The sequence below is a fragment of the Rhinatrema bivittatum genome, chromosome 2 (genome assembly GCF_901001135.1).
Source record: "Rhinatrema bivittatum chromosome 2, aRhiBiv1.1, whole genome shotgun sequence".
Classification (NCBI taxonomy): Eukaryota; Metazoa; Chordata; class Amphibia; order Gymnophiona; family Rhinatrematidae; genus Rhinatrema; species Rhinatrema bivittatum.
In genome coordinates, this window is record NC_042616.1 from 542,329,901 (window position 1) to 542,401,989 (window position 72,089).

General features: G+C 42.6%; 1 long non-coding RNA gene across 1 annotated transcript; it reads right to left on the reverse strand.

Annotated features, from left to right (window-relative positions):
- Positions 1-4,622: 4,622 nt before the first annotated feature.
- LOC115086209 lies at positions 4,623-60,002 on the reverse strand. Its single transcript, XR_003855155.1, has 4 exons — positions 59,967-60,002; positions 56,576-56,752; positions 4,886-4,940; positions 4,623-4,800 (listed from the first exon to the last, which is right to left on the reverse strand). It is a non-coding gene; the product is annotated as an uncharacterized LOC115086209 (long non-coding RNA).
- Positions 60,003-72,089: the final 12,087 nt, after the last annotated feature.

Here is a 72,089-nt window from a genome sequence, read left to right on the forward strand (position 1 = left end):
GTGTTGTTTTATAAATGATGCTACATGCCACTGTTTGAAAGATGGCTCAAAACGTTCCTTCTACTGATGGCCTTTCAAAAGTGAATGCATTTTGCAAAGCACTGATCCTCGAGAACTGTAAAGTAGCTCCACACCTCTGTTGTCTTGTGGAATCCTCTCTCTTTTTCTCTCTGGATCCTTAGATGCTGCTGCTGGGATTGGGGTTGAAGGTGAATCAGGAAGGAAAAGGCCAGAGGCATCTCTCATGCTCTCCACTACCTGGTCTTTTGGTGAGTGCTCTGGGTCCCAGCAGTATCTCTTGCTGCCTCCTGCAGCTGCTCACTGGATAGCACATTAGTAACTAGACCCATTCAAACCCTCCCGATCTACTAGAAATTAAGTATCCTGAGTCTGAATATCCCGCGTATGATTCCGCTGAATTAGCAGTTTAAATATCTGCTGCAGACACTGCTCAGGAAGAAACAAGCGGAAGTGCTGTGCTGGTTTTGGATGCTTCAATCCCCATACTGCTGAATTGATACTACCCTCCATCAACTCTGTCTTCTTGTGCCCCTGCACCATGGTGATAGTGGAGATGGTAGCAGGCAACTGTTGTTACAGCTTCTTTCCCAACCCTACTTCTATTGCTGATTTTCTCTTCCTTAAAAAAAGTAAAAGTCTCCTCCTCTCAGGTAGAGAACTCCTCAACCTATTGCTCCTGGTCCTGTCATCAGTATTACTGCTTGTGCTGACCCTACTAAATCACTGTGGAGGAAAAGATTTTCTCTTCCTCTTCCATTATTGCTGCCTCATCTCCCCTTTGATAACAATGGTATAGAATTTGAAACACCTAGTAGTTGCTAAGGGTTTTTAGTGCTACTGTGCACCCATTTCTAGTGTAGCTAGATACTGACAGAGCAGCAGACCAGGCATGGTCATTTTTGTTAGAAACTAAACATGACACACATTACTGTCTGCTTGTTGACTATGGCCCTGATTTTTAAAAGGATTTTATGTATATAAAACCCGGTTTTAAGCATGTAAATGGACTTTCAGGTTACAAAATAAGAAAACTGTGCAGTTATTGGCTAGTTGAAAAAGTGGTTCAATTTGGTTGGTTCTCCTCTTCCGTTCTTGTCCCTTCCCACTCCAGTTCCACTCTGGCTTGAAGAAATACGAAAGTACAGTTTTCCTTGGCACATAGACTATAATGTGTCTGACAATGAATGAAACAGAAATTTTCAAGCACGTTCACAGGCATTGTGCATTTGTTTTGGAAACAACAAACCAAAACAAAAATGTACTCATTTACCACATTTTACCATTCATTTCAAATGAATGCGCATATCTAGATGATTGTCACTTCTGATTATGCAACAGAGATGTTTTTGGTGTGCTGCCCAATTTGGGATAAAAGAATAATTACAAAAGGCCAAGGATACTTTCACCAATGACTTCTCTTTATGAAGAAACTATAAACCAAATTTCAGAGAACCCAGACAAAAGAGCAGTGAGAGTATTGAAATAATTATTTCATCAGCTTATATAACTCCCTGCTTCTTGAAAATTTATAGAAATCAAAAAGAAAATCCACATAAATGTGATTCAAGGATGTGCATGATGGAACTCTAAAGGACCCAACTATAAGTCCTATTAGACTTCTTGACACTGCTCACATAAGAGAAGCTTCTGAGTTCCAAGTTTAGAAAACAGAAGACTTGTATTACAGCACCGCACATTAATGTTTATCCATGTCTAAACACATCTCTACAACTGTTAAAAACTCTTTTTATAAACTGCATAGGCTCGGCGCATGCAGGAAGGGTTTTAAAGGGTTATACGCGTAACCCTTTTAAGATCCGCCCCAATGATTCTTCTACCTGGTTATGCATACTACTTCACATTTATCAATCTGGCAGGCATTTCTGCTCCTTACATAAAAACTTCCTAGAAGTACCTACTGTTCCTCTTGCTAGGCTCGACATCACCAGAAGACGCGCTACTTCAGTCGCCAGCACTTCACTCTGGATCTCCATTCCAAATTATTTAAGGCAGATAACATCCCACAAGGAATTAAAAAAAGAACTAAAGATATATTTATTTTCATTAGCCTTTAGATCACTCTCCATCTCCCATTAGGTCCCCTTGCCTAATTTCAGTGTTCAATAGCATAGATTTACATGTACATCTCTACCACCAGATTCTTAAGGCACCAGACCACATTTGTAGCCCTTTGTTTTTTTAGTCTTTATTTTATAGTGTGTCAATGTTATATTAATTTAATTATGTATATTAACAGTTGTAAACCGTTTTGACTGACACATTTTGTAAAGGTGGTATATAAACACTTTTATATAAATAAATAAATAATGATAGTATCTCTGCGCTGATAGCAGATACAAAAGTTTCACAAAGAATTCCCAACAGACACAATTCACAGCGCTTACTAGAACCCCTTACCAAATGAAGGCTAAAAATACAAGAGAAACAAGTAATTTACTGAGATCTAAAATTTTGTCTCTAAGACTAATAGATAAGGTTCAAATTTGTCCACAAAGAAATCATGTTAATATTTTTCTGCTATATTAATTCTCTGAACAGTCAACATAGAGATGGCATGATTACTGAATTTGAAATTAATTGTTCAAAGTCAGAAAGTCAGAGATACTGCCAGTGACCATGATTGATGAAATAAAAGGATCGCTGTCAGACAAATTTACATCTATATAGAGAATCTCTCATATTTCATATTCAATGAAACATCTGACAAAATAAATAGAAGGACTGAATTGCTGGAGGCTTTGAATTTTTCTTTGATGGGTAAACTTCTATAAAAATTTGGTTTTCTGCCTAAAACAATGAACAATCCCTCCTTTCTTATTCTTTTTTTTTTTAGAATTGATGAAAGTAGTAACTGAGTAGATGGCCCATCCAGTTGGCTCATTAATAATAGCTCTACATTGTTAAGAATATATCTTGGTTACCAACCATATAGGGTCATTTATCAAAATGCTATAAGGCGTTTTTGCATGCGTTAAGCACCTTTAACGCATATGAAAACACCTTAACACATGCGATAGCACCATAATGTATGGTGTGATGCAAATCTGAAAATGTGGAGGAGTTAGGGGTGGGCTTACTGTTTTGTGAAGTCCTATTGCATGGCTTTAATGCTGATTTTAGCTACACCTTTTTCAGTAGCATTAAGCTGTGTGATATGTTGTGGTAAGGCTTTATTGCATTTTGTGATGTGTTCTCAAATACCTGGTTTATTAGTTTTGAAGCTCCTGGAGCACCAGCCTAGGAGAGAGAGAGAGAGAAAGAGAAAGAGAGACTAGCCATAATGCCCTAACACTAGATAGGTATTTATATCTCTATGGGAGGCCCCCCTAGCAACTCGAAGTGAGGTTTAGGTATTAGTGTAGGGATTAAAGGCCACTTTGACATTCAAAGTGAGACATACGAACAGAACAGTGCTCTCTTGTGAAGATCTGATGACCCTCGGAGTGAGGAAACTCACTCAAAGATGAAATTTGTGCAATGTTCTCTCAACCTAGCTTGATGGACTCTATACCTGGGTAACATCTAGTGTTAGGGTATTATGGCTAGGTGCTCTCTCTCTCAACAAGGTCCCCCCAGTGTTTCATGTGCAATATTTAGTGCATTTTGATAAATCCAGGCCATAGAAAATTAACCACTTCTAGGATACTGCTATTTATCCATGACAATTTTTATTGTCCTTTTTCTTGTGGTTTTACCATCTTCAGTAGATGAACATACACATTTCCATGCTTTTTCCAATATTCAGCCTTCCTCACCACTATTTCTTACCACCAAATGTTGTAATAATATAAACAGCTACCAAAATTAGAGAGGTTGTTACCCAAACATCTGGCTGCCTAGATCCTGTGGTTTTTCAGGATGATACCTATCACCTCCAACCAACTGACATTGACCTGGTTGGTTTCTGGATTGACCTGGTTGGTTTCCTGGGATTTGTATTGATTCCGACTTGCCTATACCTGTGGCTTTCAGTGTTGCTAGGTAGTACTTGTGCTTCTTTTATCTTCCCCTTGTTTTCTCTTTATGTTTCTTCCCTTGCCTTTGTTCTCATGAGGGGCACAAACAGAGTATTGGCAATCAGAAATATCCCAACCTTGTTCTTATCTCTTTTCTCCAGTTCTGTCCTAAGTATGTTTCAGTCCTAAGCATGGTTTCTACTACAAAGATAAAATAGGCCAAAAAAACACAACTAATCTAAACATACTCAGTATTAAGAAAATTCAAAGGCAGTCCAAAAAGTATCTTAACCAAAATTAAAAACAAAATGTTTATTAAAGAATTATGCCACAATCTTGAAATTACTTCTATCCTTTAATTAAATTTGAAAAAAATTAGTATTGTAATTATAAAATATTTTTTAACAAAATGACAAAAATGCTTTTAGAATATTGTACAAAGATACGAATCTGCAGTTATTATTGTGACTATGAATTTTTTTAAATCAAAATGGCAACATATTTTTAGATTATTATATACAAATATCAGTCTTCACAGATTACTCATATAACTTACAAAAATTACAAAAACATTATATATATTACTATTTAAAAAAACAAGCTTTTAATAATTAAAATGCAATATTTTATGCAGCATCCTTAAATGTACTTGGAACAAAATATAATGTCCAAAAGGTGTACTTTCCAACATGCTGTGATCTTCTTGAGGTCCCAATATAAGTTTGACATTGACAACATTTCACTGTCAATATGGCTGCATCAGGGATTTCAAAGCACTTCAAAGTAGTTCCAGCATTCACATCTGCAACAGCCATAAACATGGTCTCATTTCAAAAGTCTAACTATCGCATAATTCAGGGAAATTCAAAAATTCTTACAATACTCACATATAGTCATTCACACAATAAACTTTCATTATGGCTTATTTTCTACTGCTCTTCCCTGAAAATTAAAAAAACAGCAGCCATTATTAAACTTCATAGCCTTACAGACTTAAATAAAACTTTAATTAGAACTCTCTATGGTTCATAGCCACTAAGTCATAATATACATCCAGTGTAAAAAGATTCTTCAAAATCTTAAAATACTTACTCAAATCTGCTCATTGGTAACTCAATGATTTCTCACGGTAGCATGCTGCCTACATCTCTCTCTGCTGGAGATTGTAAAACTGTTGTCAGCATTTTTAACTTATATACCACCTCTCAGAGCCTTCCACCAATAAAACAATTAGAAAGGAATCGCATGACCCGCATCTCCAAATGAAAACAAGGATACATAATTCAAAAATCCTTGACCTCCTTCACAGCCCAGATTCACTATCCTAATAAAATTTAAAGTTTATTAATCCCCCCCACCCCCTCCCATAGATGTTGCATCACATGATCAATTACAAAGAATCTGAGAGAACCAAAAATATGTTCACTTTCTATACAGTGTTTAATAAATGGATCTTCAAGCCATTTATTATTAAAACAGGTCAGATGTTCAGAAGTGCAAACATTAAGCATTCTTTTAGTTTTCCCTTCATAGAGCTTCTGACAAGAACAAACCATAACATATACTACAAACGTGGAAGCGCACGTTGTCAGATATCTTCAACAATATTTTTTTGAGAGACTGGATGAGGGGGAGAGGGAAGAAAAGGATAGGAGTGGGGGAAAGCGACAGAAAAGGAGATTCCCTCAGTGGAAGTGTCAACTCAAGCTGAAGGCAGCACTGTAGAGAGCAGGCAGAAAATCCGGTCCCACAAATTCTCCAAAAGAGACTAGACAGCATGCAAAGAGCAGCTTTCAGAGGAGGTCCAGGGAGAGGGGAGAAAGGAGTGGAGAGTGGGAGAGAGTGACAGGCAAGGAGGGACTCTCATAAAACCTTAGTGGATGTATCAGCTTGAGATGGAGGCAGCACTGTAGAGGGCAGGCAGCATATCTGGGCCTACAAATTCTATAAGAGAGAATAGACTGCGGGGGAAACAGCAGCTGTCCAACTCACATCCTGCTCTATTGGGTAGGACATTTCTGAAAAAACTAAACTTACATCTACCTCATGTACTCTCTCCCCTCATCCACTCATTTGTGGTCTTGAAAGTTTCTGCTGCATTCAATGGAACAGGAAGCTTGTAATTACACAGAAGCAGCACGAAGCATAGCAGAGAAAAATAAATCAAATTGGTTTAAACTGACTTTCCTATTACCTGACCTTATCTTGAAATCCTATGTAAAAATCTATTCTATTTCTATATAAAATAACTAAAAGTGACCACTACGGATCATTACATTTCCCTTACTTGATATAAGGTTGTCACTTACTTGAAGTGACATATAGATATCACATCCTACCGAATCAGGAACACAGAGAGGAACAAAATTATGCTGATACATTATAAAAAGTGGTTTTTTGTCATAACCATGTGAAAATCAAAATAGCTTTTAACATCAACAAAACAAAATTAGGTATTTTAGGGATGCAAGAAATTACTAGGATACTGTATATCAGGATAACAAAACAACAGTATCTCCAAAATGTTTAGCAGTTCCACAAAACTTGTAATCATTCAATTGTATTTTACCATAATCTAGTTGTATGGGAAGCATATTCGTTATGGATGATGGGACAGTGGCATCTCTTATGCCTTATATAGAAACATAGAAATGACAGCAGAAAAGGACCTAATGGTCCATGCAGTCTGCCCAGCAAGCTTATGGTAGTGTCTGCCACACCTTGCAGGTTACCCCCATGCTTATCAGTTTCCCAAACCATACAAGTCTGGGCCCTCATTGGTTAACTGTCTGAATCCAATTCCCTGTTACCCATTGCCTTTGAAGCCTTAGCACAGGGATGGCGAACTCTAGTCCTCAAGAGCCACAAACAGGCCTGATTTTCAAGATATCCACACTGAATATGCATGAGGGAGAATTGCATATACTGTCTCCATTGTTTGCAAATCTCTTTCATGCATATTCATTATGGATATCCTGAAAACAAGGCCTGTTTGTGGCTCTTAATGACTGGAGATGGCCACCCCTTTCCTAGTACAAGGTACCATTATATTCTGAGAAAACACTGAAATAATTGCAGTATTCCCAGGCCCGGGAGCTGTTTTGGAGGCCTTGGACATGCCCCCGGGCCAGAACCACGCCCATGGCCCCGCACCTAAATGACGTATCTTACGTGCGTACCCCTTTGAAAATCTGGCCCTTACTGTTCATAATTGGCGTATCCCATCTAGAGTGTAAAACAAAAATTGTTAAGTTCATAGCCCCACCCTTTCCAGAAACTGGCTAGCTCCTGGCTACTACCTGTAGTAAGAAATGCCATCAGTGTGCCTATCATTATCCAGCTCTTATGCCAAAACAAAGGCACACACTAAATAGTGAAATCAGATAAGGAGGCACTTAATTTCCAGTATGAGAGGGCTCCTAGTGTGAAGCACTCCCACACATTGTCCCTTAAAGCAATATCAGTGATCCCAATTATTCCAGGACACAATTCCCAGTTTAGACTCAGATTCCTGTATTATAAACCTATTGTTAGCCATTCAAATTATGTTCAGAGTTCCTATTATGAAGGAAAATACCACCAAAGATATTACAAATACCCCTAGAGATTATTACCTTAAGAGAAGTAGATATAATCTGTTAGGCGATAAATAAACAATTTTAAATAAATAAGTATACTCTAGGGATATGCATTTGTTTTGATCAAATAGGTAAAAAAAACAAATGAGGCCATTTTCAGTTCATTCAAATGATATGAACCAAAAATTAACCTTGGATGAAAATACTCAAAAAAGTTGCATGTTATAAACTCCAGGGCGGTGCACACAAGGGGGGGGTAGAATTTTGCAAATTTCACGTGGCGACATATTGCAGCCTTCCTAGGTTCCCTCCCAGTCTGCTCCAATTAAGGAGTGGCTGGGCCCCTTCTAAAATGTTATTTATAATTTATATGGTTTTTAGAGTTTAAAGTTGATTTTATATTTCTGTTTTTCCATTGTTGGACTGCATACAGAGTTTGGCTTGTAGCAGTTTCCAGTCTGTATTTAGTGAGGGTTTGACTGCTTTCTGAATTCATAACAAAGGTGAGGTATTCTGCTAACTTGTAGTTTCTGTGTAGGGTGTCTATTTTCCTAATAGGGGGTATATTGATGTTTAGGGTCTGATTTAATATTTGCAGTGTTGCCTTTTCATAGCTTGGGCTGTTGCTCTTTGAGTGCTGACAGTTAGTGCTGTTTTGGCATGGGGGTTTATTATATTGTATTTGTAATTCTGTTTACTCATGGCTTTCTGAAGACCAAACCCACATCCAACATGCATTATAATAGGACTAATACCATATGGGCTCCAAGTGTCTTTTTTGTTTGGATTTTCTGGTTGGCACTACAGCAGTACATGTGAATATAATACACATGTTGTAAGTAATATTTTTACCTCAGAAGACTGAAGATTGACTAACTTTTCATGTTAAGTCTATTATAAATGAATTATTTTTATGTGTGGGGAGGGTGCAATCGAGGTAGAGGGTGCATTGCTGTAAGGTTTGCCTAGGACACCAAATACCCTTGCACTGGCCCTGAGGATGAAGTGACTTGCCAAGATCATAAGGAGTGTCAGCGTCTTTTGATTTCTGGTTTCTTTAGTTTGCACTCTGCTGCTATAACCATTAGTCTACTCCTCCACTGCCAATGCTGTATACAAATAGCACAGAGGTATCAAAACTCCCAAAAGGTAGATTATATGTAGGGCAAAAAACACGAAGGCATCAGAACTCCCAAAGCAAAGAGTGCAGGTTATCTCAAACAGCCAGTGGCATCAAAACCTCCAAGAGGTAGAGAATGTTGTATGGAAAACAGCAAGGAAGCATCAAGGCAGATGTAAAAACATTAACATTTTAAATCAAATTCAAGATTCAATAGGGAGCCAATGTAGCTCTTTCAGCACCGGAGTTATGTGGGCAGACAAAGGAAATCCCACAATCATCTGAGTCCAGCATTCATCAATATCTGCAATGCTCTCAAATAACACTTAAGGAACCCTACATAGACAGCATTGCAGTAATCCACACAAAGGCCTGCATCACTGTTCTAAAATCATTATCAACAAGTACATTTTTCAATCAACAAAGTTTCCTTATGTAAAAAAAAACATTCCTCACCATTAACTGCAGTTGCAAACCCATAGTAAATTCTGAGTCTAAAAGTATTCCTAAACCATGGACAGATTCTACAGCTTTAATGGTGGCTCCTCCAACCTGAATTGTTGGGTATATAACTTTAGTAGCAAGTGCAAATGTAATCAGTTCAGTTTTATTTTTCTTTTTTTAACATTCACCAGTGATATTTTGAACATCATCATCTAAATCACCTGACATTAGGAATAGCAACTTTAAGTCGTCAGCATACAAGTGAAAAACAACATTCATATTCTGAAGCAGGATGCAGAGGGAGAAGGTAGATGTTAATCAATATCACTGATAGGCATGATCCTTGTGGAGCACCCCATTGTAATGGTAACAAGTTAGATGAATCCTTGTCAACACTCACTTGTTATGAATGGCCCCTCAAAAAAAAAGATGCAAGCCATTCACCCACTTTCTCTCTGATCCCGATGTCAGCAAGTCTCGACAAAAATATAGAATGTGAGATAAGAGTTAAATGCCGCTGACATATCCAAAAAAGCTGCAATTGCCTGATGGTTTTTATTCAGCTCATGAAGAACAAAATTAGAGACATAAATTAAAACTGTCTCTGTACTGTATCTATGATGAAAACCTCTCTGACGTGGGAATAAAACATTATCATCATTCAAAAAAAGTGGAATGCATGCGTAGCATTCACACTAGTCCAGATGTCACTGGTGACATTCATTCTATTCCTCTGTGTGACTGCATGTGATTATAACACTGATTGTACAGGGTGAGGTTAATCTGCCTACTGAATGTAGTTCTAGAGGGCACTTTGTAACTGGGGACTAAGAGCAGCAGTGATTCTTAAAATTCAGTTTTTCCACTATATGCAGGGGCTAATCATCCAGGGCAATCATTTCCACAATGTATTTATTTATTTATTTATTTATTTATTTAACATTTTTCTATACCGAACTTCATGACAAGCTTCATATCAGGCCGGTTTACATCGAACTTAGGGGTTGACTGAACAAAACCATATAACAGGAAGGCCGAAGCGCAGATACAAATAACAGGGAGAAAGAACTTGGGGGCTAGAGTAGCCAGGAAATAAAGGACAGAAACAAAACTGGAGAATGAGAACTTATGAATATACAGTGGCTGGGTTGGTCATTTAGTCTATTGGGCTAAAAGAAAAAGCTGTAGTAATGTTAGGCTTATGGGAAGGCTTGGATGAAAAGCCAAGTCTTGAGTTTTTTCCGGAAGGTAATCAGGCAGGGTTCCAGTCTTAGATCAGTCGGCAGGTTGTTCCAGATGATGTATCTCGTCACTACTGTTGATGCTGCCTGCATCTTGCTTCAGGACAGTGCTACAGAACACCACTCTATCTGCTCAATGGTGGCTTGCCACTACTAATCTGCTTGGGAAAAAGTTTCCTCTTTTCTACCATTTTGCTTCTGCTGCTGTTTTTGCTTTGAATTGCAGAGGTGATTCCCTGGCTAGTTTTGCCACTCTCCTTGATGCCAATGCTAGCGAGTGGTATTTCTTAAGATGATAGTGCATACCAGCATTTGTAAGATGCCCCAGTACCGTCTCTCAACTGGTAGCCTTACTACAGGGAATACACTGAGCAAAACACAGTTTAAATTGATTTCACACCAAGGATGTCTTTATGGATCTATTCTCCCTCTCTGGATCCTTGAAAGATACTGCTGCTAGCACTGGGGTTGAGGAATCTTCCTGGTGTGGTGCTCTCAGTCCCATCAGTATCATCTACTTTCTTCACCTCCTTACTGAAGGTTAAGATCCTACTGACAAGAAGTTTCAAATTCTCTTCAGCTACTAACTCTTTAATATCCTGTGATTCAGGGAATTCAAGACATGATTCTACCTCTGAATCAGATACCACCTAAATTATCTAAGAAGCAATAATCAGGAAGAAGCATGTTGCTGGTTAGGAGTATAGCATTTCTGCTGCCCCTGCCTACAGATCCCAGCCTCCAATGGCACTGCTGCCTTTTTCCTTTGCTCCAAATCAAGAGAGAGAGAGAGAGAAGCAGCCTTTCACTCCTGGATATCTGCAGCTAAAAAACAAAAATCTTTATTTTAGCTTAGGGGCAGGACTTTCTTTTTTCTTATTGCTACTGCAACTTCTGTTATAGCTGCACCTCTGCCTCTAACATTTTTCTACCTGCTACCATTCCCTCCTCTCCCCTTTTCTTGCAGTGGCATGATGGGATTGGAAATACTGGCTCCTAGAGTTTTTTATATCACAATATAATTTATTAATGTACTTTAGTGTATTCACCAATATCACTCTAATATTAACTATCATGCACAAATCAGCCAACAGACTGCGTGCACTGTAGTGCTTAGCAAGTATTGCCAAGAAGAGTTACCAGCTTGACAGTGGTACAAAATGTTTTCTGGCTGGCTATGCCTATGAGAACTATTACAGTACAATATATGATACTCAGTAATCCTCACAGTGGGGCCGATGCAATATAGAGAGCTCAGCCGAATGCACTGTATAACCCGCAGTTGGACACAGGTTGTAGATGCGCTAACTAATCCCCTTATGCAATAAGGGGATTAGTTAGCGCTCATCATATGCAAATGCATGTGAATGAGCTTATTAGCTATTCACTCCCGATGCAAGAAAAATACGTGCGTCCAGGACGCACATTTTTGCGATCAGAAATTAACGCCTGCCTGGAGCAGGCATTAATTGCTGAGCACTCCTTAAAATAGTACAGAAAAGCAGAAAAAATGCTTTTCTGTACTGCCTCCTACTTAATACCTGACTATCTTAAAGTTAGCCGGATAAGTTTATCTGGCTAGCTTTAAGACAGCCCTGTGGCTCCAGAGTTAGGCAGATAAGTTATTTGGCAAATATTGAATATCAGACTTACCTGGATAACTTATCTAGCTAACTCAACTTCTCCCTGATTTGCCCATTCCCCACCCCTGAATTATCTGGCTAAAAACTTAACTAGCTCCAGGCTTGTCAACGAAATTTTCCAAATGATAAGTACATAGGCTAATCAATGGCATTTTGGAAAATAGCATTGATTGGCTCAAAGCTAGGGGGCACTCCGGGGTGCCACTAGATTACCTTAGAGTTTTCTTTTTGGTAAGGTGACCTGGAGGATGGGAGAGGGCCACTAGACTACCAGAGAATGCTTTGCATGGCTGGCTCCAGGGAGCGGGATGGAGGGCTGATACAGGGATTATGAGGGAGGGTTTGATTTGAGGGGGGGGCGCCATCAGGTGGGGAATGTCATCAGGTGAGAGGACAATTTTCACCCAGGGTGCCATTTGCCCTAGATCTGGCCCTGTCTATTATTTTACTCAAACATGAAATATTTGACACTGGTCAATATGACTCTACCTTTCATGTATTCAAATATCCTATCATTAATTTAGGTCTCTCTATAGCTTGCTTCAATTGAAATGACAGCTCACCTTGTCTAAAAAAATAGATTTACCAAATCTGCCAGATTAGCAGAAACTACGCTTTCTATATACCTCAAAATTTGTTATCTTTAAATCAAAGTCACAGGTAAATATGTGCATGTTAATGCTGAAGATTATTTTTCTACCTGATTAGCATCTGCTGTCAAAACTTATTATTTGAAAGTCCTTTCTTGGCTTATAGTTGGATGCTGCTTATGCTCTCCCAATACTTTTTTGTTTTGCATTACTTAACATCTCTTTATAATTTTTCTGTTATAATTTACGCAATCTAAGATTTTCCCCAGCTTTATTCTGTTGTCATATCATTCCTAATCCTAACTATTGAACTTGCTGTTTAGCTAGTCTAAGACCACTACAGAACCAATCTTGCTTTTTTTCCATGTAATAATAGTACATTTTTGTTCCAGTGCTTTTTCATCTATCATTTTAGACAGAGTAGTATTCCATTCATCTCCTGACTGTTTTACACAAGTACTTAAATTAAAACCTAGTACTTCATAAGTGCCACCTACCCTTCAGAAGGCACTTTTTCTGTTTATGAATAGATAGTTCTTTTTTCTCTAGTGGTACCCTCAAACCTCGATGCAAATAGCTGAGTCTTCACTCCATAAAATGGGACAGAGGGTTGTCTGCACAATCTCTTTTTTTCAATTTTTATGGGACAAAAAGTATGAGCCTGTTCATGAGTAGGACCATTTACTTTCTGAATTAACCAAAGATCTTACATACATTTTATAAAATATCTATCGTATTATACTCAAGAGTTTCATAAAGAACATTTAAATTCTCCAATAAATCCTAGAGGGTAGATGACAGAGTGAGATCAGCTATTACATTCATTAAACTTTCCATAAGAGAAATATTCATATTTGGAGGTTAACATACTAATATAAATTGAAACACTTCAAACTGCAACAACTTAATTACCAAATGAAATGGAAAAAAAAAACCATACCTGTGCACACCCCACGGGAAATAATGAGAGGGGGAGATTGAGTAGAAAGTAGGAAGAGAAGGATGAGCATGTTGGGTAAGGTGTGGGAGAGAGAATGGGATGCTTCTATGATATACACTGCCACTGACAGAGGGAATTGCTGTACAGCTGCTGCCACTGAAGAGAATAAGCGTGCCAATTTCAGTTTTCACACCATTTACTGATTGGTCTGTAGCAGGCTGTGGTCAGAAAGAGAAACTAGAAACCTATAAGGCCAACTGCAAATTGTATAGGGAAATTATCCTCTGAAGGGCTTTCAGCATAAGGAAGAGAAAAGGCTGTATTCGTTTTTGTACATGTAGGGCCCAACTAGGATCCCTATGAAGGTATGGCCTTGTAGAAGGACTACGCAGTTAGATAAGAAGAAAGGAACGTACCATATGCTCCAGCACCCCATTGTAAGGCTGGTTGTTCCCTTGTCTATATTAGAAAGATGCCCATAGAGGAGATGCAGATTTTTGATGTTGGAAGTCTAAGGGAGAGGAATGTTTTTTTTTTCTCTTTCTTTTTGGAAAAACCTTAGGTCTAATTCAGTGGAATAAGGATTTCTAGAGATTTTAATTGATAAGGGAAAGCGACTTCATTTTTGAAGTTCATTTGAAAGGAAGTTTTTTTTTTCCGCCCTTCCTTTCCTCTATTGTTAAGGGAACAGAAGTAATTCCAAATGTCTCCTTTGTAGAGACAGAAACAGCACTTTTCCGACTGAACTGTTTCTTGAGGAGAAGATGCCCATCCAGTGCCCAATGATGAGAAGAAGAGGAAGAAAAGAGGAGGAGTGGCACCAAGGAGTTTTTCCACATGTAAATACTTATCCAGTTCAAAGTGGAGTGTAAGAAAAGGTAACCCATTCAATACTAGGGATGTGAATCGTTTTTGAACTATTAAAATTATCGTCAGATAATTTTAAAATCGTTCTAAATCGTTAGAGTGCATGATACAATACAAATGCCCCCGATTTATTGTCAGGGGCATTTGTATTGTATCGTTAAATAGGGCACGGGAATTATTTGGGGGAGGGCGGGAAAACCGGTACACCAAAACAACCCCTAAACCCACCCCGACCCTTTAAAACCAATTCCTTACCCTCCCCCACCCTCCCGAACCCCCCCAAAATGTTAAGTTACCTGGTGGTCCAGTGGGGAGGGTCCCGGCACAATCTCCCGCTCTCGGGCCATCGGCGCCATTTTGGCTACTACTAATTAAAATGGTGCCGACGGCCCGATAAAAAAAAAACCCACCCAACCCTTTAAATCGACCCCACTTAGCCTCCCCCACCCTCCTGACCCTTTTTTTTAAAGGAGGCCTGCGCCGCTAAAAAAAAACAACCCACCCGACCCTTTAAATCGACCCCCCCCCTATTAATAGGGGCTGATGAGTAAAGGTGGCCGGCGCCATCTTTAAAGATGGCGCCGGCCATCCAGTGCTCCTACCATGTGACAGGGGCCGGCCAATGGCACGGATACCCTGTCACATGGTAAGGGCAAAGGGGCATCGGCGCCATTTTTTTTTTAGAACAGCTGATGCCTGGGAATGGGAAATCTCTTCCCGAGGCCCCCCTGGATCTCTCCTCTCCCCGAGGCCCCCCTGGACCACCAGGTAATTTTAAAAGGTTTTGGGGGGTCGATTTAAAGGGTCGGGTGGTTTGTTTTTTTTAGCGGCGCGGGCCTCCCTAAAAAAAAAAATTAGCGATGTGAATTGGAATCGGAAACGATTCCAATTCACATATCTTAACAATCAGATTCCCCCCCCCCCCAGCCGAATCTGATCGTTAAGACGATCTGGCACACGATTCACATCTCTATTCAATATAAGGGAAAGTAAAGGAGAGGACTGGAAGAAGCAGAGAAGAACAACTCAAAGCCTCATTAAGATTCAGATACCATATATAGGAACCCTAAATTGGATGGAGTCTCTGACCACAGGTTTCAGGGATTCCCTATTTTCAAAAGCAAAATATTTGGGACTCAATAACAGAGAAGAGGCACTACACAATTGATGGTTAAATGATTTCTGTCTGAATTATCGATTTATTATGGAGAAAGTGAGGTGTGAGATTGATATTCAAAACCAACTGGCTATGGAAGTTAGCCAGATAAACGTATCCGGCTAATTTAGCTGGAATATTTAGTGGCGAGGCCATGCTGTTGAATATACCCAGATAACTTTTCAGTTAGCTACATAAGTTTATCCAGTTAACATTGGACCTGCTCACTAGCAGGTCTAACCTATCAGGCTAAATTAGCCAGCTAAGGGGGTCATTTATCAAAGTGCAATATGGCGTTTTCGCATGCAAAAACACCTTTAGCACATGCGAAAATGCCTTAATGCATGCGAAAACGCCATTAACGCGTGCAAAAGCACCATAACGCTTGGTGCGATGCAAATGAGAAAAAGGGGAGGATATTGGGGTGGGAATTTTGGCCAAGTGGGCTGGGCTCACAGTTTTGCAAAGCCGTATCACACAGCTTTAACGCAAATTTTAACTACACCTTTTTCATTTGCATAAAGCTGTGCGATAGGGCTTTATCGTGTGGTGCGATGTTTTCACAAATGCTGTTTATAGTGGTTTTAAGCTCCTGGAGAGCCAGCCTAGCTATCGGGGCCCTCCTACACTGGGGGGGGGGGGGGGTGAGAGAGAGACAGAGAGAGAGAGTGCCTAGCTTTATGTTACCCAGGTAGAGAGTCCATCAAACTAGGTTGAGAGAACATTGCACAAATCTCATCTTTGGGAGAGTTTTCTCACTCCAAAGGTCATCAAACCTTTACAAGAGAGCACTGTTCTGTTCGTACATCTCACTTTGAATGTCAAAGTGGTCCCTAACCCCTACACTAATACCTAGACCTCAACTCAAGTTACTAGATGGGCCTCCCATAGAGATATAAATACCTATCTAGTGTGAGGCTATTATGGCTAGGTTTTCTCTCTATCTCTCTCTCTCTCTCCCCCCTAACACACACCCACCTCTCCTGGGCACATGATCAAATATTTAAATGAGGGATCATGCTAAAAAGGAGGCACTAAGGACAATTGTGCATCCCTAGCTCCTCTGAGGCACACAGGAGAGGTGGCTTTCAAACAGTTTGGGAAAACAGTCTATGAGCATTTGTTTTCACCTGCTACCGGCATATACACACACAAGATACATGGCCTGGACTATGTGTATTGGGCGTCCAGAATTTTTTTTCAAAGACTTTAAAAAAAAAAACAAATCACTGCTTTATTTGGTTCTTCCTACTTAGTATTGCTACAATAGTATTAGGAGGAATCAAAGAAAGCAGGATTTTGTTTTTCATTGCGCCCTTGATCGTGACATACCTTAACCCTAGCCCTGGACTGGCGTTAAATTTGCCGCATTGTAAAGGAGCATTGGCCGTGGGAAAACGTTTTTTGATTGTGGGTATTAGATAATAGCCTCATCTACATGAATTTCCATGTGATGAGCGCTATTAGCTATGCGGTGATTTGGACCCGTATTTTGGACACTCTAATCCCCAAATTAGATAGGGGGTTATGGATGCGCATCTAAAATGCGTGTCCAATCACCACATAATTAACTTGTTGCCACCTGTTTTACAATCTGCCATAGAATCAACATCCCTAAAAACTTTAACACCTCTTAATTCAATCCTTTGATCAAAGCTGCAGGGTGATGCCTGCCTTCCTTCTACTCCAGCCCCCTCCCCGAAGCTTCTTCTGTCCTTCACCTCCCCTGCCCTTCCCATCTTGAAGTGAAAGGGGGTAAATTAAGTTGGAGTAAACAGCCAAAACAGACTGTTTGATCCCTCACAGATTATTTAAATCCTCAAGCCAAAGATGATTTTGATTTAATATCCAGGATGGAGCAGATGTCCCTATAGAAGAATTTCAACTTTATATAAAGGCTCCTAAACTTGCAAATGCAGATAATCAGACCTGGAGGTGTTTTGGAAGTCTGCAACTGCTGGTGTCTGAGTCACAACTGGCCGAGAGGGCATTCATTTCAATTCATTGAAGCCTTGATGACTGACACTTCTACTGGCAAGTTTCAACTTCTGCTAATTGAACCCCTTTTTTTTTTTTAACCCATTTCCATGTGTCCGGTATACGTGCACTGCATATATCTGTCTGTGTAATTAACAGCATAACAAACTGCTGCTATCGAATGAGTATATTTTCAGCATACAGAAGCTCATATACTCGAAAAGATGACAAGGACCTTCTCAAGCAAATATAAAAAAAATGATTGCACTATTTCAATTCAAAAGTGACATTTCACAGTTTGTGACTTATATGTCTTAACTTGATAAATTGTTGATTTTTGTACTTGCTACATTTTTTATTTGTATACAGTTTAAATATTGTTTAAAAAGAAACAATGGGGCAGATTTTAAAACCTGTGCGCACAGCCTGCATTTATGTGCGCTACCCAGCGCGCACAAATATACACCTGATTTTATAACATGCACGCGCAGCTGCGCACATGTTATATAATCCAGGCTCGGCGAGCGCAAGGGGGTGCACACTAGTGCACCTTGCACGCGCCGAGCCCTAGAGGAGCCCCGATGGCTTTCCCCGTTCCCTTGGAGGGAACTTTCCTTTGGCCAGCCCCACCTTCCCCACCCTTTCCCTATGATGCGACTCCCATCGCGAATGCCGGTATATAAGAAATGCAAATAAATAAAAAATAAATCTAACCCGCCCCCAGCCCTACCTAAATCCCCTCCTATCTTTATTTTGTAAGTTACGCCTCCCTCTGGCAGGCGTAACTTGCGTGCGCCGGCACATAATCCCCAGGCACAGCAACAAATGGCCGCTGTGCCGGAGGCCTCGGGTCCTGCCCCCGCCCCAGCCCCACCCCTTTTTTCAAGCCCTGGGACATACGTGCGTCCCGGGGCTTTACACGCGCCGCCGGCCTTTTGAAAATAGGCCCGCCGCGCGTAGGACTTTGAAAATCTGCCCCAATATGAATAGTTTTCAAATTAAAAATTAAACTTTTCTTTTGCGCAGTCGGAGATATGAAACTTTATGCAAAATTATTCAAATTTGCCACATATTATCCACAGGATTTGCTAACTCTTGCCACAGAATCTTGAAAAATCTGCCACAGGAAACCTGGGGCTCTGAGTATTCTGAATGCCGAAGGCCTTGGAAGTTTATCTCCCCCCCTCCCAACTTCGGAAGACCTTCCAGCTGGGGAAGACAGAGAAAGTCAGAGGGTTATCATCAGACATTTCAGCCCCGCTACTGAATGTGCTCCACAAAGCATTTAGGATCACCCAAGTCTGGAAAATATATATATATATATATATAACCAAATGATTTTACTTTGTTTGTTATCCATGTGTAACGTATAAATAATGTGCATTAATATATTGTTTTCCTGTTAGGAAAGACTGTTTTAGATTCAGTGTTGCCGGCAAGTCACAGAACTAGCCCTATAAGTTAACTAACAAACGAGATAGAATCTGATTTTATCATTGCTTAAATAGATAGAAAAATATAATACTGGCTGTACTATCTGATTGAAAATCAGCGGAAACAGAACATTTCCTTTCACTGACGGAGCAGACACAGCAACTGCAATCCAGGCCTTCCTGCACTTGTCTGATGAAAACTTTGAATGCTTTTCTTTTTTTTTTTATGATGACCATGCAGCAGTCTTCCTTTCAGATATGGTTACGACTTCCTGACGCTGCTGCACCTCTAGGGATGACAGAATAGTTCAGTTTCAACAGTCCATTTAATCCCTGGTCTTTCTGGGGAAGCACTGTTACAATGTTAGTGCCACCGAGGGAGGGGGGGATTTACACAGCGCTCTGGAGAATTGACACCGCATTTAACAGTTCACATTTGCTTGTAAATACCTATCAGATGGTAATGACCTTTGCTCACTACAGACCTGGGCTGGATCCAGGCCAGTGATTCAGAAGTTAAAGGCTCTGCATTCCAACCGAAATCATCAGATCCTTCCCTTGCCCCGCACCACAGCTAGCCTGCAGTAATAATGATGACACGGAGCTGAACGGTGTCTTTAACTAGCATGCACATTTCAAATGGGTAGTTTCCAAACACAAGAGGACTAAAGAAGTAATTATATCCTTCCTGCAAACCTGCCAATTAACTCCAAGCTATCCAAGACACTTTGAGATAATCAAGCTTTTTTTTTTTTTTTTTTAAGCCTTAATCTAAAGCACACAATAATTTTGTAGCCTTATCTCATGTGCTATGAAAAGTGGGACTATGAGGCCTAGTATCACCAAGACTAACCCAGATGACTTGGAACTAATTATCAGATTTGTCCATATGGATCCTATGAAATAACAGTATTGCAAATATTACATCCAACCCTAGAACACCAATATACTTTCTAGTGGAAAAACAGAACAAGCTGAACTGCTTCAGATCACTACACTGAAACCACATACTAGCAGAATACCTCACCTTCATCACACAGAGAGAACATGGATAGACCCTCACCAAATATAGAATAAGTGATCATAAATACTAAAAAGAAATATGCAGACAGAACCAAAACCCCCAAAAAGTAAGATTCTGCATGCCGAGCTACACTAGAGAAAAGGAAACAATGCATTTCCTCCTGTACTGTGCAAAATGTAAAAATAGCAGGCATGCTGCACATTCACCTTCTCAAAGCTGACGTATTCAAATCACTAAACCAAAAGGAAAAAGCTTTATTTCTACGTTTGTTGTCTGGACATTTTTTACCCCAACATAACACCCTCCTCTCACAACAATGGCATGGGCTCAGCAACTCCAACATAAGTCACCCCTCCCACACACATTCACTCACCAACACACACACAATGATGAGGGCTTGAGGTCTCAACCTAAGAACTCCCTTCACACTCACACACACCCCACACACACATAAACTATCATGGGGACAGGTGGACCCTAACATAACACACACCATCCCCCTCACACAACTTTGCCCTCTCCCTGTCCCCCAGGGTCAGTTCACCTCCCTCCTCCCTGCAGGCAGGCTGATGCCCTCTTTCCTCAGTGACCAAGCATCAATATCTTCTCTCCCTACTTCCCTGCCCAGGCAATAATCTCTTTTCTCCAAATCCTTTCTCTGCACAGAAGAAAGGACAAAGGGCAGAGGAGTGGAGAGGGCACAGGATGCATGATTTTTTGGGGTGGATTACAGGGCAATTCAAGCAGGTGGAGAAAAAGGTGCTGGTAATCACACACACCCCTAGAAAAAAGCCCTCAAACTTATTAAAATGGTAGGTAACATGGTCACTGAAATGTGCATCTTTACCCTGATCTCAGTTCCTCATAATTCTCCCTTCCTATTTTAGGTTCAGAAGGATAGATCTCTTAATCAGATATTCTAAAACTTTCAAAGAGTCAAGTCAATCTATAAGACTCAAAACATTAAATAGACTGAAATGCTATTATCTATGGCCTCGATATTCAAAGAAATTCATGTAAGTAAGTTAACTGGAGAAGTAACTCCTCTCTGAAGCTCCCATTTCTGTCAGGCCCGACGGCCCCTTGCAACACATACACACAGGATGAAGGTAGCAAGGGGGTTTATTAGATATGTAAACACAAATGATTCCTTGTCATTCTAGTTCCCTAAATCTCTGTACCAATACTTCTTGGCAATCTACAGCACTATTATCCTGTGTAGCAGGTGTTAGTTCCCTTGTAGGAGCTGCAATCGAAGCTGGTCTAATACTTGGCTCTGGAAATAGGGCTCTAGCAGGCTGCCAAAAATAAGATTCAAAAGTAGGCATGGTAATCTCCTTTGTAAAAAAAAAAAAAAAAGATGGGGCATCCATTTTTATTGGAGTGGTTTACAGGCCTCCAAACCAAAAGGAAGAGCTGGACAGAGATCTGGTTGAAGACATCCACAGGATAGGAAAGAAAGGAGAAGTGGTGATCGTTGGAGACTTTAATATGCCAGATGTAGACTGGAGAATCCCATCTGCAGAATCTAATAATAGTAGAGAAATAGTAGATGCCCTGCAAGTAGCTTTGTTCAAACAAATGGTAATGGAACCCATGAGAGAAGGAGCTATACTCGACTTAGTGCTCACTAATGGAGATAATGTCTCAGACGTCCAGGTGGGTGCCCACCTCAGCACCAGTGGTCATCAAACGGTATGGTTTAATATCACAAAAAGGACACGGAAAAGAAGCACAAAAACCCAAGTTTTGCTGTTCAAAAACACAGACTTTGATGAAATGGGGAAGTACCTGGAGGAAGAACTAAAAGGCTGGGAGAAAGAGAGAGATGTGGATCAACAGTGGACCAATCTAAAAGGAGCAATTACCAAGGCAACTAATCTATATGTTAGAAAAGTAAAGAAAAGCAAAAGAAAAATGAAACCTATCTGGTTCTCAAAGGAGGTGGCTGACAAAATAAAGGCTAAAAGGACAGCGTTCAAGAAATATAAAAGATCCCAAAAGGAGTAGCACAAAGAAGAATATCTGGTAGAACTGAGGGAGACAAAGAAATTAATCAAGATGGCAAAAAGTCAAGCGGAAGAGAGGATTGCCAAGGAGGTAAAGAGTGGTAACAAAACATTTTTCAGATACATCAGTGAAAAGAGAAAAGTTCAAAGTGGTATATAGAAATTGAAAGGTGGAAAGGATCAATGTGTGGAGAGAGACAAAGAAATGGCAGAAATATTAAATGAATACTTCAGTTCTGTGTTCACTAAAGAGGACCCTGGAGAAGGACCGTCACTAGTTAACAAGAAACTGGAGGGGAATGGAGTAGATGTAACTCCATTTACAGTAGAAAATGTATGGGAAGAGCTGGTGAAACTGAAAGTGGACAAAGCCATGGGGCCTGATGAAGTTCATCCCAGAATACTGAGGGAGCTCAGAGATGTGCTGGCGGGTCCACTGTGTGACCTGTTCAATAGATCCCTAGAAACGGGAGTGGTGCCGAGTGATTGGAGGAGAGCGGTGGTGGTCCCGCTTCACAAGAGTGGGAACAGAGAAGAGGCTGGTAACTACAGAACGGTTAGCCTCACTTCGGTGGTGGGAAAAGTAATGGAGTCACTGTTGAAAGAGAGAACAGTGAACTATCTACAGTCGGGAGAATTGCTGGACCAGAGGCAGCATGGATTCACCATTGGAAGATCCTGTCAGACAAATCTGATTGACTTTTTTGACTGGGTAACCAAGGAATTGGATCAAGGAAGAGCACTCGATGTCATCTACTTGGATTTCAGCAAAGCTTTTGACACTGTCCCGCACAGGAGACTGGTGAATAAAATGAGAAGCTTAGGAGTGAGTGCCGAGGTGGTGGCCTGGATTGCAAACTGGTTGACGGACAGAAGACAATGTGTGATGGTAAATGTAACTCTCTCTGAAGAGAGAGCGGTTTTAAGCGGTGTAACGTAGGGATCGGTGTTGGGACCAGTCCTTTTCAATATCTTTGTGACCGACATTGCGGAAGGGATAGAAGGTAAGGTATGTCTTTTTGCGGATGACATTAAGATCTGCAACAGAGTGGACATGCCGGAAGGAGTGGAGAGAATGAGACGGGATTTAAAGAAGCTGGAAGAGTGGTCGAAGATATGGCAGCTGAGATTCAATGCCAAGAAGTGCAGAGTCATGCATATGGGGAGTGGAAATCCGAATGAACTGTATTCGATGGGGGGAGAAAGGCTGATGTGCACAGAGCAGGAGAGAGACCTTGGGGTGATGGTGTCTAATGATCTGAAGTCGGCGAAACAATGTGACAAGGCGATAGCTAAAGCCAGAAGAATGCTGGGCTGCATAGAGAGAGGAATATCGAGTAAGAAAAGGGAAGTGATTATCCCCTTGTATAGGTCCTTGGTGAGACCTCACCTGGAGTATTGTGTTCAGTTCTGGAGACCGTATCTCCAAAGAGACAGAGACAAGATGGAGGCGGTCCAGAGAAGGGCGACCAAAAAGGTGAAAGGTCTTCATCGGATGACTTATGAGGAGAGATTGAAGAATCTAAATATGTACACCCTGGAGGAAAGGAGGAGCAGAGGTGATATGATACAGACTTTCAGATACTTGAAAGGTTTTAATGATCCAAAGACAACGACAAACCTTTTCCATAGGAAAAAAATCAGCAGAACCAGGGGTCATGATTTGAAGTTCCAGGGAGGAAGATTCAGAACCAATGTCAGGAAGTATTTCTTTACGGAGAGGGTGGTAGATGCCTGGAATGCCCTTCCGGAGGAAGTAGTGAAGACCAGAACTGTGAAGGACTTCAAAGGGGCGTGGGATAAACACTGTGGATCCATAAAGTCAAGAGGCCGTCAATGAAGAGTGGGTGGCTCACCAGAATGACGGCTACTGCCTGGAGATAATACCCTTATTCAATAAACATACACATGGTTACTGTGACTCCAACATCGCTCTAAGCTTCAACAGCAAGAGTAAATGTGGAAAAAAGGATTTGCACTCACAAAGCGGGGAGTAGCTGGCTTGTTACGGCGGTTACTACCCCAAACCAAATAAGCCTGATACTTCACTTTCAATGCATATCCAGCATAGCTCTCTGCTTCAATGGCAGGGGAGAAGAAAAACTGATACTTCACTCATATCCAGCATAGCTCTCTGCTTCAATGGCAGAGGAGAAGAAAAACTAATACTTCACGCATAACCAGCATAGCTCTCTGCTTCAACGGCAGGAGAGAAGAAAAACTGATACTTCACACATATCCAGCATAGCTCTCTGCTTCAACAGCAAGAGAGAAGAAAAACTGATACTTCACGCATATCCAGCATAGCTCTCTGCTTCAACGGCAGGGGAGAAGAAAAACTGATACTTCACGCATAACCAGCATAGCTCCCTGCTTCAACGGCAGGGGAGAAGAAAAACTGATACTTCACGCATATCCAGCATAGCTCTCTGCTTCAACAGCAAGAGAGAAGAAAAACTGATACTTCACACATATCCAGCATAGCTCTCTGCTTCAACGGCAGGGGAGAAGAAAAACAACCAATAAGGGCTGAATAACATAGTCTGGGTAAAACAAATAAGCATGGGTGTAGCTTGCTTATTGCGGCGGTTACTACCCCTACTACCCCTAACTAATCAAGCTTGATATTTCACTTGGATGCAGCTCCATCACTGCTCTCTACATTAATGATGGGGGTGGAAGGGAAATAGAACCAAAGAGCTAAGAGAAACAGATAAGTATGAGAAAAAAAATGTATGAAGCTTGCTGGGCAGACTGGATGGGCCGTTTGGTCTTCTTCTGCTGTCATTTCTATGTTTCTATGTAGGCAGTCTTTTAATGGCCACCACCATTGTAAAGCTTCCCCTCTGAGCATAAACTCATGGACTTCACTTTGGTAATTTCATAAAAGGGAAGATAAAAAAGAAGTGGAACTGTGGAACATGGAGGGAAGTGGGGGATGGGGAAGGGGATCAGGGAGGGGTGTGACATATGCAAAGGGACAGGGCCAGGACCGGTTTTGAGCTTTCTCTCTCCCTAGAACACACACACACACTATTCTTACTTGGAGCACTCTTCCTCCTTACCCCAGTGATCCTCTATCCTCTGCCCACAGCACTGCTCATCAACCCCTGGCTGTTCTTCACCCACCGGAACTGATTTAAACCATCAGCTCTGCTCCACTTCCTCAGGTCCTGGAGAAAAGGTAGCAGAACAACATTTCAGATTTTTTTCAGAAATTAAGTCCTGGGGTAATGGACACAAAAAGGCATTGAATTAGCACAAGTTTGAAACTTGTGAGTGGTAGCATAGTAGCCAGGGTTGAAGCCATATTGATTGGATTACTGCTCACAAGTTTCAGACTTGTGCTAATTTAACCCCTTTTTCAGGCCGATGCAATGTGGATGCATTAAAAACGGGTGTCCCAACTAAGCGCCCATGTTCCCAACGCTAGCCCATCCACATCTCCTGGGTGCGCGATACGATATGCAAATAAACAGACTCGTTAAAAAGGATGTGCTGGGGAAATTGTCCGTCCCTAGCATGTCCTTGGCATCGGGTGCCCAGGAGGCACAGCCACAGGTTAGGAAAACTGATACTCAGTTATGAGCGCCCGTTTCCTGAACCTGCAGACAGCCATGGGTTAGGGAAACGGACGCTGGTATATTGAGCGCCCATTTTCCTAACCTGACCACCGTCAAGACTTTTTTTTATCATGTTTCTGTTTTCTATGGTTCCTCCTATTGAGTATCACGACGATATTAAGTCAGAGGAACCATGGAAAAGCAGTAGTTTCTTCTTTTCTATTGATGGCTTGGGGTGCCTCAAGGTTTATTGCCAGCTCTGAAGCTGACGTTAGTATCTGAGGGTTAAAACGTGCGCATCCGGCGTACAGTGATTTTTTACATCAGGGGTATGAGCTAATAGCCTCAACAACATGGCATTTACACGGGGTGAGCACTATTAGCTACACATGTTTTGGACACGCTAATCCCATTATTGCATCGGGAAGTATTCTAGCGGGTCCAAAACGTGCGTCTACCCACGCGTCAAGCTGTGCGCTAGGCTGAGCATTGGCACCTTTGGGCCTGTGCTTTAGGCTGCAGTGTCACACCCTCCCCTCCTTTCCCTGCAAAACAGGAGGGCAGGGGGCAGAGCAACAGGAGGGGAAGGGCTGAATTAGGGAGCAGAGTGGCCGCTCTTTGCTCCGTCTGCTCCAGGCTCACCTCCCGCTTCCCTGCAGCCTGAGTGGAAGGGAGGGGCTGGAACCTCTGCCCTTCTGTTTTTTTAGATCTGAAAAGAAGTGGTAGAACTCAGTCCCCAGGCGCTTCCCCCACAAATTAAACCCTGCTCGTGCCTGGCATAAGGTGGGGGTTTGTTGTATCCTCGTGTGACACTGATTTAGATACAGCTGCATTTGCTCACTGGTGCCATCAGAAGGCTTAGGTTATGTGGGTACAGCCTGGGTAAGGGCAGCAATCTGGATATCCCTTGGAATGGGTATCTCTAGTTCTTTCATAGGAGTTGCAGCAGGAGTTGGTTTGGGTGAGGTCTCTGATTCCCAAAATCTTTCTTGCAGTCCTTCCAGGGAAGCCCTGCGATCCCCTTCTGGGTTTGTCCAGAACCAGTCCTGGGCAAACTTCTCTGCTTCTCCCTGGAGTCTCTGGCCAATACTGGCCCTTTTAGTTTCTTCAGTAAAAATCAGCACAGCAATGGGGCTTTTGCAACACCAGTAGCAGCATCCCCAATAAAGGTCTGTAATTCCCTGGGGTTGCCCCCAAACTTTGTTGGGGTTGCAGGAAGATCACCATGCTCAGATCCCATGATCTCACTGGAGGCAGTAATGACATAATATAAGAAGTCTTAATCACAACTTGTGATGAAAGTCACAGTTTTCTGTATTCACAGCACAAAACTAGGGCTGGAATGTAATCGGAATTTGCAAGCAGCACAGCTTTGCCTCACCTCAACATACAGAATGTGGCCGATTGCTTTAGGCAGCATTCGTGAGCACCCTACCTGCAGCCTAATTAACTTCCACCTGTACAGTATCTCCCTTGCACTCATAAAATAAAACCCTAAGAACATGCTATACTGGGTAAGACCAAGGGTCCATCAAGCCCAGCATCCTGTTTCCAACAGTGGCCAATCCAGGCCATAAGAACCTGGCAAGTACCCAAAAACTAAGTCTATTCCATGTTACTGTTGCTAGTAATAGCAGTGGCTATTTTCTAAGTCACCTTAATTAATAGCAGGTAATGGACTTCTCCTCCAAGAACTTATCCAATCCTTTTTTAAACCCAGCTACACTAACTGCACTAACCACATCCTCTGGCAACAAATTCAAGAGTTTAATTGTGCGTTGAGTGAAAAAGAACTTTCTTCGATTAGTTTTAAATGTGCCACACGCTAACTTCATGGAGTGCCTCCTAGTCTTTCTACTATCCGAAAGAGTAAATAACTGATTCACATCTACCCATTCTAGACCTCTCATGATTTTAAACTCCTCTATCATATCCCCCCTCAGCCGTCTCTACTCCAAGCTGAAAAGTCCTAACCTCTTTAGTCTTTCCTCATAGGGGAGCTGTTCCATTCCCCTTATCATTTTGGTCGCCCTTCTCTGTACCTTCTCCATCGCAACTATATCTTTTCTGAGAGCAGCGACCAGAATTGTACACAGTATTCAAGGTGCGGTCTCACCATGGAGCAATACAGAGGCATTATGATATTTTCCGTTTTATTCACCATTCCCTTTCTAATAATTCCCAACATTCTGTTTGCTTTTTTGACTGCCGCAGCACACTGAACCGATGATTTCAATGTGTTATCCACTATGCCGCCTAGATCTCTTTCTTGGGTGGTAGCTCCTAATATGGAACCTAACATTGTGTAATTATAGCATGGGTTATTTTTCCCTATATGCATCACCTTACACTTATCCACATTAAATTTCATCTGCCATTTCGATGCCCAATTTTCCAGTCTCACAAGGTCTTCCTGCAATTTATCGCAATCTGCTTGTGATTTAACTACTCTAAACAATTTTGTATCATCTGCAAATCTGATTATCTCACTCGTCGTATTTCTTTCTAGATCATTTATAAATATATTGAAAAGTACGGGTCCCAATACAGATCCCTGAGGCACTCCACTGCCCACTCCCTTCCACTGAGAAAATTGTCCATTTAATCCTACTCTCTGTTTCCTGTCTTTTAGCCAGTTTGTAATCCACGAAAGGACATCGCCACCTATCCCATGACTTTTTATTTTTCCTAGAAGCCTCTCACCCTAGTTGACCTCTGTCAGAGCATTCACTAAACTTAACTGAATTTTTTCTAACTAACCCAGATCAGGGCTAGCGCCCTTTAATTCTGAAAACAAAAGCACAAACAGACCGACACAATTCAGCATGCTCAGCTGAGTACACTGTTTAACCTGAAGTTGGACGCGCGTTTTGGATGCACATCCATGACCCCTTATAACATAAGGGGTTTAGAGCATACAAAACGCGTGTCCAACCCTCCCCCGAAACTAATAGCGCTCATCACATGCATGTTGATGAGGCTATTAGCTATCCCCCCAGATACAAAAAAAATGTGCACCTGATCTGCACATTGTAATGCTCAGAAATTAACCCCATCCCAGAGCAAGCGTTAATTTCTGAGTAGCCCAAACAAGTGAACAAAAAAGCAGAAAATACTGCTTTTCTGAACATCCTCTGACTTAATTTCGTTGGAGCAACCTAAAAGAAAAAAAAAAGTGTGCTTGCGATCAGGTTAGGAAAAGGGATGCTCAGTTAACAAGCGTCCGTTTGCCTAACCCATGGCTGTGTACAGGTTAGAAAAACAGACCCTCGAAAAACTGAGCTTGTGTTTTCCTAAACCGCTGACAGCCACTTCTCCTGGCCGTCCACTGCCAAGGAGGTGCTAGGGGCGCACAATTGTCCCTAGCGTTTCCTTCTTAGTGCGTCCCTCATTTAAAAACTGTATCGTGCACCCAAGAGAAAAGACTGGGTGCACGTTAGGAAAGCAGGAGCTCCACACTGGGCGGCCGTTTTCCACGCATCTTTATTTGAAGATTGCAGCTTTACAGTTCAAAAGGCAGAAAAGAAAAAAGTAGTCAGGGTTTACCCGCTTTTGTGTCCTCTGACCAGTTGGCTGCAAAAACTGAAGCAGGGTAGTTATTCCCAGCATGTTCCCAGCACATGGACACAAGATGAAGGTAGCAGGGGGTAAACACAAACAGTTCCTAATTTACAGCACTGCAGTTAACATAAAGAGGTCTTCACAATTTTATTTATATTCCACTTTTTCAGCACTTCAAAGTGGAGTACATTCAGGTACTGTAGGTATTTCCCTATCCCTGAAGGGCATACAATCTAAGTTTGTAGCTGAGGCAATGGAGGGTAAAGTGACTTGCCCAAGGTCACAAGGAGCAACAGTGGGACTTGAACCCTGGTCGCCTGGTTCGTAGCCCACTGCTCTAACCACTAGGCTACTCCTCTACACAGACAATAAAGGATAAGGCTTGCATCTAATCCAGTGAAACAGTCCAGGTCATTACACAGTGATTCCTTCCAATACAGACACAGTTTGAGTCAAGACTTCACAATACAGTTTCATATTTAACACTTCACGTAAGCAAGAACTTACAGGTCTCCTCTGGGATCCCACCCGCACTCTGTTTGGCCACTGGGCTGTCTAAATGCTGGGAATACCTGCACATTTTCCCGGCATTCCTTTTGACTCTCATGAGGACCAATCCAGGTCCTCGGGGTCGGTGCCATATAGGAGGCTATGTCGTGTGACTCAGCTTTGCCAGTCACTAACATTTTTCCCCAGTTTTCCATTGTGGGCAGGGGGGGGGGGCTTTTCATGGTTTTTTTTAGAAAGCTCCCCTGGCTGTAAATGTGAAGGTGAGAGATAGCAGATCAAAAAACAAAAAAAACCTCACCTGTATATATGTACTTAGTTTCATTAAATAATTTATAAAGATGTTATGACAAGGAGGAAAAAGACCTCAGAACCTCTATGCCTGTTCTAGTTAGAACAAAACGGCATTTTTAAGGTTATCTCATTCATAGGTCTTAAAAACCCCAATCACCTAATTCTTCAATTTTATTATTCAAAAAAAGTTTTTTCTTTTTCTATTTAAAAAAATGTGTGTATGCTTGTCAATTCATCACTTAACACTGGATCAAAAGAGCAAATTATTATATCATGGGTGTTTGAAAATGCTGGATGTACCAGCCAAAAGAGTCTAAAATGTATTCCTCCATGATACGGTTCTTTGAAAATATTTAACTTATCTGAATCATGAGGTCATACACGACCGTCTCCTTCACATATACAACCGTTTACTTCACATATTGCTTCTTACTAAAGATCCTTGGTAAGGTTACTCGAAATGGACTGGTAACCTGAAGAGCAACTTGTTCATAAACCAAGCTGACATCAGCTAATGTTTCGCCATTTGGCTGTATCAAGGCACAAACTATGGGGCAGATTTTCAAAGGGTTACGTGCGTAACCCCCGAAAAGCTGCCCCGCGCGCGCCGAGCTTATCTTACATAGGCTTGGCAGCACGCGCAAGCCCCGGGATGCGCGTATGTCCCAGGGCTTTCCAAAATGGGTGGCCTGGGGGCTGGTCCGGGGGCGTGACGGTGGTCCGGGGGTGGGGCGGGGCGGGGTGGTGGTCCGGGGCCGGGGCCGTTCCTGATTCCTCTGGTACAGCGGCCATGCCGGAGGTTCGCGGGCAGGCCTAACTCGCCGAAACAAGGTAGGGGGGGATTTAGGTAGGGCTGGGGGGTGGGCTAGATAGGGGAAGGGAGGGGAAGGTGGGGGGATCGCAAAAAAAGTTCCCTCCAAGGCCGCTCCGATTTCGGAGCGGCCTTGGAGGGAATGGGGAAAGCCATCGGGGCTCCCCTTGGGCTTGGCGCGTGCAAGGTGCACGCGTGTGAACCCCCATGTGTGCTCCGACTCCGAATTTTATAACATGCGCGCGTATTTTTTAAGATCTGGCCCTATGTGAATAAAGAACAACTAATTAACCATTTTATATTTAGAAAACTTAGCACAAAAAACATAATATCCTCCTTGTTACCTCAGTGAAGGTTTTCAACATCCGTATCTTTCTCTACTGCGGAGCACCGCTATTGATGGTTTCAAAGCAAAGAACGCTGGCACACACGCTCTCTATTTATATGTCCGTTCCACCAATAGGAACTAACTAGAGAAATTCAAATAGTCTGAACAACAATGCTGTATATATACATAGTCAATCACAACTACTACAATTGCTGTAGTAATGAAATTGAAATGATTTTTTTATTCAAAAAACATTGTGTTCTCCTTCTTACCTATGTATAGATTTTCAGGTATCAGATAATTACTGTACTGTAATGCACCAGAGTGGTGATTTCAAGAATAAACAGACTGGCGCATGCACTCTGTACCTGGAATACACACATTGGGTCTGATTTTAAAAAGCATTTACATGCGTAAATCTGGGTTTTACGCATGTAAATGCACTTTACTCGAGTAAGTGGGCTTTTGAAAATTGCTACAATATATGCCATTAAATCGTCCATAGGATTTATTCGCATAAGTGCACTTTACGTGAATAAATGGCTTTTGAAAATTGCTACAATAGTAGTTACATTTATGTGCGTAACTCCTTTGAAAATTACCCCCATTATTAATTGGAGCTGAGACAAAGTTTCAAATGTTCTGTGTCACAGTATTACAATGTCCCGACTGTCAAATTTTTATTCCAAAAAAATTGTATTCTCCTTCTTCCCTCTGTGTAGATTCTCAGATATCCAATACGTGTTGTACTGTAATGCGCCGGGGCGGCAATATTCAAAAAGAAACATGCTGGTGCATGCACTCTCTACCTGGTGTACACACAACACTTATCGGAGCTGAGACAGAATATCAATTGTTCTGTGTCACAATGTTACAATGTCCCAACTATCAATAACCAAAAAACTAAAGCACTGTGCCATGAGCAATTGGTAAGAATGTCCCATATGTAGCTAAGTTAGACTGATTCTTCATTAGAAGAAAGGGAACCATTCCATCTCTGAGTTAAGACCCATAGGGCTAACACTTTGTAATTTAAAAATCCAACGTAATTCTTGCTAAGAAGTCTCTTGCCCCTATCACCACCCCGTGTATATGTCATGATTCTCTCCAAAAACACTGCATCGTATCTCACAAAATATATGATTGTATTCTAGGCAGTGTGACACTAGAGGTGCCTCAATCTTTGCGTTCTTCAGACATCTTTTATGTTCAACAAGTCAAACCCTAACAGGTCTGATGGTTTTGCCAACATATACCTGTTTAAAAGGGCAGAGAAGAGCATATACAGCATAATCAGAATTACAATTAGTGAACTCCTTCAAAAAATATTTTTTGGAATCTATAGGACTGATGAAAATTTCCCCTTGGATCATGATTTCACAAAACGAACAGTGTCCACAATGAAAATTACCTTTTAATTTAGTTCCTATTAGTGTGTTAAATGTGTCACATCTTTTTTCTGGTAGATACGAAGGACTAACAATCTCTTTAATGTTTCTTGAATGTACATATGACGTGAGTATCCTAGCATCCTTGAAACAGGGAAGCAGTTGCAAAATATTAAAATGTGATCTCAATATTTTAACTAAGCCAGGAGTCAAAGTTGTATATCTAGTGATGAAATTTAGATTACTGTTGTTTTTAACTTCTGATCTTGTTTTCATTAACAATTGTTCTCTGTTTGCAAACTGTGCCCTCTTGTAGCAATTTTTCAAAAGTTTATAAGGGTACCCACATTCCAATAACTCAGTACATTTGTGTTGTGAATGTGTCTTAAATTCGCTCAAAGTGGTACAGTTTCTACAGAAATTCCGGTGAGTACTTTGCATTGCCTTCTCTAACCCCACCAGAAAAGGGATATTGAGGTTTATACATAGGGAAATAAGGCTGATATCATATTAAGCAGTTCAGAAGATGGCCATCTATGATAATCTATAAAGAGAGTTTACAATTACATTTCCAAGATATGCAGGCCCACTAAGTGGCTTTTAAACATAGGATGCAAATATATTTCTGTCAGAAAGTTATCTAAGCCCCAAATTTGAGTAAATCAGACCAGTAATGTTTAAGTATAACACTGTTAATCTCAGAAAGAAAAAATAACCTTTAAATTAAAAGGTATGAGTTCAATATTCAGAAGATCTAGGTGATAACTTTTTGAGACGGAAATTCTGAGGTAAGCAGAATTTTGCTGTTTTCTTTCTGTAAATAATGAAAAGTATTTTTGTGTGAGAAAGGCCAGAGACCAGACTGATTCTTCTAATATTAGCACCATCCTGTAAGCCAGGGGCCATCCCATACTGTCACCTACAGTGGTAGCAGTGGGATTTGCTGGTCTAAGCCCCCCATAGACAATGGTCCCATGCTATCGTGGGCCTGGCTACAATGTCAGCCCCGAGAGATGAATCCATTGGCCTGAAAGACCTAGCCCTGGCCTGGATAGAGAGGGAATTTTAGTGAGTCACAGCCAGACAGTTTAGGATTTTTTTCTTCCTTTTAAGATAAAAAGGGACAAAAAAGGAAGGATTTTTTTTGTCTCTTTCTGTTCTTGTGCAAGTGTTGTAGGCCTAGGGGAGCAGAGAGGTACCTGTCACACCCGATACTTGCTGAGCCAGCATGGAGCTCTTACTGGGCCTCACTGAGACACAGCAGCAACTGCAGACTGTTTACAAGGCCAGTGGGCCATGCAGCAAGTACTACAAATATGTTTGAACCAGGAACAAACCTAGATGACACAGAACCAGCAAGCTAGTTTGACCCAGCCCTCCCAAGATACTTAAGATGGCTCCAGGAGAGGATCCTCCTGGTTAAATTTAAATGAACCACCCTGTTTCCTGGTTACATTTAAATGAACCACCCGGCTAGCAGGATTGTCATAGTCTATTTGGACCACATTCCTGGCCAAATTGCTTGGAAGGCTGCAAATTCAGATGGAAGGCTCACCTATGTGAAGATTAAAGCCACCATCTTTGAATGTATTTGATGTACCCCAGAGTTTAATGGCAGCAGTTCCAGTGAGGAGTCCTCCAGCCCAGAGAAAGCCCACAGAGCCTCTTCTGCCAACTAAAAATATAGGTCCAAAGTAACTATAGCCTGAAGGGAAAATCAGCACAGAAATCGCCAAACTGATCCCTCCTGGATCACTGCATATATAGTGACATAGTAAATATGGCAGGATAAAAAACAAATGGTCCATCCAGCCTGCCCAGCAAGCTGCTCATGGTAGTAACTGGCTGCCACTCCATGCAGGTTACCCCCAAGCCTTCTGTTAAGGGTAGTAACTTCTGCTCCTTGCAGATTACCCCCATGTTTCTATTAAGGGTAGCAACTGCCACTCTGTGCAGGTTACCCTCATGCCTTCTGTTAAATGTAGTAACTACAACTCTGTATAGGTTACCCCCATGATCCCCTTTTTTCAATTCCAACATCTAGTATTTAGCTATCCACAGTATCTAGCTCATGCACTTTTGAAGTCATTAAACCAATTTTGCCCTTACCACCTCCTTTGGGAGGGTATTCCAGGCCTTTGGGAGGGTATTCCAGGTTCTGAGTCAACCCCTTATAATTTCATTTAATGATCCCTTAATTCTATTGTTTATTTTTCAACAGAAAAGGTTTGAAGTTTGTGCATTATTAATATCTTTCAGGCCTCTGAAAGTCTGTACCCACCTATATGGCAATGGGTATGCCAATACCTGCTGCTCACACTGGAGACTGCCCTCGAAGTGGCTGATGCCTTTTACCAAGCCCATTTAATGCTAGAGCACATCAGGCTGCAAGAAAGACCAACCTCACCAAATCCAGGATGCTGCAGTCTTAAAGTAAGATGCCTATTGAAGACCTTAAAGAAGGACTGGTCTGGCTCCCTGCACTAATCACAGGACCCTGGCACACCACCCTGCATCAGCTATGTGGAGAGAGACCACATTGCCCGAGAATGTCACTAGATGGAGGACAAAGAGATAGACATTGACCTGATATGACCCCACAGCTTTATAATTTTGTGGATAGTTCATGTTTGGGTTCACTACTTTTGTTATTCCAGTGGAACTGGATGACTCCCCTACTCAAGCCCTAGTAGACTTAAGAAGCATAAAAAATCGTATAGAAAAAACTACTCAATAGAATACAAATTGACTATGAGAAGACAGTGAATCTTGCTTATATTCATGGAGACCAGAGGCAAAATCCAACCAGCCAGGTCTCGCTGAAGACCATGGCCAACAAGCCAACATGGAAGTGGGAGTACTTCCATGGTCCCCATACTCCATCATCTTTGGACTCGATTGTCCAGACTTTGGGGCTCTGTGTGCCAAAGATTACTTCTGGATCATTGTTATCTGAAAGAAAACCTCTAAAGCAGAAAATACATTTTCAAACAAACAAGAATCCACTCTAATTTATGTTAAACAGTACATTTTAGGTGGAAGGATAGACCATCATACTATGGTAGGACACTGACCATTCATTATATCACAAAGAATCAATATTTAGAGAAAGGCTGTACATAAAAATGGCGCTATCCAGTGGGATGAATGCGCTGGTTAGTTAATTCCAGCACAACCCCAGTGGACGGCGTCAGAAGAAAGAAGAGGACGACGAGGGAGAAACTCAAGGCTGGGCTCCGGTGTCAGGCCTGGGTTCGGCTGAAGTGTCAGCATTGCATAAGTCGAGGGCACACTAGGTCACCATGATCCTCAGCCTATGTAAGGCTGAAGCTTCGGCCTGGGCCTAGCCCTAGGCCTTGCCAGCGAATCTTCTCCAAACAGGGTAAGTGGGAGCCGGGGGGATTCTGACCCCAGCATTTTTCCGGTTGGGAGGGCCGGAGTCCCTATTTTCAATTTTTGGCTTTTTCATTTTTTTTAATTGCTTGATTTGTTTTTTTCTCACAAATTAAACAAATCAAGCAATCCATAAACTGAAATTTGTGGGGAAAAAATTCCTGAAAATGAAATGAAAACAAAAATGAATATTTTTCCCCTGCACATCCCTACAGTGTCAGGCTTTTTGGCCTATTTCAGTGCTAGCTCATCACAGTCAGGCCGATACAGTACAGTGCGCTCCAATGGAGTGCACTGTTAACCTGCCCTTGGACGTGCGTTTTCCCTTACCCCTTATTCAGTAAGGGGAGGAAAACGCGCGTCCAACCCGCGGCACCAAATAGCGCCCTCAACATGCAAATTTTATTTTATTTACTTATGCAACTTTTATATACCATGTCACAGAATACAAAATTCTATCTATACGGTTTACATGATAATATATAAAAACAGTTAGAAACAGATATAAATACATAAAATTTCAAATAAAACTAGGATAGTTAAAAACTACTCATTAAAAGAAACAAAGTTAAGAAAATAAAAGACTCCTCAAGTAACTACTGTGTTAGCTAACATTCTTTAGGTTCAATTCCGAAAGCTTGCTGGAAACACCATGTTTTTAGATCTTTCTTAAATTTTTTCAAATTGTCCTGTACTCTGAGATGAAAAGGCAAAGTATTCCACAATTTTGGCCCCGTGACCGAAATTGCTCTGTCTCTCATTTCACTGAAATGTGCCGATTTTACTGTGGGCACTGATAATAAGCCCTTATTTGCTGATCTTAGTTCTCGCTGGGGTATGTTGATGGCCCTATTAAGTATGCCCGCGCAATACAGTAAGTAAAATGTGCAGCCAAGCCGCACATTTTACTTTAAGAAATTAGCGCCTACCTTTGGGTAGGCGCTAGTTTCTGCCGGCACCGGGAAAGTGCACAGAAAAGCAGTAAAAACTGCTTTTCTGTGCACCCTCCGACTTAATATCATGGCGATATTAAGTCGGAGGTCCCGAAGAGTAAAAAAAAAGAAAAAAAAATTTTTAAATGGGCCGGTGGCTGTCAGGCTGAAAACCAGATGCTCAATTTTGCCGGCGTCCGGTTTCCGAGCCCGTGGCTGTCAGCGGGCTCGAGAACCGATGCCGGCAAAATTGAGCGTCAGCTGTCAAACCCGCTGACAGCCACCGCTCCGAGCTAAAAGGAGGTGCTAGGGATGCACTAGTGTCCCTAGCGCCTCCTTTTGCCCGTTTCTACCGCACCACCTAATTTAAATACTGTATCCCGCGCACAGGCGAGTGGCCTGTGCGCGCGCCGGGAGAGCGGGCGTTCGTCCGCTCTCCCGTGGATTTTACTGAATCGGCCCGAGTGAAATTTAGCACCATCAAAGAAGCTTTTTGGCACTTCAGAAAGATAAGCTTTTTATTTGCATAAAAAAACTTTTGCATGTTTAAGCCAGATCCATGATTATACTAATACACTTACTCCAAATATCAACTATTTGTGATATAACGAATGGTCAGTGTCTTATAATATTTTGGCCTAGCCTTCCTCTAAAAATGTACTATTTAGCATATATTAGAGTGGAGGAGATATTCATATACAAACAAAAAACAGGATGGTAGAAAAAGACTGTATAGCCTATCTAGTTTGCCCATTCACCCAGCTAATTTAGCCTTACTATTCCTACAACTCCCTCAGAGTTCCCCTATATTTATTCCATGCTTTCTTGAATTCAGATACCATGTTTGCTTCCACCACCTCCACTGGTTGGCCATTCCATGTATCTACCACCCTCTCTGTAAAGAAATAGTTCCCAAGATTACTCCTGCATCTACCCCTTTTTATCCTTAACCCATTATCCCTCATTCTAGAGCCTCCTTTCCATTGAAAGAGGTTTGCCTGCTGTGCATGGAAATCTTGGAGGTAATAAATGTCTTTATTATACCTCTCCATCATACCTTTTCTCTAGGGCAGGGGTCGGGAACCCATGGCTCGGGAGCCAGATATGGCTCTTTTGAGGGCTGCATCTGGCTCGCAGACAAGTGTCGCCATACTTCGCGGTTCCCCGCTGACCCAGCTGCTCCCCGGTCCTCCGCCGCCCGGGCTTAAAATGCTGTCAGCCCGGGCGGAACGCGGCAGGACAGCTGGAGTCAGCGGCACCGGCGTGCTCTCTTCTCCCCCCCCCCCCCCCCCGCGGCCCGGAAGAGGAAGTGGAGAGCATCGGGTGCCTGCGCGGGAAGAAGAGACCACACTAGCGTGGTCTCTTCTTCCGCGCAGGCACCCGATGCTCACCACTTCCTCTTCCGGGCCGCGGGGGGGGAGGAGAAGAGAGCACGCCGACTGGAGTCATCCGGGTGCCTGCGCGGGAGTCATCGGGTGTCAGCCGGGTGCCTGCGCGGGTCTTCCCGCGCAGGCACCCGATGCTCTCCACTTCCTCTTCCGGGCCGCGGGAAGAAGAGAGCACGCCGGTGCTCTCTTCTTCCCGCGGCCCGGAAGAGGAAGTGGAGAGCATCGGGTGCCTGCGCGGGAAGACCCGCGCAGGCACGCTAGTGTCCGACGGGAAGAAGACTGCAGCGCGGCTCGGAGGAAAATGAAAATCTTCAACCGCGGCCGATGGGACTCCGCCTTCGCCTCCGCGAGGGCTGAAAATGAAGGAGGTTAGCGTTGGGAGGTGGCTGCTGCTGCCGCGAGTTCCCGGGGGGGGGGGGGGAAGGGGGGGAGAGAGAGGGAATGAATGAGGCGAGCAAGCATGTGTGTTTGAGATCCTGTGTGTGTGAGTGAGAGATTGCATGTATGTGAATGATTGAGAGCCTGTATATGTGAAAGAGAGTATGTCTGTGATTGAGATCCTGCCTGTGAGAGAGAGAGCATGAATGTAAGTTTACCATTGGGAACCTGTATGTGTAAGTTTGTAATTGAAAACCTGTTTGTTTGAAAGAGTATGTGTGTATGATTGAGATCCTTTGTGTGTGAGAGAGATCATGTGTATGTATGATTAAGAGCCTGTGTGTATAAGTAAGAGAGAGATCATGTGTGTCTGTGTCTGATTGACAGCTGGTTTAGGTGATGGAGCATGTGAGTATGTGATTGAGAGCCTGTGTTTAAATGAGAGAGAGAGACCATGTGTGTATGTGTGTGATTGAGAGCTGATTTAGGTGAGGGAGCATGTGAGTATGTGATTGAGAGCCTGTGTGTAAATGAGAGAAAGAGAGGACATGTTTGTAAGCATGTGAATGAGAGTCTGTGTGTGAGAGAAAAAGACAGCATGTATTTATGTGATTGAAAGCCTGTGTGTGTGTAAGCGTGAAAAGATAGACAGCATGTGTGTAAATGTGTAATTAAGAGCCTATATAAGTGAGAGAGAAAAAACATTTGTATATGTGAGTGACTGAGAGCATGTGTGTATAGGTGTGTCATTGAGAGCCAGTGTGAGAGAGAGCGCTGGTATGTGACTGAGAGAGGAGAAAGTTCCAAGCAAACCACCCCACCTCCTGCTAATTCAGAACAATCTCAGGACACCTGGATATCAAACGTTCCCAGGTATGCAGAGCAAAAAAATTTTTGTATCCTTATTATTTTTCATTACTGGATCTTTGTGTCTGCTATTTTGAAATATTTTGTTGGTATCTGGAAATGTTTTATATGAGTTTTTAATTATTGGATATTCCACTCATCAGCTGTTTCGAAATATGTTCTTTTTGTTAGTACAGTTTTACTGCTGATGATTTTATATTTCTTGATTTGTTTTATAAGGATGTGTGATGTTTCTTTTTTCCTTTGTTACACTGCATACAGAGACTCTGGCTTGTTGCAGTTTCCAATTCAGTTTTTGTCTGCATGCTTCTTGTTATGCGTTTTGGTCTCTTTATTCTATGTTAGGTGAGGGACAGCACGTGATTCAGGTGAGGTTTTCTGCTGGCGTGTAGTTTCTGTGTAGGACTCTATAGCAGCTTGACTTGGTCCGTTTTCCTAATAGGAGATGTATTGGTGTCTTAAGGCCTGGTGTAATATTTTCAGAGACTTATTGTACTTTAAAAGTGTGATCTTACATAAAATGCACACATTTACTTGTATTTAGTTTTAAACATATTGTATGGCTCTCATGGAATTACATTTTAAAATATGTGGCGTTTATGGCTCTCTCAGCCAAAAAGGTTCCTGACCCCTGCTCTAGGGTATACATGTTTAGATCTTTAAATCTATCTCCATATCCTTTACAACACAGACCACTGACCATTTCAGTAGCCTCCTTCTGTATTGACGCTAACTGGATTATATCTTTTTTTGAAGATATAGCCTTCAAAATTCTGCAAAGTTTTCCAAAATCAGGTTTTACAAGGGAGCTATACAAGAGCAATATCACCTCTCTTTTTCTGCTGACCATTCCTCTCCTTATGTAGCCAAGCATCTTTCTGGCTTTTACCATTGTTTTATCCACCTGTTTGGCCACTTTAAGATCATAAGATACAGTCTCCCCTAGATGCCACTCTTCTTTCATGCTTAGAAGAATTTCACCCCCAATAATGTACCTCTCCATTGGAATTTTTAAGACTAAATGCATAATTCTAGATCAGCCCTCAAGCTTCACTGGATCTCTCCTCATATTTTCCATAACCTACCCTGTTGCAGATTTTGGTATCATCATCAAAAAGATAAACTTTCCTGACAATACTTCTTCAATGTTGCTCACAAATATGTTGAAAAGAACCAGTCAAGGACCTATCCCTGAGGAACACCACTAATAACACTCCCCCTGCTCAGAGGCGGGCTTTACTAGCAGTGAGCTACTTTGTCGTATCCCACTCAGTTTCTAACCCAATTAGTCACATTAAGGACCATACCAAGGGCGTTCAGTTTATTTATGTCACCTATGAAGAACCCGTCAAAGGATTTACTGAAATCCAAGTACATTACATCTAGCACTCTCCCTTAATTCAACTCTCTGGGCCCCCAAACAAAGAAATTGGTGAGATTCATCTGGTACAACCATGCTGTCTTGGATCTTGCAATCCATTGGATTTCAGAAACTGCACTACTCTCTGTTTCAGCAGTGATTCCATTATTTTGTTCAATACAGAGGTCAAACTAACCAGCCTGTAGTTTCCTGCCACCTCCTTACTTCCACGTTTTTGCAAACAAACCTAATTTGTTTATCTCCAGTCCTCTAGAACTACTGTCAATTCTAAAGAAAGTCAGCCAGTGGAGCTGCCAGAATTTCTCTAAGTTCCCTTAGTATCTTTAGATGTAGCCCATCTGGCCCCCATCAACTTATCTATTTTTAAGTTTAGTTAGTTCCTCATGAACATGCTTTTCTGAAAATCAAATGTGATTTACTAGACTTCCAATCTTATTCTTGTTTTTTTTAAGTGGTCCTGTGTCCTGGTCCTGTACAGAAATATTTGTTAAGCTAAGGAGGTCTTCCCACTAGAGGACCCCATCTTATACGTCAGGGAACCCAAGGTATCTAAGTCCCAATGCCAATGCTGCCAGGAAAAGGCCATTTAATCCAAACCCCTATAGGTTGCCATAGATAAATTTCACAAGACAGATGAAAATCCCAAATGCCCTAGGAACCCTTAGTTGTTCCCTTGAAATAAGATGGGGGGGGGGGTAATCCTGGGAACTTTATATGTGCTCAAACTGAGGATGAGTCCCTTACGTTTTCCCAGGAACATGATCAGAAGATACAAGGGAGGCTAGTCCAAGGGTTAGAGACCCAAAATCTGGCCTCACCTTCTTTATAATGTGGAAAGAATTAGGGCCAGATTTTTAAAGGACCGCGCGCGGGGTACATTTGTGCGCGCTACCCGGCGCACACAAATGTACACCCGATTTTATAACATGTGCGCGCTACCACACACATGTTATAAAATCCGGGGTCGGCGCGTGAAAGGGGGTGCACACTTGTGCACCTTGCATGCGCTGAGCCCAAGGGGAGCCCCGATGGCTTTCCCCGTTCCCTCCAAGGCCGCTCCGAAATCAGAGCAGCCTTGGAGGGAACTTTTTTTCCGATCCCCCCCTCACCACCTTTCCCTCCCTTCCCCTATCTAAGCCACCCCCGGCCCTACCTAAATCCCCCCCACCTTATTTGATGGAGTTATGCCTCTGGCAGGCATAACTTGCGCGCGCCAGTGCACCATCCCCCAGCACAGCTGCTGTGCCAGAGGACTCGGGCCCGCCCCCAGACCGCCCCTTTTTCAAAGCCCCAGGACATACGGGCATCCTGGGGCTTGCACGCACTGCCGAGCCTATGCAAACTAGGCTCAGCGCGCGCAGGGGTAGGTTTTCGGGGGTTACGCGTGTAACCCTTTGAAAATCTACCCCTTAGTGTATCGGGTAGCAAAGGGAAACCTCAAAATGGATATTTATGAGCTCCTAATTCCCTGGCCCTATCACTAACAGGTACTTCAGTTAGCTCACAGCCTCCTCCTAAGAGACCACTTAGGGGAAGAGAAGTCCTTGGAGAAAATCTTGGGCTTGTCCTATTGGCTTGGCTTGTATAGATAAGTCCAGAGTATTGTCAGTTCTGTCCTACATGCCAGTTAAACAAACCCATCAGGGTAAGAGGGACTCCCTTTATTCCAATAACCATCATGGAGAGCCCTTTTGAGAGAATTGCACTGGACCTGGCATGATCCTTAGAGAGGTCCATCTGCAGAAGTAAATATATATTAGTCATTATGGACTATGCCACCCAGTATCCAGATGCCGTACCCCTATGAAATAGTGACTGCCTTGATATAGGTTTTCTAATGGGTCAAATTGCCCAAGGAGATGTTGACTGACCAAGGGACCCCATTTGTGTTCTAAGTGATGCAACAAGTTTAGGCATTACTGGGCATGAAAACCTTCCAGAACTTGGTCTATCACCTGCAAATTGAAGAGCTTGTGGAACGTTTTAGCAAAACCCTCAATCAGAAGCTGAGGAAGTTCATTATGGAAGATTGCAAAATCTGGGACACGTTTTTGCCCTACATATAGTTTGTATCTGAGAATTCCCCAAAGCTCAATCAGCATCTCCCATTACTGTATGGAAGACAACCTTGGAGAATCTTAGATATGGCCCGGGAAACCTGGGAAGAGGAGCCATGTGTACATGTACATGTTATAAAATTGGGTGTACATCCAGAGATGCAGGAGAAGCTGGAGGAAATGGGTAGAAGCAGCTGCCTGCCTATATTTAGAAAAGGTCCACACCACCCACGCTTGGGAGTATAATTAGTCTGTTATCCAGCAGGTCTTCCAGCTAGAAGACTATATCTTAAAGTTGCTACTGTCTTCTGAGAACAAGCTGCTAGCCTGCTTGTCTCTTATTAAATCATAGAGAAGTTGCTTCAGTAGACTGCAAGGAAGCCCAATCAGATAAATGAAAGAAGATCCAGACCTTTCATGTAAATCTGCTAAAGAAGTGGGTCACACCAAACTGTAACCTTGTTCATGGAGAAGACTTTGACCCAGAAATTAAAACAGTCCAGGGTCTGCTAGGAGTTCTTTTTGGCAGATTGTGATAAATTGCAGGAAGACCTTGTGGGACTGGAAAATTGGGCATCCAAATGGCAGATGAAATTTAATGTGGATAAGTGCAAGGTGATGCATATAGGGAAAAATAACCCATGCTATAATTACACAATGTTGGGTTCCATATTAGGTGCTACACCCAAGAAAGAGATCTAGGTGTCATAGTGGATAACACATTGAAATCGTCGGTTCAGTGTGCTGCGGCAGTCAAAAAAGCAAACAGAATGTTGGGAATTATTAGAAAGGGAATGGTGAATAAAACGGAAAATGTCATAATGCCTCTGTATCGCTCCATGGTGAGACCGCACCTTGAATACTGTGTACAATTCTGGTCGCCGCATCTCAAAAAAGATATAATTGCGATGGAGAAGGTACAGAGAAGGGCTACCAAAATGATAAGGGGAATGGAACAGCTCCCCTATGAGGAAAGACTAAAGAGGTTAGGACTTTTCAGCTTGGAGAAGAGACGACTGAGGGGGGATATGATAGAGATGTTTAAAATCATGAGAAGTCTAGAACGGGTAGATGTGAATCGGTTATTTACTCTTTCGGATAGTAGAAAGACTAGGGGCACTCCATGAAGTTAGCATGGGGCACATTTAAAACTAATCTGAGAAAGTTCTTTTTTACTCAGCACACAATTAAACTCTGGAATTTGTTGCCAGATGTGGTTAGTGCAGTTAGTATGGCTGTGTTTAAAAAAAGGATTGGATAAGTTCTTGGAGGAGAAGTCCATTACCTGCTATTAAGTTCACTTAGAGAATAGCCACTGCCATTAGCAATGGTAACATGGAATAGACTTAGTTTTTGGGTACTTGCCAGGTTCTTATGGCCTGGATTGGCCACTGTTGGAAACAGGATACTGGGCTTGATGGACTCTTGGTCTGACCCAGTATGGCATTTTCTTATGTTCCCCTCAAAGAAGCCAGATTTAGACCAGTTTTTAAATTGAAATAATATGTCTTTTCTAGTATGTGAGGATGGACCCACTTAGTGTGCCATGACATTATTACACTTCTGCCAAGTGTCACATTGTGGAGGCTGAGGTAAATGGGATGTTCCAGCTCAGCATGATTGAAGAATCTAGCAGAGACTGGTCCTCCCCCATTGTGCTACTTCCTAAACCCAATGGCAACCTCTGCTTCTGAAAAGTCAATTAAGTCTTGATGCTGGAGGCGAATCGGATGCCCCAAATGGATGATGTTATTGAAAGCTAGGGGATGCCCAATTTATTTATTTATTTATTTATTTTCTATTTATCATTTTGCAAATATTTTCAAGTATTACTTGAAAGGAAATACATGCTTTATAACTTTTTATAACAATTCAGGAAATCAAACAAATAGACCCATAAAAAGGAATAGTACAAATAACAATCATCATTACCCAAGAAACAAACTCTCAGTATTATAAGTTACAAAAGCATTTTCAAGCCCACAATGTGGATCCAAGATTATCACAACCTTAGGAATATTTTTTAAATAGAACCTTGGCATTAATGGAATACAGCATCCTTCTTATAATAGATCTTTAGTTGCAGCTTATGGAGATAATACGCAAGTCGCTGGTGAGGAACTAGCCACCATACTTTTTTTATTTGTTATAAATGAAATTAACTGGAATGGTTAATAAAATAAGAATGAGACTCCTTAGTGCTTAATCAAGCACTTACAGGGGAATTTTAGAAGAAATAAACATCCCAGTTCCACCACTTGCGGTTTCAACAAAAGAAATTGTTGTCGCCTCTTCTGTGTCTGCCTCGAGAGGTCAGGAAAAATTTGAATCTTGTGATTTAGAAACAATTCAGAATGATGGGATAAATACTTTCTAAAAATCCATTCTCTATCAGCTTCGAGTAAAAAGGTGACAATCAAAGTTGAAGATACAGCTAAATTTTCATCCGACTGGTCTAAAACAGCTGAGATGTCCAGCTTCGCTGGCTCCCTTGAGGTTAATATCTGAAAGTTATTAGAATCTGTCTGGGCTTTCTTCATTGGAAGAATAAAATAAACTTTTGAGATATTTGGCAACGTTTCTTCAGTTATTTTCAAGACCTCTGTCATATATCTTCTCCAAATCTCTTTAGGTGTAGAATAAGGTAACTTGGGAAAATTACTACACCTTAAATTTCTTGCCCGAATTTGATTGGCTAAGTTTTCAACTTTAAGATGTAAGATGTGGTTTTCTTTTTTTAAATCATGTTGAATATTAGCAGTGCTTTCCGTTTTCACCTCAATGGCTTGTAACTTTTGCGTATTTTCAACTAGACCCTTTTCAGCTGTTTCCAGCCGTTTGTCCAATTTTCTACATTTTTTGTAGTATTTAACATTTGTAATGAGATGTTTGTATTTATAACTTAGATTGCCTCCCATATTGTCTCTAAAGAAAAAGTTTGCGGCCTTACCAACTCATAATATTGTCCACCCCTCTCGAGGGCTCCAGGGCTCTGCTTGGGCATATTCCTCCTCTGCGCCTGTTGTTCCTCTCCAGCTGTTCTTCTCCTAACTCCTGGTCAGCGTGAAAATGAGCTGAGACTCCTTCCCCCAGCAGCACGGGCTCCAGGAGAGGATCTTGCGAGGCACTCGTCTCCGGTGCCTCCGCCTCTCCTCGTTGCTGACTGGCTTGTCTCAGCACGGGATAAGTAGGAGGAAATCTATCCTCTGGTGAAAGAGATGTAGACAGTTCAGGGCCGAACTCAGGCTCCTCTTCTCCCCAAACTTCGGCCAGCGAACTCATAACCAGAGTGGCTGCTCCCTGCCAAATGTGAGCATCCATAGGGCCTACTACCGCTGGGGTCAAGGGAGGCTCCGAAGCTATGTTCTCCCTCACCCTCCTCATGCGGGCTGAGTGTGGCATAGGAATTCGATTCAACAGGGATGCCCAATTTATATCCATGCTGGACCTGAAAAAAGGATGTTGGCAGGTATCGCTCACCTTTATAGCAAACGAGAAGACAGCCTTTGCCACCCCCTGGAGGACAGTTCCAGTTCACTGTTCTCCCATTTGGATTACATAGAGAACTACCATGTTCCATTGCTAGTCAACAGCCTTCAATGCCCTCATAATGCTGTTGTGCACCAGGATCACATTTTAATCTATAGTGAGGACTGGAAAATTGACTTAAAACAACTACAGGCAGTGCTTTCAACCCTGAAAAAGGCTGGGCTGTTGGTAGGAGGTGGATCCTTGGGCTGAGGTGGGGTTGACGCAGCCCATAGGTGAGGGCCTATGGGTCCCCACCATCAGCAGGCGGAGTGGGCTGAATCTAGAGGCCACTGGAGCTTCACCTATACCAGCCCACGTTCCCCTCAGTTTGAGCCTTCAGGTGCTGGGGCCAGCAGGATTTAGGCGGGCCTCAAGGTTATGTAGAAGTAATAGATGGTTCAGCCCAGACAGCAGTCAGTAGATGGCATGGTCCTCCACAAGAGTTGAGATACAAAAATGTTTTCGCAAAATTAGATTGAGGGAGTTTTTTGGTGGCCATACCACTTCTCATACTGATGCATTACATAAACCATCTGCTTGGATGCCTACGGTTCCTCCTGGTCCTTTAGTAGTGGCCTTTGAATCTCTTATTGTGGAGGAGTTGAAGGAGATTGATGATAGTCAAGATTTATATCAATATAATTGTTCCAAGGAGGAATGGTTGGCCATCAAACAAATACAGAATGATAAATCTATAATAGTTTCCCCTGCTGACAAAGGTGGTGCGGTGGTAATCTTAAACTGTGATCAATATCTTAATGAGGCCATGTCCCAATTACATGATGAAAATTATTATAGACCATTGCAGAATAGCCCTCTTGAGGACCTACAGGCAAGAGTAAAAAAATATTTTTGGATGATGCCCTCCGTACTAAAGTAATTACAAGCAAGGAATATAGATATCTATATACTACATGTCCTGTTGACCCATACATTTACTTTGTTCCAAAGATTCACAAGTCCATTACCAAACCGCCTGGCCGGCCAATTGTTTCCGGCATCGGCTCGATTTTTGAATCCTTGGCTAAGTTCATTGACCATCTATTACAACCACGTGTAAAATCAATTAGATCATTTGTGCGGGATTCTACAGATTTTATTGTGAGTATATCTTCGGTGGATCAAGATCTCCATCAAGGTTTATTGGTAACTGCAGATATTACTGCACTATATACTAATATACCTCAGGATAAAGCATTTGATCTCATTTGTGAGATCTTAGTACAAGAGGGGTTACCTGATAAACGTATACAGCTTATTAAGGATTTATCCATGATTGTTTTATTTGAATATTATTTTGAATTTGATTCATTATATTACCAACAAATCAAGGGGATCCCTATGGGGTCCCCGGTAGCCCCATCTATAGCTTGCTTGTACATGGCCACATTAGAAGATACGCACATTTATGAATCTCATTGGTTTCAACATGTAAGATGTTGGCGTCGATATATTAACAATTTATTCTGGTTGTGGCTTGGTGATTCCAAGTTGTTAGAGGAGTTTAATGTCTGGTTGAATGGTTTGGATCAAAATATTAAGTTCACTTTTTCGGTTGATAAGTATTCCATTCCGTTTTTAGACATGAAAATTTTTTGGCATCAGGGTAAACTTTCATCCACTGTTTACACCAAACCCACCGATAGAAATTCTATTTTACATTTTAATAGCTTCCACCCAAGAAGATTGAAAGAATCTATTCCTATTTCCCAGTTCTTAAGATATAGACGTTTATGCCATTCTGTTGAAGAATATAAAGATAAAGCTACATCTCTAAATAATAAGTTTATTGCTAGATGTTATCCGAAGAAAATTGTAAAGCATGCTTACAAAAGAGCTCTCTATGCTAATAGAGACAACTTGTTGACCACTAATGATAATACTTCATTAGAGAGAATGGTTTGTACCATCCCATATTCCTCGAAGGGACGTCTGGTTAAGAAATCCATTTTAAAATACTGGGGCTTATTAAAGTCTATTGAAGGATGTCGGGACCCCCCTGTTTTCGCTTTTACTAAAGGTAGAAATTTAAGATCATTGATTGCATCTAATAGAAGTAACATCGCGATGACACAGTGTTTGGAAGAAGTTGGACAATTCCAATGTCAAAATTATTCGGTTTGTGATAATGTATTAATTGGACATGAATTTCATCATCACCGTAAAAATATTATTTTTAATTTAAGGGGACACTTTACGTGTTCCACTAAACAAGTTGTGTATGCAATAGTTTGTCCGTGCCAATTAATATATATTGGATACACCACTAGAGGCATCCGTCAGCGTATCATAGAGCACAAGAGTAACATACATATTATAAAGAAGGAGCCCCATTAGTTAAACATTGGAGAGATTTGAAACACACGCTTATGGAATTAAAATTTTGTGTTCTCATGCAATGCGTTGATGGTTTTCGGGGGGATATCATGAAATGGCTTTGGCACCATGAACAAAAATTAATCTTTCAATGGTCCACTGTAATCCCTGGGGGTTTAAATTTAGATATTGAATGGGCAGCATTTTATACTTAATTTAAGCTGTAGATTAATGATAATTTTTGAAGGGTTGATAACTAATTTGGTTTCTGATTCTGGGAGAAGGCTAATCATGTAGATCATCTTTGGGAAATATTTGATTGTACGTTGAACCTTTAGATATACCACGCAAACACATTAGCTCAGAAACATATATGTATTGCCATTTGGATTCATATAAGTATATATGAGTAAATCTAATGCATAAATTTAATAATTTTGTTATAAAACAGGTTTATATGGTACGAGCTGCTGTTAGTTTAAGAACATATGAGGATATTTTTACCAGTTTCAGTAGCGGGATTTCCTCAATTTATGTTCCTGATTGATTTCCCTACCTCGTGGGTGGGGATTTAAATGTGGTAGAAAGGCTTGGCGGTCTTCACGATTTTTATTGGTTGAAGAGGTTGTGGTGTTTTTTGAGTGACACTTTTTTGCCCTGCGGGAGGGGATTTAAATTTAGCGGAAATCGTTGAGGAAGTTCCTTTCTGGCAGCCGTTGTTCAGTGGCGTTGTAAGGTGATGAGGAGAAGAGTCTGCATGAAAATATGTGAAGTGATGTTGACTTTATAGTGTGGTAAGTCACTTTAGTTTCAGACAGGTATTTGTGTTAGATGCATTATAAACAATTTGACAGTTGCTAGTATCTTATTTGGTTCTTTGATTTAGAAAGTACTACTCTTTTGAGGCATATGTGCCCGTTTTGCGGAGGTACATGGATCCTTGTGGTGGACCCCTCCGTTAAAAAAATTGTGTGAAAAGAAACATTTTTGGCGTTGTCAATAATAATCGGATGTGAGTATATCGCTTAGCACATTGGTAGGTATCGTTTATAAATTAGATAATATTGTACATTTAAAGTTTGTGATGATTTTTGTTATTTTTAATGGTTTATTTTTGGTAATGGGTATTATAGGTAGTGCCTATCCCGACGTGTGAATGCATTTGGTTATAGACCAAAGTAGTGAATCCCTTTGAAGCAGAGATGGATTGATCAAAATTACAGCAGTAACTGCACCCCTGAGGAAGCTTGATTGCGAAACGGGGTCCCTGTCGGGAGAGTGAATATGAAGGGATTATGAATCTTTTAAATTGGATATATGCATGTACTTAACATGTGAAGAATATTTATGAGACATTTAAAAATATATATCATTGCAAGTGTTTTATGTTGTGATAATATTATTCATGTACATGTATATTACCATACTTAGGGATCATTGCATTGTGTAATGTTTGTATTTGTTTAATAGACATTTTGGGGAGATGTGCAATATGGTGGGGATTTTAATATTGTATGGTTGTGGTGAATGAATGAGTGTATTTTATGGGATACTATGTGATTCTTGTTAAATGTTGAGTTGTATTCTGTTGGGTATCTGCACTATGTTAAAAAATTGTTAATGAAATATAATAAACGATATTTATAAATATATGTTATATTTCTGTTATATGTTTAAGATTTATGAATATTCTAAGACAAAGAAAAAATAAAATATGTGCTAAATGTATTAATAGTCTGATACATACCCCTTTTGAAGCAATTTAGGATATTTTTGTATCGAATAGATTTTGTGTTCTCACGTCCTTTTGTGATGTTTGATTATTATTAAGTAGGACTGTGATTTTGCCCTTGTGATTGTTACCGTATATGGTCCTATCCTGGACAGGATATGGAACAGGAACTCAAGCACCAAGGAACAAGAAGGAACTGAAGGTGCCTGAGCAAAGGGAGGCTGAAGCCTTAATAGTCCATGTCCAGAGGATAGGGACAGAGGCGTCACTGTCAAGCTTGAATGGAAGCACTTGGAAGGCGTAGCAAGCAACGTGGAACTCTGGACTCAAGAAAGTCTGAGGCGAAGTCGTTCATAGCAATGGTCAAGGCACGGAGAAGGGAGGCATGGTCAGACATAGCAATGTCAAGGCATGGAGAAGGCAGGAATGGTCAGATGAAGCAATGGTCAAGGCATGGAGAAGGCAGGCGTCATCAGACGGAGCAATGGTCAAGGCACGGAGAAGGCAGGCATGGTCAGGTGGAGCAATGGTCAAGGCACAGAGAAGGCAGGCAAGGTCAGGCGTAGCAGTGGTCAGGCTTGGAGAAGGCAGGCAAGGTCAGGTATAGCAGTGGTCAGAACCAAGAAGTCAATCAGCACACAGATGAGATGAACATGGAACAGGAACCAAGAACTTGGAGAAACAGGAACACGAAGCAAGGCTCACGGAGAAGCAATGAGTATGAGGAAACCTGGAACAGGAGACCAAGGAGAACTGTTGCAAAGGCAACACTCCAGTGCGAGGCCTGTGCATTTAAGCGCTGAAGAAACAGAGAGTAGGATTAAATGGTCAATTTTCTCGGTGGAAAAGGGTAAACAGTGGAGTGCCTCAGGGATCTGTACTTGGACCGGTGCTTTGCAATATATATATAAATGATCTGGAAAGAAATACGACGAGTGAGGTTATCAAAACTGCGAATGATACAAAATTATTCAGAGTAGTTAAAACACACAAGCGGATTGTGATACATTACAGCAGGACCTTGCAAGACTGGAAGATTGGGCATCCAAATGGCAGATGAAATTTAATGTGGACAAGTGCAAGGTGTTGCACATAGGGAAAAATAACCCTTGCTGTAGTTAAATGATGTTAGGTTCCATATTAGGAACTACCACCCAGGAAAAAGGTCTAGGCATCATAGTGGATAATACTTTAAAATCATCGGCTCAGTGTGCTGCAGCAATCAAGAAAGCAAACAGAATGTTAGGAATTATGAGGAAAGGAATGGTTAATAAAACGGAAAATGTCATAATGCCTCTGTATCGCTCCATGGTGAGACCGCACCTTGAATACTGTGTACAATTCTGGTCAATTCATCTCAAAAAGATATAGTTGCGATGGAGAAGGTACAGAGAAGGGCAACCAAAATGATAAAGGGGATGGAAAACCTGTTTTCTCCCTGGTGGTGCTCTAAGCTTCTGTGAAACCAATCAGGGAGCTACACACACCCACTAGAGCTCCCTGATGGAGTTCACTTGAGAAAGATGCGTCCAAGGGCAAGCAGGTGTGGCAGCACCCAGACATATACCCCGAATATGCTGAGAAAATAATTTTTTCTGTTGCACATTTTATTTTCAGCAATAAAAGGTATCTAATGCTATACTTTAGTGCTTTACACCTTTGGGTAGTATTTCAATGTCAGATAGATTGAAATGCCACTTTAAGGTTGAAAACAGAAAGCCGCCTCTTCTAATGTGCTCTTAAAAATGCAAGCTCCGTGATTTGCCACACTACCAGGCCAGAGGGAGCAAGAGCTCAGAGTGGAACGTTATTACTTAATGGTCCACTTGGCAAGAAAAGGCACCTTTTAAGTACAGAGCGTTATACAGGCAGTGTGCCTCCTATTACAAAGGGCAATGGGAGAGAGAGACGCCCAGAGAAAGAGGGGCTTCAGCAAAAAAAAAGCCTTACCAACCAAACGGGCCCCACGTGCTTATAAACCACAGCTTTCCTTATTTCACTTGGGAAAAAAAAAGAAAAATCTGTGGGAAATTCTTTTGTTGTTACTGTTTGCTCAGCAGCCCATGTAGAGAGCTGGGTCGTAAATTGTCCGTAAACACTTGCCAAATAGAAGGGGAGTGGTTTCCACTTTGGTCTTCCAGGTTTATTGTTTCTTCTCTAGAAATAGAATTGAATTCATGGCAATGGCAGAACAAAGATAGTGCTGAGTTATACGGTAATTCACGGCTGGAGATTTATGAATATTATTTTCCTGCAAAATTCTGCATTTTTTTTTCCCCCTTTACAGCTTGCAACCTGTAAGTGACATAAAACTGTGGGCTTCACAGGACTCGCTATACAAATGACTGCCGAAGAGCAGCACTGGAAGAAATGCATTACGTGCACACATGACTGCAGGCATAAATTCTGCCTTTCTGTTTAACTTGTCTAATCAGCTTCACCACATCGGAAACTTAATAAGTTGCTGCTTCTCATTTGGAGCTCTAGTAAAAGGGCAATTACAATAGCTATAAGATGGCTTGTTTGGATGAACACATTAAATAGTTTTATAGATATTGTTAGGAGCACTTGCATAGTTGTTTTTATGAAAGTGAATGAGTTCATTAATTACGTGAGCCCAGGTCAGAAACACAAGTTGGGAGTTAGAGCAACTCTTCCTACTCTCCACACAGTTTTGAAGGAAGTACAGTACACTTCTCAGCCTGTTGCATTCCGTCTGAAAAAAAAGGGTGACCCAGTTGGGCCAGAAAAATCTATCTGTGTTTTGTTCTGGAAAGCTGAGTTACCAGCTGCAAACTAAGGGGCCTATTGTGAGGATACCTATGTGCAGTGCTGTCCTCCCACCAGCAGAGGCCCTCAGTGGACCATGTAACCTATGGCTTGGAGGACCTACTGGCAGCCATGATCCCAGCATTGACTCAACAATATCAGAGGATATAAGCCTGCCCTCCCTGTAAGCACCTTGGCTCAGCGTGGTGTTCTCTTAGGGGAAATTTCTCCAAATGGGTTTATTTTATACATACGTTGACAAGAATGAGCCTCATTCGTAAGCTATGGCATGTCGAGGATGATCTCAACCTCTCAAATGTATTGTTAATGCCCTTCTTAGTACTTGCATTGTACCAAAGAGAGCCTCCTTCTGGAGTTCATATGGTGTAGTCTAAACAGGCAATGTTTCAAGATGTTGTGGTCCATGGTCTGATTTCTAGCCTTGCTTTGTTCTGCATGTTTAGCCAAAGTATCATGGCCTTCTGCTTGTGTGCTTGACCTGTTGTCTTTGGACCTGCATTCTGGCCCAAGTAACGTGTCCTTATGGTTTTATGCTTCTCTATGACCTTTTGGTTTCTGTTCGTTTTTTCTGTCTCAGTCTTGTCTCTCTTCCTTAGTAGGCACTATTTAGTTTTTGTCCCAGTTCCAGTCCTGTCCTGTTTTAGTGGGTGCCTTTTAGTTATCTATGTGCTAATTAAGTTCTGCAGGTCACCAGAACCTGAAGGCTCAACCTGAGTGTGAGGTGGCCAGCACAGGCAGAAGATACTTGGTACCAGGCCAGTCCTGTTCCTGTACAAGCCTGCTGTTCCTGGGTCCAGCCTCGCTCCTGTGCTGGGGGTTAACCCTAACTGGCTGTAGTGCTGTGACATTACATTGAGCCCCCAGGAGTAGCAACCTGAACCCTTTCAAGCCAGGCTCAATTTTTTCTGATCCTGTAATGTCTCAGGATAGGTATCTGCCATGTTTAAGTTTTGGGCCTGATTCTTCAAAGCCTATTACCTAGGATTTTAGCCTGGAAGGGCCATTTTGGATCTGTAACAAACCTGGAATCTGCTGAAAAATGTTTTGCTTGATATACACTTAAGCCAGCTTCAGCAGCACAGGCCCAGGCTCTAAATAATCCAGTATGTGCTTCATGTTTTCTGTTAGCCTGTGCTGAAATCATTTCCAGGTGATATAGCAGAAACTATATAACAAAGATTGGAATCTATCCAAGACATGCACCCCTTTTAAACAAGATGGATGCCGTTACCTCTGGAGCAGGAGCACTAACAGGCCTATCCAGCACAGCTCCAACATTGGCTACAGCAGACTACGAGCTAAACTCAATTCCTGATCCTGACCCTGATTCAGTACCTGGTTTTGATATCATTCCTAATCTTGTTTCTGATTCTGCCAAGCTGGATCCCAGGCTGGACCCAGTCTACCTACCTGCCAAACTGGATCCAGCTCCAGAGGATCTGGTCCAGCCAGCAGCAGCAACTATATCTAGTCTTGTTCCAAAGGATCCGGTCAAGCCAGCAGCTGTCTCCAGTTTTGTTCTAGAGGATCCGATCCAGTCTGCAGTTGTCTCTAGTCTTGCCCCAGAGGATCCAGTCCAGCTAGCAGCTGTCTCTCAATCAGCTCCAGAGAGTCCAGGCAACTCAGTGCCTGTGTTCCAGCCTGCTGTTTCAAGCCTTGACTTAGAGCCACCAGTCCATTCAGTTGTTCAAGCCCTGCTTTAAAGTCTTCAGTCCCAGCACCAGTCATTTCACAGCGTGCTCTGGATCCAGACCCAGAACCAGCATCTGCAGCTGCTTTACAGCCTGCTCCAGATCCAGTTCCAGCATCAGCAGCACCTGTTTCCCAGCCTGCATCAGATCCAGTTCTAGCACCTGCATCAGTGGCTCCACAGTGCGCTCCAGGTCTTGCCATCCTGCAGGTTCCAATCTAGTGTGACTCTTCTCCAAGTTTTGTGTCATCCCAGCTCAATTCTGACTCTGAATCAGTTCCAGGCATTGGTGCAGATGCCCCAAACCCCATCTTTAGCTGAGATCTTGGGGGGAAGGGGCAATCCTTAGGGGGCCTCTGGAATCTGCCCTTTTTGGGGGAGCAATGTGAGGATAATTGTGTGCAGTGCTATCCTCCCACCAGCAGGGGCAATCAGTGGGCTATGTAAGCTGCTACCTTCATACTCTAAGCCCTTTGGCTTGGAGGACCTGCTGGTGGCCATAATCCCAGTATTGACTCAGCTCTATTACAGGATATAAGCCTGCCTCCGTGTAAGTATCTTGGCTCAGCGTGGAGTTCTCTTATTCTGTGTTATGGTCCATCTTTGAGTTTGTAGGCTTGTTTTGTGTGCTTTGTCCAAGTATCATGGTCTTCTGTTCTGTGTGCTTCTCCTGTCCTGTTTGGATGCTCCCGTTCTATTTGCCACTACATTCTGGCCCAAGTATCATGGCCATCTGGTTTTGTGCTTATTTTGTCTGTGACCTTTTGGTATCTGGTTCATTTGTTCTATCTCAGTCTTGTCTGTCTTATTTAGTGGGTGCCCTTTTGTTCCTGTCCCATTTCTAGTCCTGTCCTGTTTTAGTGGATGCCTTTTAGTTACCTGTCTGCTCCTTAACTCCTGAACCTGACCTTAATCAGAACCTGAAGACTTAACTTGAGGGGGAGGTGGCTGGTACAGGCAGAAGATCCCTGGTGCTAGGCCAATCCTGTTCCAGTCTGCCTCACTCCTGTGCTGGGGTTAGTGATCACAGGCTGTTACTATGACACCTTTGTATTAATGATTTATCAACATAAGATCATAAGAAATTGCCATGCTGGGTCAGACCAAGGGTCCATCAAGCCCAGCATCCTGTTTCCAACAGAGGCCAAAACCAGGCCACAAGAACCTGGCAAGTACCCAAACACTAAGAAGACCCCCTTGTTACTGATGCCAGAAATAACAGAGTCTATTCCCTAAGTCAACTTGATTAATAGCAGGTAATGGACTTCTCCTCCAAGAACTTATCCAATCCTTTTTTAAACCCAGCTACACTAACTGCACTAACCACATACTCTGGCAACAAATTCCAGAGCTTTATTGTATGTTGAGTGAAAAAGAATTTTCTCTGATTAGTCTTAAATGTGCTACTTGCTAACTTCATGGAGTGCCCCTTAGTCCTTCTATATCTGAAAGTGTAAATAACCGATTCACATTTACCCGTTCTAGACCCCTCGTGATTTTAAACACCTCTATCATAGGCCCCTAGGCTTATCAGGATTAGCTCAAACCTTCTTTATAAGGTAAGACTATAAAACCTTTAAGACTTCATGAAGCAATGTGCAGCCTTTACAGTCTGTGCATTGAATTGCTTTGGGATTGTGGAGTTTACCTTTCTGCACTGGATCACTGGAAATAGAGGCTCTTCTAATGGGATATCCCAAGATAGAGCAGCCGTGCATTATTCCTTGATGGCTTGCAATGAGCAGCCCCAGTCTGAGTTTGCAACCCTCCTTTCATCTTTGTGAACAGCAGCTATGCCAGCAGCATCATCAGGCACTGTCATTTCCTTGGAAAAGAAAGAAAAGAAAGCAATAGTTTTTAGAGATGTGAATCGTGTCCTCGATCGTCTTAACGATCGATTTCGGCTGGGAGGGGGAGGGAATCGTATCGTTGCCGTTTGGGTGTTTAGAATATCGTGAAAATCATTAAAATCGTGAACCGGCACACTAAAACCCCCTAAAACCCACCCCCGACCCTTTAAATTAAATCCCCCACCCCCAAATGCCTTAAATTACCCTGGGGTCCAGCGGCGGTCCATAGCTAAATCGGGAGAAGGGGGAGGGCAGGAAAACCGGCACACTAAATCCCCCTAAAACCCACCCCCGACCCTTTAAATTAAATCCCCCCCCAAATGCCTTAAAGTACCCTGGGGTCCAGCGGCGGTCCGAAACGGTAAAAAAACCGAAAACCGGCACACTAAATCCCCCTAAAACCCACCCCCGACCCTTTAAATTAAATCCCCCCCCCCTCCCGAACCCCCCAAATGCCTTAAAGTACCCTGGGGTCCAGCGGCGGTCCGAAACGGGCTCCTGCTGTTGAAGCGTGTTGTCTTCAGCCGGCGCCATTTTGCAAAATGGCCGCCGCAAAATGGTGGCGGCCATAGACCAACACGATTCGACCGCAGGAGGTCACTTCCGGACCCCCGCTGGACTTTTGGCAAGTCTTGTGGGGGTCAGGAGGCCCCCCCCAAGCTGGCCAAAAGTCTCTGGGGGTCCAGCGGGCGTCCGAGAGCGATCTCCTGCCGCGAATCGTTTTCCATACGGATAATGGCGCCGGCAGGAGATCGACTGCAGGAGGTCGTTCAGCGAGGGTTCCGGACCTCCGCTGAACGACCTCCTGCAGTCGATCTCCTGCCGGCGCCATTATCCGTACAGAAAACGATTCGCGGCAGGAGATCGCTCCCGGACGCCCGCTGGACCCCCAGAGACTTTTGGCCAGCTTGGGGGGGGCCTCCTGACCCCCACAAGACTTGCCAAAAGTCCAGCGGGGGTCCGGAAGCGACCTCCTGCGGTCGAATTGTGTTGGTCTATGGCCGCCGCCATTTTGCGGCGGCCATTTTGCAAAATGGCGCCGGCTGAAGACAACACGCTTCAACAGCAGGAGCCCGTTTCGGACCGCCGCTGGACCCCAGGGTACTTTAAGGCATTTGGGGGGGTTCGGGAGGGGGGGGATTTAATTTAAAGGGTCGGGTGTGGGTTTTAGGGGGATTTAGTGTGCCGGTTTTCGGCCCGTTTCGGACCGCCGCTGGACCCCAGGGTACTTTAAGGCATTTGGGGGGGGGATTTAATTTAAAGGGTCGGGGGTGGGTTTTAGGGGGATTTAGTGTGCCGGTTTTCCTGCCCTCCCCCTTCCCCCGATTTAGCTATGGACCGCCGCTGGACCCCAGGGTAATTTAAGGCATTTGGGGGGGGTTCGGGAGGGTGGGGGATTTAATTTAAAGGGTCGGGGGTGGGTTTTAGGGGGTTTTAGTGTGCCGGTTTTCCTGCCCTCCCCCTTCCCCCGATTTACGATTTTTTGACGATAAATCGGGGGGAATTGGTATTGTATCGTGGCCCTAACGATTTTTGACGATTTAAAATATATCGGACGATATTTTAAATCGTCAAAAAACGATTCACATCCCTAATAGTTTTGCATCAGTTTAAAGAAACAGAGAACAGGTCAGAACTGAACCATTGCAAGGTTCACGTTGTTTGTCTATTCTCCCTTCCTTCTGCAGAACCACAGACCATATTGGATCTCTATTTATTTCCCCATCAAGAAAGGTCCTCTGCGCTGGTACCATAGTTATCTGAAATCCTTTACCAATTTTGTTCTCACCACCTCCATTGAGAGGCTGTTTCCTGCACTCACCTGCCTTTTTGACAAGAAATGTTTCCTTAGATTACTCCTGAGGCTAACCTGCTCAAACTGCATATAATAACCCCTTGTTCTAGAGCTTTTTTTCCACCGAATAGTTTTGACATATGTCTGTATCATATCCCTCCCTCTCCTTAGTTAGGTTCCATGTGGGAATTTGATCTACTTTGGGTAAATGCACATAAAATTGCTGCTGGGCACGCTGGCTGGAGTTTTTGGTTTATATCTGCTGTCATTTATTTTGTTACTATTGGGCTTGTGGTGCAGACTCTGCCGTGTTTCTGTAACAATTCTCTGGAGGTTTCTACCGTATCTACAGTAGATCATCTTGGAGATGTGGCCTTCAGAGCTGGACATGATACTCCAGATAAAGTCTCACCAAAGATTTGCTCGGAGGTATTACTACCCTCATTCTTCTGCTTATTATGCCTCTCTCTATGCACCCTAACTTCTTTCTGGCTTTCCCTTCTTCCTACTACCTTGAGCAACCCAAAATCTCTCCTGTTTGGTGATCTCTATTACATTTGCCACTTATGATGCAGTGATAGGCTTCTGTACCACACACATATATATCAGCGGAGTATTTGAAGAGCAATTTCAGATAGAACATTTTTATGAAATACAACCCAACCTCTCAAGAAAATAAAACCTTCCAATTTAAAAATGAATCAGAATCTCCAATCAAACACACAGTATTGGACAAACATTAGGCAAATGCTTGACATTGCATTCAAAGACATTCTTAGGGTCAGACCAGGTAAATTAGCCACCTCAGCATCTCCATGTAGCCACTGCTGGCTCAGTCCTTGTGTTTTTATTGCCACATGCTTTTGAAAGAAAGATCAGAAATGTACCCTATAATGCAGGCCTTCAAGGAAATAGCAGATGGGATCTGTTATAGTCACTGCTTATAGGAAACAGTTTTGTAAAAATGATAAAACCTCAGCTCTCCCAATGTAAAGATTTTCTGTTTCCCCACGGTGACTTACTAAACCTTTATTTAGACAGTCAATAAAAGCACCATATCACATATTTCATAAGGCATTTTTTTTCATTGCTTCTCTTCAAAATCTGTATTTCACTTCCCCTTTCAAAGGGAATCGGAGATGTACGGTAAAGTATTTTTCCTTTTTTTTATACATTTCTGTAGCTCTTCTGTGAAGATGAAATGTATTTGGAATGGTTGCTATTATCTTTCAGACCCACAGTACAGCACCCTCTGGTGCACATTTTAGGAAGAAGGATTAGAACCATTAAGGGGGCTTTGCTCATTTTCTATTACACATTTCCCAGAGATGCCTTTTAACACTTAGTCAGAAATTTAACAAAAAAACATAATGGCTAAGAATACATTATTTTACCTTCCAAGTCATTTTCCAGTTCCTAGTGCAGGTGAGTTAGATATTGAATGGCTTGTTCATAAAGGTTTATAATGACCTCTCTACAATTCATGATCATTTGTTTATGACATCACAGGCAATTTGCATTGCTAAATTAGGTCTGAAATAGACTTTTAGTTCACAGTCTAACATCAGGTGAATGTACAACGTTATCATTGGCATTACTGATTTGTCACAATTTGGCACAGTTCCACTGAGTACAATTCTTTAAACTCAGCATGCCGAAATAAGGGAAATAACAGTGGGGTCTATTGTGAATAATATATTTTGAAATGGATATCACTTCTATTAGAAGATCAAAAGCCCTACAATACTAACTACTCTCATTTTCAGAGTTACCAAAGATTTCCTCACCAGAGTTGGTACCTGTTTTGGAGTAGGATTCAGCAGCAAAGTAATAGAAATTAAAGTCTTCATGTGCACTGAAAAAAAAAGAACAATTAAAACAATCTTTTTTCAAACAATGTGCAATGGCTAACTTTTTCTTATACAATGAGTACCATTAGCAGCAGTCTGTGACTTTTTCTTAATATTTTTGTCTCCAGAATGGATATACAATGCTAAAATCAGGGAAGGAACATTACAGAAAGGGGAAGTAGAGCACCCCAGGGGCTATACAAGAGAACGAGAAGGATTGTTGGTGGTGGTGATTCCTTTCTTCATAGGATAGAAACACTCATCTGCTGACCAGGCCTATTGTCCAGAGAGGTGTGAGGTCTGCCAAGAGCCTAAATCCAAGACATAGAGCAGAGGTGGCCAACTCCGGTCCTCAAGAGTCACAAACAGGCCAGGTTTTCAGGATATCCACCATGAATATGCATGAGATAGATTCGCACACAATGGAGGCAGTGCATGCACATCTATCTCATGTATATTCATGGTAGATATCCTGAAAACCTGGCCTGTTTGTGTCTCTCGAGGACTGGAGTTGGCCAACCCTGAAATAGAGAAAAGGTTTTTGAAGCTCATCAGGGCCCTGATCACTACCCCATGTTGCTCATCCATGTAGGCAGCAATGATATTGCCAATTGTATGAACAGTTTTACTGTTTATGTTATGTTATTCCTTGCTTAAAATGACCTATAGGCATTATAAGTGAGTTATAAGAAACGTAAAATAAATAAGCTATGACGCTGAGCAGGTAAAAAATGACTACATGGCACTGAAAATATGGGTGAGACAAGGATATAGGTGATGTTCTTGCTTATCCTTCCAGTTAAAAGTAAAGTATAGCAAGGAATAGACACCTTAGTGACAAAAATAAGACTTCATGGATACTGTCTGATGGAGCTTTGGTTTCTTGGATCATGGTGTGATGTTCCAAGAAGGTACACTGAGTACAGATGGGGTACATCTTACAAAACATTATATGGGAAGAGTAGCTATACACTTAGATATACCTTATATGTAGGGATCTTCATTTTCAGTTTTTATTTTATTTTCCCCTGGAATTTATCAGTGTTTATTTTAATGAATAAAATAGGACACAGCTTACATGGGATACACCTTACAAGGGAAGAGTTTCTATGCTTATAGACTCACCAGCCTAGTGAGGAGGGCAGTATATTACATTCCTAAGGGTGACAAAAGCCCACAGGTGAGCAAAATCTATAGTAACCACAATAAAGTCATGGGAAAATTGAAATATACAGAGAACGATATTAGACAATGGATACACTAAAGCAAACGTGAATGGAAAATTGCAAGACTCTGGATTGGGAAAACAAGGTGACCAAACAGATTGTGGTGGAGAGACTGGTGAAATCTCTAGGTTGGTATTAGCAGAACAGAAGGACATGGACAACATATTCCAGTCTGAAAAAGTAATGGAGCAATTTTCAGACTGCTTTCACTGTTTATAGGCTGATGCATACTTTGTACCTATTAACCTGCAAACTAATTTTGCAAGGGAAACTCCCTTGAGTTTCTCTTTGAAAATCCCTGGCCCAGCAGAAGTATCCACAGAGTTTGCAAATTCCCTGCTAGGAATTATGCCGGGGAAGTTAAAAATAAACTACCTGTAGCTACTTTGCCAAGATGATCTTGGCACTGCCTTTGCCTTGCTTCTGGTGCTGTCCTTTTTCCCTCACATGGAAAGGTACATGCACTGGAGTTGAGACACATTCAAAAGCCATGTTTCCATGCATAACCCTTGCTTTCTCACAGAAAAATCCTTCTAAAAATTGCCACCTAAAAGCCCTAATTCATCTGCATATTAATGGTTGGCATAAAATAGAAAGCAAGAGTGATGGTAGTTTACATTACAATGTAAGAAGGAAGGAACAAATAGAAAACAAGTGAAAGGGGGCAGTAGAAAAACAACCTGGAAAGTCATGTGTGCAAACGATCAGTCTAACAAAATCATTCACCTAGAAGTCACCATACAAGAAGAGGTTACTGTAGTCACTGAATCATGGTTCAGCAATAATCGGGAATGAAAGGTGACCATATTGAGATATACTATTGTAATGCCCTCTTGACCACTTACCTCATGGGGCATTCCTGGGTCCGGGACTGATGTGGTTGGAGCTGCCCTAGGGCAGACTCCGTCAGTCTTCATATTCTTGGTACCTCGTGCTTCCACCTGGGGAAGAAGGTGTTAATGGGTGGTATTTCCCTGCCTTCACCCCAGGAAAACAAATGGGACTGTTAACAAGGCTGGCAGTATGTACAAATACATACAGGATTAATAGACTATAGAAGTATAAATATTTCTACATGACTATGTATATTTCTAATAGAATGTCAAGCAGCACACTTATCTACTCATGGTTATTTGGCAATTTGGGGTTATTGGCCCCACAGTTTATCACTCTATAGAATAGAAGGGATTTCTTACATTCCCGTTACTCAAGTATTATTACTATGTTCCCCTCCCCCCCTTTATCCCAAGTCTCATTCATGTGAAAAGATGCAACTGAGCTGGTGGGTAGTATTGGCCTGGAGGGGGGACCATTCTATATAAACTGTCTCCTTCCGCACTGCAGAGAGATCCAACTCTGCCACCTTGTCTGCTGCTGGGGTCCTTACCCTCCTGGGGGATATGATCGACTCCTGGGCTGCTGCTGGGGTCCACGCCCTCCTGGGGACCTGACTCCACCTCCCGATCTGTCACTAGGATCCCCGCCCTCCTGGGGACCCAACTCCACTTCTTGGACTATCTCCAAGCTCTTCTGAGTACCTGACTCCACTTGTCAGACTGCCACTGGAATCCACACCCTCCTAGGGGACCCGACTCCACATCCCAGACTGCTGCTGGGGTCCATGCCTTTCTGGGGGTCCCAACTCCACCTCATGGACTGCCACTGGGATGTACACCCTCCTGGGGGACCCAACTCCACCTCCCAGACTGCTGCTGGAGTTCCCTCACTCGGGGGGGGGGGGGGGGCACTCCACCCCTAGGCCTGCTGCTTTCCTTCAATTCTCCTTCCTCGGTAGGAAGGTTTTCCTTGGCTTGGGTTTACAGCTCCACTAGGCTCATAGCTGTTTTAGAGTTCAGTGCTTCTGTCCCTCCACAGTCTCATCTTTAAGTGTTGTTAGCTCCACTAAGCTCATGGCCAGACATGTGCTATTATCCAGCTTGGATAAGTCACCTTCTCTCAGCCTGCCTTTTACTTTATCTGTTGTGTGACCCTGTATGGGTCACCTCTCAGCCAAAAGACCAAGTCCCAGGCAGGACCACAGAGAAAGACCATGTGCACGCCCCTCTATCCTGTCAGACTATTCTCTGTTGTCTGGGAACTTCATACCCATGTGTCTGAATACCCTTGTTAGCCAAGGTGAAAATATGTTTGCTTCCTAGGACTGTTTTCCAATACCTTTCTCTCATAAATCCCTTTCCCAGTCATTGTTCTATAATTTAGGGTGTTGAATCCTTTTGATTTTTAGAGATATTTCCTGAAAAAAACAAAAATACCAGAAGTCCAGGGGGCTATGACATGCAAATTCCCTAACTGAATCTATGACTCATCTATTCAATGGTCAGTTAAGCAGCTTCACAGTAAGGGGTATTTTAGGTTTCCTGGGCTGGCGGCTCAAGGTACATAGCTGCATTGTTCTTTTTTTTTCTCTGCTGCAGTTCACTTAAATGGTTACATGCTCAAACCTTTGTCTCTTGTCAGCAGGGGTTTCACTTTCCCCCACTTAAATTTCTTGTTGTCTTCAACAAGAACATCACTTTCTTACATGTACCTCCTCTTTAGACCTAACTCTCAAGGCATTCCTTCATTACTTTTGAGTAATAGGAAGCTATCTGTTTGTGTGCTACTGTCAGAGGGATATTCACTGGGTTTCCAGAACTATCATGTGAACCTTATTGTGGGCTTCACAGACCTACCTGTCCCTCTGGGCTCTCAGGGTCACACCCAATTCCTCAGCCTCTGTAGTTTCTGATTCTCTCTGGGGGTGAATCTCATCTATGGCACCCATCTCTCTCTCTTGTTCCAGGTTGTCCATCCCTCTCTCGCCATCTGTACTACCCTCAGTCCTATCATTACTCTTTGATTTCCCTCTCCTGGGTTTCCATTTCCTGGAACTGTCTTACCAAGTCCCCATCATGTGTCTGTTGGTTAGGGGTACGGTCTCTCTAATGTGGCTCCCAGGTGAACCTCATATGTCCCCCAACTAACTCTCCTTCTGAATCTTCACTATCATATCCACTATGTCTGTCTTCCAGTGGATACTCAGGGGTCCTTACCAGCTCCTGATGAGAATTCCTGTCAAACCGCCAATGAGGTTGGGTCTCAGGTCTTACTGTTCCCCTTCTTCTTGGTTGAGGTGGAGGGAGTTCAGATCTAGCTTGGGGTTCCTCTAGGAGAAATGCCAACTGTCCAATAGGCAGGAGATGGTTTCTATGTATCGTCTTTACTGGTCCTTCACCCCATTCTGGCCTTACCCGGTACACAGGCAGGTTGTTCAGTTTTCCTCAACAACATAGGGGATAGATCTCCACCTATTAGCAATTTTGTGTCTCCTAGTTAGCCCCCAGTTCTCTGTCCCCTGCTGTCAAGTCATTCTGCTCACCTTCTGGTCATATTGGTGCTTGTTTCTCTAGCTCAGTTTGTAGGCAGCACCCCAGCCAACTTATAGGCTGCTCCCAACCGTTCTTTTAGCCTCTTCACATAGCTTTGAAAAGTCTAAGGCAATGATCCATCTACTGAAACTTCAAAACACAGATCAATTGGCAACCGGGCCTCTCGCCCAAACATCAGAATATAGGGTGAAAACCCTGTAGCATCATTATATGTGCAGTTGTAAGCATGCACCAAATAATTCACATACTGGCTTCAGGTCCTCTTTTGAGCTGACTTCAATTTCCCCAACATGTTTACAAGTGTCCAGTTAAACCTCTTCAGCTGGAGGTCTCCCTGGGGATGATAGGGAGAGGTGTGTGACTTCCTAACCCCAGCCACCTGCAACGTCTCTTTAATGAGTCTGCTTTCAAAATCCCTCCCCTGGTTGGAGTGCATCCAGGTTGGGAGTCTATAGCATCCATTTTTCCCAATCTGTAAGTCCTGTTCACAGTATGAAAAATCAAAATTAATCAAATTGATCCCAGCGATATGCCTCCAAAAATGTATGTAATACTCCCTCGACCGCTTACCTCGCGGGGCAATCCTGGGTCCGGGAATGAACTGGCAGGAGTCCCCCTAGGACAGATTCCTTCGGTCCTCATGTTCTTGGCACCTGGTGCCTCCACCTGAGGAAGAAGGGGTTAGTGGGTGGGATTTTCCTTCCTTCGCCCCAGGAAAACAAATGGGACTGTGAACAAGGCTGGCAGTATGCACAAATATATACAGGTTTATTAGACTATACAAGTATATACATTTCTACATGATTATGTACATTGCTAATTGGATGTCAAGCAGCATACTTATCTACTCATGGTTAGTAGTCTCAGTCTACACAACTATATACATTTCTACAAGGTAGCAAGAACATTTAATATTTTGGGATGTTGGCTCCCCCAGTATACCACCCTATAGAATAGAAGTGACCTCTTGCATTCCTGCTTACTCAAGTATTATTATTATCCTCCTCCCTCGGGCTAGCCCTGTGCCTTCCAGTAAGTCCTATCCTACTGGCTTCCTGCTCCTCGGGGTCGCCTCTGGGAACACCTTTACCACTTGGGAGTTCTACCTCCATGCTTCCCCGCTTCTCGGGGAAGTGCCTACACTCTTTCCTGTGACTGTCTGTGCTTCCCCGCTCCTCGGGGTAATGCCTACGTTTACCCTTGGGACTATCAGTGCTTCCCCTGTACCCTTGACTCTGCTACCGGGCACTACTCATGCCTCCCGCTCCTTGGGCTGTCCTACATCATTCGCTGGAGACCTGACTCGGGCTTCCCCAACTCCGCAGGTTGGTCTACGTCATCGCACCAAGAACCTCCTTCACTGTGCAGCTCCGTCCCTCGGGGTTGCCTCTCCAGAATACCTCCTGCACATTCTGTGTTGCGCTCCCCGGGCCTACCTAGCAACATCTCCTCTGGAGGTCTCTACCCAGGTTCTGACCTCCAGCCTATTCCACGAACGGTGAGAATCCCTGCCTGCTGTGTCTCAGCCCCTCTCCTCGGGACCACTCCACAGTCTCTCCCAAGAATTCTCTGTTGTGCCAGACCTCACCTCCCAATGATGTAGACCTGTGGGGCCCCTCCCCACAGGTAGTAACAATGCTCACCTCGGACTAAGGGCCCACATACCCACAAACCATTACACTCATATATGTGCATATGTAGGCCTCATGCAAGAAATGCAGATTTTAAAAAGCCACAAATTATACATGCATGTACTCATGCGCATGTGAGAAATAAGAGGGTGGGGAATTGGCATTCCAGGATGGGGCTAACATACATGAGTATAACTCTGTATTTTAAAAACAAAAACCGTAGCACGCATAACCTAGATATCCACGTAACTTTACTGCTGCTTCTGATGAGGAGTAAGTCTACAGATCTTGCATTTTAGGGTAGCATGCAGGATGAAGAACTAGAGGGCTCTGAAAAATTCTTATATTAACTGGACAAACTGGTGGACTAATTAGAGAACTGAAAATTTGCCTCGCACAAGCATGTTTTAAAATCCACTTACATATGTGCATAAAAGCTGACAAAGTCCTATGGAAGACAGGCGTGCTAGCTTTTCTCGAGTAACCTCTTAAAATTAGGAGCATATTTACACATGGTTGGTGTATTTTAAAACATATGCGCGCAAGTGTGTGCACAATTTAAAATTCCAGCATATCTTCGCTCACCCGCCATTATTTATTTATTTATTTATTTTTAGATTTTTATATACCGGTGTTCCTATATGAAATAAAGATCACATCGGTTTACATTGAAACAGAACATGAAAATTGCCAAAAGGCATTACATAGAACAAGGTTATGAAACTTGGAACAGAGTACATAAGTTCAAAATTTAACAATAACGTTGTAACATTGATGACCAAAAGATAAAGGAAAGAAAAAGACTTAAACAATTAAGTTGACAGGTCTTATTGAGCATAAAAATTATAACGTATAAGTGAGAAAGTCTCAAGTGTCCTGCAGCAAGAGATTAGATACCGAAGTAGGTAGTGGTATGGAAATGGGGGTTTGTGAAGAAGATATGCTCTTGCTGGTTGGAGCGGAAAAAATGATGATCATGGTCCTGGAAAAGCTTGGCTAAAGAGCCAGGTTTTAAGTTTTTTTTTGAATGAAGAGTGTACCCATACATACACGCATGTATGGGTACATGTGTACTCGTTTTAAAATTACCGTCTTTGTGTTTCCTTTTGCTACTCCTTTGCCCAGCCAGTATTAATCAGGGGATTTTGAGGTCTGGATTTACTGATCATGCCAAAGGCCCAGAAAGTCAAGCTTTCCCCTGGCAAATGTAGCTCCCCTGATATAGCATTCAGCCCAAACAGTGGTCTCACTACACACAATAGCACCCGAACAGGGCCCATTGATGTGGAAATCGTGGGATGTATAGGGAACAAAAAACCCAATTCCAGAGAAACTTTGTATGGACTTAGAAGAATTTTACAAATTTTGCGAGATTCAACCAAAATGACGAATTTCCCACCAACTGAGCAAGAAGATGGTGGGGATGCACCAAAAATATATGTAGAAGGATGTTTTGGGCAGGTGCAGTTGGAGAGGCAGTACGTCATCACACAACATCTATTCAGCTTGAGCCAGTGCTCACGGGCAGTACAAGACTCCTCCCCATCATGACACAAGGTTGACAGCTAACCTGACTGTCTGCCACACCCTGAAGAAACAGAGTACAGGGACTGTGAGGAGTGGAGCATTGGACAGAGGCCTAGCCATACAATGTTGGGTGCTTATGGCTGAATTCTCAAAGACCTGTGGTGAAGAAGACAACAAAATGGCACAACTAGCGGAGAGAAGAAGCATATCTGCCAGTGATTCCAATAGCGTTCTGGACTTTGGTAGTAATCCCAATGCCCAGGGAGCTGTTTGGACTCTTAATCACACCTTTGTGCTCTCTTTGGCGGAGGGAATGGGACATAAGCTGCCCTCATCAAGAGGTTATTCAGAGGGGGTTACAACAATGTCTGGAAGTACTTGCACTGGTAGCAGTGACCCGAGGACTTAGTTCACTCAGATGTACTAGACCATTCCATCCACATAGAGGACCAGAATCAATCCTGGGTAGTGGAACGAGGGCAGACTGTCTGATGGACTTCACAAGCTAAATGCCTTGTATGAAGAAAAGTTCATGTCTTATTCAGTTTGTATTACATATATGTGCCTGTTTATATGATCAATTATAAAGAATGCCATCATGAAGAATGGTATGGGAACATGCTAGTAAGGTCATCATTAAAAACAAGCAAGATAAACAGTTGGTACATAGTCATCTGGATTATCCTGGGGCTATTGAAAGAAAAATAAGAGAGATGAAAATGGGGAGATATGTCCACAAGGATGGAGTCAGGTATTACCAAAGGAATAGTTGCATGAATAAGGCTCAAATTGAATGCCTTTTACCAAATGGAGCCTTAGCAAAGAATCCTTATCCTGACCATTATGAACTTCTCTCTCCAGAAGAAGATGAAGAGGGGTATGAATAAAGCCTTTCAGAGATGTCTGTGGTGAACTCATTTTACAATTAAATAATTGCTGCTCTTGATGTAATGATGTTTCTGTACATGTTCCAATGTTGCTAATTTGTTTTCAGTATTGTGGGATTCTACCTCATTGTGGGAGGGTTTGTTGTTGTTGCATGTGCTGGCCATGGCAGGCCTGCGGCCAGGCCCTCTTACCCTCTGCTGCCTAATCTAGCATCTGGCTCCACTTCCCTCGAGGCTGTTGGCCGCCGGCTCCATCCCCGGGCCGACCCCAGCATTCTTGGCTCTACGGCAGACTCCTGTGCTCCACGGTGGGCCTCTCCGTGTGGTCCGCAGAGAGACGCCACCATCCAGCGCCACACTCCTCCCTAGGCGCGTGCGCGCATCTCTTCTTCCTTTGAAGGGCCCGTGGTGGGAACTTGGCCGCGGTCCCGGATGATGAAGTCGCTGAAGCTCTGGTATATAAGGCTGGGCTCAGCTCTTGTTAGTCAACTTTGCATAGGTCTCCACATTGGTCGTGTACTTCGTTACCTCTGGTGATTCCTCCGTGCTCCTGGTTCCTGTTCCCTTCGAGTTCCTGTTCCTGGTTTGTCTTGGCTACTGCCTGGAGACAATACCCTTATTAAATAAACATACACATGCTTACTGTGACTCCAACATCGCTCTAAGCTTCAACAGCAAGAGGAAATGTGGAAAAAAGGATTCACACTCACAAAGAGGGGAGTAGCTGGCTTGTTACGGCGGTTACTACCCCAAATCAAATAAGCCTGATACTTCACTTTCAATGCATAATATACAGCATAGTTCTCTGCTTCAACGGCAGGGGAGAAGAAAAACTGATACTTCACACATCCAGCAGAGCTCTCTGCTTCAACGGCAGGGGAGAAGAAAAGAGGGTTCGCACTCACAAAGCGGGGAGTAGCTGGCTTGTTACGGCGGTTACTACCCCAAACCAAATGTGCCTGATACTTCACTTTCGATGCATATCCAGCATGGCTCTCTGCTTCAACAGCATGGGAGAAGACTGATACTTCACGCATATCCAGCATAGCTCTCTGCTTCAACGGCAGGGGAGAAAAAAAGAAAACTGATACTTCACGCATATCCAGCTCCCTGCTTCAACGGCAGGGGAGAAGAAAAACAACCAATAAGGGCTGTATAACATAGTCTGGGTAAAACAAATAAGCATGGGTGTAGCTTGCTTATTGCGGCGGCTACTACCCCTAACTAATCAAGCTAGATATTTCACTTGGATGCAGCTCCATCACTGCTCTCTACATTAAAGGTGGGGGTGGAAGGGAAATAGAACCAAGAGCTAAGAGAAACAGATAAGTATGAGAGAAAAAATGTGTGAAGCTTGCTGGGCAGACTGGATGGGCCATTTGGTCTTCTTCTGCCGTCATTTCTATGTTTCTATATGTTTCTATGTCTTCTTCGTTCCTGTGTTCCTGCTTCCCAGCTTTCCTTACAGACTGATCTCCTGGACTCGACCACTGCTTTGCCCGACTACGTCATTGATCTTCTCCTGGTCTCAACCTCTGCTTTGCCCGACTACGCTATTGATCTTCTCCTGGACCCAACCTCTGCTTTGCCCGACTACGCTATTGATCTTCTCCTGGACCCGACCTCTGCTTTGCCCGACTACACTACTGATCATCTCCTAGTCCAGACCTCTGCTTGCTTGACTACGCAACTGATCTTCTCCTAGTCCAGACCTCTGCTTCGCCCGACCACGCTTCTGATCATCTCCTAGTCCAGACTTCTGCTTTGCCTGACCATGCTATTGCTTCTCTCCTGGACTTGTCTTCAGCCTTGCCTTGCCACCTCTCCTTGATTGCTGCCTGCCCTGACTTCAGCCTGTTCAAAGACGCTCCCATTGTCTACGTCCTGGACTTGGCCTTTCAGGCTTCGACCTGTTCTTGCGTGGGTGCCCCCTGTCAGACTTTGGTTCCTATTAGCGCCTGGGACTCCGGGACTCCGCCTCATCCAGTACAGACTCTTCAGTTCCACAATTGCTGCCTCTGGGCTGACCTCTCCATCTTCTCATCGATGACTACATACAGAGGCCCACCTAACTCCACTGGCTCAACCCGCGGGGAACGATGGCTGGTATTGGTGAAGCTCCAGCCAGCTTCCGTCAGTAAGCCCACTCTACCTGCCAACCATGGGGACCTGTAAGATCCCTCCTATAGGTAGCGTCAACCCCACCTTGGCCCAAGGGTCCACCTCCTGTGCAACAGTTGTGTGCTCTTTTTCAGTATCCATAACTCACAGACCTCTTCAAGCACGTAGCATCTGGCTTGCAAGCGCCATTGATGATGCTGATAGATGGACCAGGTTACTGCTGCAGTGGAAATAGATTTAAAATCTAAAGTCTAATCCTTTATATCTATTGGGGATATGAATGATTATGAAGAGTTATATATAGTTAAGATGTATTGGTTATGGTGACAGTGTGTTCTGAATATGTAGGGTTACGTTTATATTAGCAAGCAGCTACAACTAATGTTTTGATTTATTGAAGCCAATATAAAGTGAACTTGTTAATTATAAGCAGTGATGCCTGGTTAAATATTCTTAAATATTAGGGCTATGATTTAACTATTGCTTTGACACCACTGGTTATTATGGCACTGCTTTATTTTGATAGTGCATGATGGGAATATAGTGAGTCTATAAGAAAGAATTTTACATGCACATGTTTTAGCAAATTTAATAGATCATAGACATGAGGAAACAGAAGACGGGATATTTATTTTTAACTGCATTTTCTTATCATTTTTCAAAAAATAAATAGGTGGAAGAAGTGGGACCACGATGATGAAACTGAATACCATCTAGGGATACTCGGTATATGTAAACGAGTGAATCCCTTTTGCTCTCATCATATTTTTGATACTAAAGGTTTTCATCTATAGTAGAAGTAAAGTTACCTGGCAGGGGGCCTTGGCAAACGCCGGGTCACATCAGTATTTACATGCACATTTTAAGTTTATGCCTTGAAACATCC